The following is a 72,089-nucleotide window of genomic DNA, read 5'->3' as shown; positions in this document are numbered from 1 at the left end:
TGAGCGCCCCCAGTGGTGAAAGTTCACCAAATTTGGTATACATGTTAAGGGACCAATGAAGAGTTGTTTTGTCAAGTTTGATCAAGTTTGACCAATCAGAAGCCGAGATATAAATTGTTGCCTGAAAACAGCGCCCCCAGTGGCAAAAGGTCACAAAATTTGGCACATATGTCAGGTGACCTGTAACGAGTGTGCGTATCAAGTTTGATCAAGATTGAGTAAATAGAAGATGAGATTGATTTTTGAAGAATAAATTTTTTGGTTTTTCCCATGTCAGTAGGTGGCGCTATGCTGTACATGAGCGATTATGAGTTGGAAAAATAAGTGTCTACAACAGCAACGTACTATCACAAGGAAGTGGTGTGAAGGAAAAGCATTATGGAATTATTTACCAAAAACCCGTTTTGGAGCAATTGCGTCGGCCAAAAACAGCGCCCCCCATGGACGAAAATTCCCAAAACGTGGTATACATGACATGGGAGGTAGTAAGAGGGTGGCCGTGAAGTTTGACCAAATTTGAGGAAAGATTGGATTTTTTGCCCAAAAATAGCGCCCCCAGTGGCGAAATATCACAGAAATTGGGTAACATGTCAGAAGCCCAATGCCTGATTTGCTTGTGAAGTATGAGCAGTTTTGAGCAATTAGAAGATTTGTTATGAATTTTTAAGCATGTAAAATTTTGCATTGAAAATTGATTGACGTATAACTTCTGAACGGTTTAAGCTACGTGAAACATATTTAGCAACTTTTGTCAGCCATGTCTGTAGATGATGTGTATCAATTTTGGTGACGTTCCTATGAACGGTCTAGGAGGAGTTGCGCCGTCTTCGTGGCCATGCATTTCGCACAAAAATGAAATTACCTCACTTCCTGTAGGGTGTGGCTAATGCATTGGCATTACATTTTTGTCCGGCTTAGTCAGATACATATGCCTACCAAAGGGCATGCCACTACTACAAACTACATGGCAACCAGGCACCTTAATGCGAGAGGCAAAAATCACAACACGTTAGGGGGCGCTATAGAGGCCCTGAGGCCCGCCTGGATCTGGGCTTCTGGTTCTCAGTAGCGGTGGCAGTCTAAGAAAAAGGAGCCAAATTTCGAGCGTTGTCGACCATGGCAAGTGCCCCAATAAGGGTCTTGTAAAGAGTTTGCTTGCCAAGGTTGACAAATCAGAAGCTGCAATATCATTTCTGCCATAACCAGCACCCCCAGGGGCGAAAGTGCACAAAATTTGGCCTATATGTCAGGTGAGCTATGAAGAGTTTGCCAATGAAGTGTGATGAAAATTGAGTAAATAGAAGATGAGATATAGATTTTTGAAGAATAAATTTTTTGGTTTTTCCCATGTCAGTAGGTGGCGCTATGCTGTACATGAGCGATTATGAGTTGGAAAAATAAGTGTCTACAACAGCAACGTACTACCACAAGGTAGTGGTGTGAAGGAAAAGCATTATGGAATTATTAACCAAAAACCCGTTTTGGAGAAATTGCGTCGGCCAAAAACAGTGCCCCCCATGGACGAAAATTCCCAAAATGTGGTATACATGACATGGGAGGTAGTAAGAGGGTGGCCGTGAAGTTTGACCAAATTTGAGGAAAGATTGGATTTTTTGCCCAAAAATAGCGCCCCCAGTGGCGAAATGTCACAGAAATTGGGTAACATGTCAGAAGCCCAATGAGTGATTAGCTTGTGAAGTATGAGCAGTTTTGAGCAATTAGAAGATTTGTTATGAATTTTTTAGCATGTAAAATTTTGAAGTGAAAATTGATTGACGTATAACTTCTGAACGGTTTATCCTACGTGAAACGTATTTAGTAACTTTTGTCAGCCATGTCTGTAGATGATGTGTATCAATTTTGGTGACATTCCTATGAACGGTCTAGGAGGAGTTGCGCCGTCTTCGTGGCCATGCATTTCGCACAAAAGTGAAATTACCTCACTTCCTGTTGGGCGTGGCTAATGCATTGGCATTACATTTTTGTCCGGCTTAGTGATATACACATGGGTACCAAATGGCATGCCACTACTACAAACTACATGGCAACCAGGCACCTTAATGCGGGAGACCAAAATCACAACGACTTAGGGGGCGCTATAGAGGCCCTGAGCCCCGGCCAAGTTTGGGCTTCTGGGTCTGAGTAGCGGTGGCAATTCTCGGAACTGGTGCCAAATTTCGTGCGTTTTCGCCCATGGCAAGCGCCCCGAAAATGGCCCAACAGTGGAGAAAAATAAAGAAGAAGACGGAAGAATAATAATAGTGAACTCTTACAAGAACAATAGGGCCTTCGCCCTATAGGGCTCGGGCCCTAATAATAGTGAACTCTTACAAGAACAATAGGGCCATCGCCCATAGGGCTCGGGCCCTAATTAAAGCCGCAAGCGGCCTCGACGGGCCCTCGCGCCAGCGGCCAAGGGGGGCGGGGGCATGCGTCCCCGCGAAATACCTTCCACAGCTTCTTTGGCAAGAGACATTACTCCCACAATGGTGACAAAGCACAGAATTGGACACAGAGTACATGGTGCGCTGAGATGTTGTCATGGACAGAACATTTTATGCCATGGCTTCCCAACCAAATTAATGTATTTACCTCATCAGTCACCAAGCTATAGCTACATAGGATTGTCTTCTGTTAGACATCTATTAGTCTGTATGTAACGCTACAACACTTGCTCCCGACTGCCTACCCATTCCCCACAAGTCATGTGTGTTTAAGGCAACCAAAACAACATACTCCTGGTGCCTCATGATTGTAAACACCTCTCCTGGAACTGCTACAGCGCAATGAGCGCCCCCAGTGGTCCACAAGTCATGTGTGTTTAAGGCAACCAAAACAACATACTCCTGGTGCCTCATGATTGTAAACACCTCTCCTGCAACTGCTACAGCGCAATGAGCACCCCCAGTGGTGAAAGTTCACCAAATTTGGTATACATGTCAAGGGACCTAAGAAGAGTTGTTTTGTAAAGTTTGATCAAGTTTGACCAATCAGAAGCCGAGATATAAATTGTTGCCTGAAAACAGCGCCCCCAGTGGCAAAAGTTCACAAAATTTGGCACATATGTCAGGTGACCTGTTAAGAGTGTGCTTATCAAGTTTGATCAAGATTGAGAAAATAGAAGATGAGATATTGATTTTTGAAGAATAAATTTTTTGGTTTCTCCTATGTCAGTAGGTGGCGCTATGCTGCACATGAGCGATTATGAGTTGGAAAAATAAGTGTCTACAACAGCAACGTACTATCACAAGGTAGTGGTGTGAAGGAGAAGCGTTATGGAATTATTTACCAAAAACTTGTTTCGGAGCAATTGCGTTGGCCAAAAACAGCGCCCCCCATGGACGAAAATTCCCAAAATGTGGTGTCCATGACATGGGAGGTAGTAAGAGGGAGGCCGTGAAGTTTGACCAAATTTGAGGAAAGATTGGATTTTTTGCCCAAAAATAGCGCCCCCAGTGGCGAAAAATCACAGAAATTGGGTAACATGTCAGATGCCCAATGCGTGATTTGCGGGTGAAGTATGAGCAGTTTTGAGCAATTTGAAGATATGTTATGAATTTTTAAGCATGTAAAATTTTGCATTGAAAATTGATTGACGTATAACTTCTGAACGGTTTATTCTACGTGAAACGTATTTAGGAACTTTTGTCAGCCGTGTCTCTAGATGATGTGTATCAATTTTGGTGACATTCCTATGAACGGTCTAGGAGGAGTTGCGCCGTCTTCGTGGCCATGCATTTCGCACAAAAGTGAAATTACCTCACTTCCTGTAGGGCGTGGCTAATGCATAGGCATTACATTTTTGTCCGGCTTAGTGAGATACATATGCGTACCAAATGGCATGCCACTACTACAAACTACATGGCAACCAGGCACCTTAATGCGGGAGGCCAAAATCACAATGAGTTAGGGGGCGCTAAAGAGGCCCTGAGGCCCGCCTGGATCTGGGCTTCTGGTTCTCAGTAGCGGTGGGAGTCTAAGAAAAAGGAGCCAAATTTCGTGCGATGTCGACCATGGCAAGCGCCCCAAAAAGGGTCTTGTAAAGAGTTTGCTTGCCAAGTTTGACAAATCAGAAGCTGCAATATCATTTCTGCCATAACCAGCACCCCCAGGGGCGAAAGTGCACAAACTTTGGCGTACATGTCAGGTGAGCTATGAAGAGTTTGTGTATGAAGTTTGATGACAATTGAGTAAACAGAAGATGAGATATAGATTTTTGAAGAATAAATTTTTTGGTTTTTCCCATGTCAGTAGGTGGCGCTATGCTGTACATGAGTGATTATGAGATGGAAAAATAAGGGTCCACAACAGCAACGCACTATCACAAGGTAGTGGTGTGAAGGAAAAGCATTATGGAATTATTGACCAAAAACCCGTTTTGGAGAAATTGCGTCGGCCAAAAACAGCGCCCCCCATGGACGAAAATTCCCAAAATGTGGTATACATGACATGGGAGGTAGTAAGAGGCTGGCCGTGAAGTTTGACCAAATTTGAGGAAAGATTGGATTTTTTGCCCAAAAATAGCGCCCCCAGTGGCGAAATATCACAGAAATTGGGTAACATGTCAGAAGCCCAATGAGTGATTAGCGTGTGAAGTATGAGCAGTGTTGAGCAATTAGAAGATTTGTTATGAATTTTTTAGCATGTAAAATTTTGAAGTGAAAATTGATTGACGTATAACTTCTGAACGGTTTATCCTACGTGAAACATATTTAGTAACTTTTGTCAGCCATGTCTGTAGATGATGTGTATCAATTTTGGTGACATTCCTATGAACGGTCTAGGAGGAGTTGCGCCATCTTCGTGGCCATGCATTTCACACAAAAGTGAAATTACCTCACTTCCTGTTGGGCGTGGCTAATGCATTGGCATTACATTTTTGTCCGGCTTAGTGAGATACATATGCATACCAAATGGCATGCCACTACTACAAACTAAATGGCAACCAGGCACCTTAATGCGGGATGCCAAAATCACAGCGACTTAGGGGGCGCTATAGAGGCCCTGAGCCCCGGCCAAGTGTGGCCTTTTGGTTCTGAGTAGCGGTGGCAATTCTCGGAAGTGGCGCCAAATTTCGCGCGTTTTCGCCCATGGCAAGCGCCCCGAAAATGGCCCAACAGCGGAGAAAAATAAAGAAGAATAATAATAGTGAACTCTTACAAGAACAATAGGGCCTTCGCCCTATAGGGCTCGGGCCCTAATTAAAGCCGCAAGCGGCCTCGACGGGCCCTCGCGCCAGCGGCCAAGGGGGGCGGGGGCATGCGTCCCCGCGACATACCTTCCACAGCTTCTTTGGCAAGAGACATTACTCCCACAATGGTGACAAAGCACAGAATTGGACACAGAGTACATGGTGCGCTGAGATGCTGTCATGGACAGAACATTTTATGCCATGGCTTCCCAACCAAATTAATGTATTTACCTCATCAGTCACCAAGCTATAGCTACATAGGATTGTCTTCTGTTAGACATCTATTAGTCTGTATGTAATGCTACAACACTTGCTCCCGACTGCCTACCCATTCCCCACAAGTCATGTGTGTTTAAGGCAACCAAAACAACATACTCCTGGTGCCTCATGATTGTAAACACCTCTCCTGCAACTGCTACAGTGCAATGAGCGCCCCCAGTGGTCCACAAGTCATGTGTGTTTAAGGCAACCAAAACAACATACTCCTGGTGCCTCATGATTGTAAACACCTCTCCTGCAACTGCTACAGCGCAATGAGCGCCCCCAGTGGTGAAAGTTCACCAAATTTGGTATACATGTCAAGGGACCTATGAAGAGTTGTTTTGTAAAGTTTGATCAAGTTTGACCAATCAGAAGCCGAGATATAAATTGTTGCCTGAAAACAGCGCCCCCAGTGGCAAAAGTTCACAAAATTTGGCACATATGTCAGGTGACCTGTAAAGAGTGTGCGTATCAAGTTTGATCAAGATTGAGAAAATAGAAGATGAGATATTGATTTTTGAAGAATAAATTTTTTGGTTTCTCCCATGTCAGTAGGTGGCGCTATGCTACAACACTTGCTCCCGACTGCCTACCCATTCCCCACAAGTGATGTGTGTTAAAGGCAACCAAAACAACATACTCCTGGTGCCTCATGATTGTAAACACCTCTCCTGCAACTGCTACAGCGCAATGAGCGCCCCCAGTGGTGAAAGTTCACCAAATTTGGTATACATGTCAAGGGACCTATGAAGAGTTGTTTTGTAAAGTTTGATCAAGTTTGACCAATCAGAAGCCGAGATATAAATTGTTGCCTGAAAACAGCGCCCCCAGTGGCAAAAGTTCACAAAATTGGCACATATGTCAGGTGACCTGTTAAGAGTGTGCGTATCAAGTTTGATCAAGATTGAGAAAATAGAAGATGAGATATTGATTTTTGAAGAATAAATTTTTTGGTTTCTCCCATGTCAGTAGGTGGTGCTATGCTACAACACTTGCTCCCGACTGCCTACCCATTCCCCACAAGTCATGTGTGTTTAAGGCAACCAAAACAACATACTCCTGGTGCCTCATGATTGTAAACACCTCTCCTGCAACTGCTACAGTGCAATGAGCGCCCCCAGTGGTCCACAAGACATGTGTGTTTAAGGCAACCAAAACAACATACTCCTGGTGCCTCATGATTGTAAACACCTCTCCTGCAACTGCTACAGCGCAATGAGCGCCCCCAGTGGTGAAAGTTCACCAAATTTGGTATACATGTAAGGGACCTATGAAGAGTTGTTTTGTAAAGTTTGATCAAGTTTGACCAATCAGAAGCCGAGATATAAATTGTTGCCTGAAAACAGCGCCCCCAGTGGCAAAAGTTCACAAAATTTGGCACATATGTCAGGTGACCTGTTAAGAGTGTGCGTATCAAGTTTGATCAAGATTGAGAAAATAGAAGATGAGATATTGATTTTTGAAGAATAAATTTTTTGGTTTCTCCCATGTCAGTAGGTGGTGCTATGCTACAACACTTGCTCCCGACTGCCTACCCATTCCCCACAAGTCATGTGTGTTTAAGGCAACCAAAACAACATACTCCTGGTGCCTCATGATTGTAAACACCTCTCCTGCAACTGCTACAGTGCAATGAGCGCCCCCAGTGGTCCTCAAGACGTGTGTTTAAGGCAACCAAAACAACATACTCCTGGTGCCTCATGATTGTAAACACCTCTCCTGCAACTGCTACAGCGCAATGAGCGCCCCCAGTGGTGAAAGTTCACCAAATTTGGTATACATGTCAAGGGACCTATGAAGAGTTGTTTTGTAAAGTTTGATCAAGTTTGACCAATCAGAAGCCGAGATATAAATTGTTGCCTGAAATTAGCGCCCCCAGTGGCAAAAGTTCACAAAATTTGGCAGATATGTCACGTGACCTGTTAAGAGTGTGCGTATCAAGTTTGATCAAGATTGAGAAAATAGAAGATGAGATATTGATTTTTGAAGAATAAATTTTTTGGTTTCTCCCATGTCAGTAGGTGGCGCTATGCTGCACATGAGCGATTATGAGTTGGAAAAATAAGTGTCTACAACAGCAACGTACTATCACAAGGTAGTGGTGTGAAGGAGAAGCATTATGGAATTATTTACCAAAAACCTGTTTTGGAGCAATTGCGTTGGCCAAAAACAGCGCCCCCCATGGACGAAAATTCCCAAAATGTGGTATACATGACATGGGAGGTAGTAAGAGGGTGGCCGTGAAGTTTGACCAAATTTGAGGAAAGGTTGGATTTTTTGCCCAAAAATAGCGCCCCCAGTGGCGAAATATCACAGAAATTGGGTAACATGTCAGATACCCAATGAGTGATTTGCGTGTGAAGTATGAGCAGTTTTGAGCAATTTGAAGATATGTTATGAATTTTTAAGCATGTAAAATTTTGCATTGAAAATTGATTGACGTATAACTTCTGAACGGTTTATTCTACGTGAAACTTATTTAGGAACTTTTGTCAGCCATGTCTGTAGATGATGTGTATCAATTTTGGTGACATTCCTATGAACGGTCTAGGAGGAGTTGCGCCGTTTTCGTGGCCATGCATTTCGCACAAAAGTGAAATTACCTTACTTCCTGTTGGGCGTGGCTAATGCATTGGCATTACATTTTTGTCCGGCTTAGTGAGATACATATGCATACCAAATGGCATGCCACTACTACAAACTACATGGCAACCAGGCACCTTAATGCGGGAGGCCAAAATCACAACGACTTAGGGGGTGCTATAGAGGCCCTGAGCCCCGGCCAAGTGTGGGCTTTTGGTTCTGAGTAGCGGTGGCAATTCTCGGAAGTGGCGCCAAATTTCGCGCGTTTTCGCCCATGGCAAGTGCCCCGAAAATGGCCCAACAGCGGAGAAAAATAAAGAAGAAGAATAATTAAAGCCGCAAGCGGCCTTGACGGGCCCTCGCGCCAGCGGCCAAGGGGGGCGGGGGCATGCATCCCCGCGAAACACCTTCCACAGCTTCTTCGGCAAGAGACATTACTCCCACAATGGCGACAAAGCACAGAATTGGACACATGGCAACAATAGGGTCTCGCACTGTACGGTGCTCCGGGGGCGCTATAGAGGCCCTGAGGCCCGCCTGGATCTGGGCTTCTGGTTCTCAGTAGCGGTGGCAGTCTAAGAAAAAGGAGCCAAATTTCGTGCATTGTCGACCATGGCAAGCGCCCCAAAAAGGGTCTTGTAAAGAGTTTGCTTGCCAAGTTTGACAAATCAGAAGCTGCAATATCATTTTTGCCATAACCAGCACCCCCAGGGGCGAAAGTGCACAAAATTTGGCGTATATGTCAGGTGAGCTATGAAGAGTTTGCGTATGAAGTTTGATGACAATTGAGTAAATAGAAGATGAGATATAGATTTTTGAAGAATAAATTTTTTGGTTTTTCCCATGTCAGAAGGTGGCGCTATGCTGTACATGAGCGATTATGAGTTGGAAAAATAAGTGTCTACAACAGCAGCGTACTATCACAAGGTAGTGGTGTGAAGGAAAAGCATTATGGAATTATTTACCAAAAACCCGTTTTGGAGCAATTGCGTCGGCCAAAAACAGCGCCCCCCATGGACGAAAATTCCCAAAATGTGGTATACATGACATGGGAGGTAGTAAGAGGGTGGCCGTGAAGTTTGACCAAATTTGAGGAAAGATTGGATTTTTTGCCCAAAAATAGCGCCCCCAGTGGCGAAATATCACAGAAATTGGGTAACATGTCAGAAGCCCAATGAGTGATGTGCGTGCGAAGTATGAGCAGTTTTGAGCAATTAGAAGATTTGTTATGAATTTTTAAGCATGTAAAATTTTGAAGTGAAAATTGATTGACGTATAACTTCTGAACGGTTAACCCTACGTGAACCGTATTTATTAACTTTTGTCAGCCATGTCTGTAGATGATGTGTATCAATTTTGGTGACATTCCAATGAACGGTCTAGTAGGAGTTGCGCCGTCTTCGTGGCCATGCATTTTGCACAAAAGTGAAATTACCTCACTTCCTGTTGGGCGTGGCTAATGCATTGGCATTACATTTTTGTCCGGCTTAGTGAGATACATATGCGTACCAAATTGCATGCCACTACTACAAACTACATGGCAACCAGGCACCTTAATGCGGGAGGCCAAAATCACAGCGACTTAGGGGGCGCTATAGAGGCCCTGAGCCCCGGCCAAGTTTGGGCTTTTGGTTCTGAGTAGCGGTGGCAATTCTCGGAACTGGTGCCAAATTTCATGCGTTTTCGCCCATGGCAAGTGCCCCGAAAATGGCCCAACAGCGGAGAAAAATAAAGAAGAAGAAGAAGAAGAAGAAGACGGAAGAATAATTATAGTGAACTCTTACAAGAACAATAGGGCCTTCGCCCATAGGGCTCGGGCCCTAATTAAAGCCGCAAGCGGCCTCGACGGGCCCTCGCGCCAGCGGCCAAGGGGGGCGGGGGCATGCGTCCCCGCGAAAGACCTTCCACAGCTTCTTTGGCAAGAGACATTACTCCCACAATGGCGACAAAGCACAGAAATGGACACAGAGTACACCGTGCGCTGAGATGTTGTCATGGACAGAACATTTTATGCCATGGCTTCCCAACCAAATTAATGTATTTACCACATCAGTCACCAAGCTATAGCTACATAGGATTGTCTTCTGTTAGACATCTATTAGTCGGTATGTAACGCTACAACACTTGCTCCCGACTGCCTACCCATTCCCCACAAGTCATGTGTGTTTAAGGCAACCAAAACAACATACTCCTGGTGCCTCATGATTGTAAACACCTCTCCTGTAACTGCTACAGCGCAATGAGCGCCCCCAGTGGTGAAAGTTCACCAAATTTGGTATACATGTCAAGGGACCTATGAAGAGTTGTTGTGTCAAGTTTGATCAAGTTTGACCAATCAGAAGCCGAGATATAAATTGTTGCCTGAAAACAGCGCCCCCAGTGGCAAAAGTTCACAAAGTTTGGCAGATATGTCAGGTGAGCTGATAAGAGTGTGCGTATCAAGTTTGATCAAGATTGAGTAAATAGAAGATGAGATATTGATTTTTGAAGAATAAATTTTTTGGTTTTTCCCATGTCAGTAGGTGGCGCTATGCTGTACATGAGCGATTATGAGTTGGAAAAATAAGTGTCTACAACAGCAACGTACTTTCACAAGGTAGTGGTGTGAAGGAAAAGCATTATGGAATTATTTACCAAAAACCCGTTCTGGAGCAATTGCATTGGCCAAAAACAGCACCCCCCATGGACGAAAATTCCCAAAATGGGGTATACATGACATGGGAGGTAGTAAGAGGGTGGCCGTGAAGTTTGACCAAATTTAAGGAAAGACTGGATTTTTTGCCCAAAAATAGCGCCCCCAGTGGCGAAATATCACAGAAATTGGGTAACATGTCAGAAGCCCAATGCGTGATTTGCGTGTGAAGTATGAGCAGTTTTGTGCAATTAGAAGATTTGATATGAATTTTTAAGCATGTAAAATTTTGCATTGAAAATTGATTGACGTATAACTTCTGAACGGTTTATGCTACGTGAAAGGTATTTAGTAACTTTTGTCAGCCATGTCTGTAGATGATGTGTATCAATTTTGGAGACATTCCTATGAAGGGTCTAGGAGGAGTTGCGCCGTCTTCTTGGCCATGCATTTCGCATAAAAGTGAAATTACCTCACCTCCTGTTGGGCGTGGCTAATGCATTGGCATTACATTTTTGTCCGGCTTACTGAGATACATATGCTTACCAAATGGCATGCCACTACTACAAACTACATGGCAACCAGGCACCTTAATGCGGGAGGCCAAAATCACAACGAGTTAGGGGGCGCTATAGAGGCCCTGAGGCCCGCCTGGATCTGGGCTTCTGGTTCTCAGTAGCGGTGGCAGTCTAAGAAAAAGGAGCCAAATTTCGTGCGTAGTCGACCATGGCAAGCACCCCAAAAAGGGTCTTGTAAAGAGTTTGCTTGCCAAGTTTGACAAATCAGAAGCTGCAATATCATTTTTGCCATAACCAGCACCCCCAGGGGCGAAAGTGCACAAAATTTGGCGTATATGTCAGGTGAGCCATGAAGAGTTTGCGTATGAAGTTTGATGACAATTGAGTAAATAGAAGATGAGATATAGATTTTTGAAGAATAAATTTTCTGGTTTTTCCCATGTCAGTAGGTGGCGCTATGCTGTACATGAGCGATTATGAGTTGGAAAAATAAGTGTCTACAACAGCAACGTACTATCACAAGGTAGTGGTGTGAAGGGAAAGCATTATGGAATAATTTACCAAAAACCTGTTTTGGAGCAATTGCGTCGGCCAAAAACAGCGCCCCCCATGGACGAAAATTCCCAAAATGTGGTATACATGACATGGGAGGTAGTAAGAGGGTGGCCGTGAAGTTTGACCAAATTTGAGGAAAGATTGGATTTTTTGCCCAAAAATAGCGCCCCCAGTGGCGAAACATCACAGAAATTGGGTAACATGTCAGAAGCCCAATGCGTGATGTGCGTGTGAACTATGAGCAGTTTTGAGCAACTAGAAGATTTGTTATGAATTTTTAAGCATGTAAAATTTTGCATCGAAAATTGATTGATGTATAACTTCTGAACGGTTTATGCTACGTGAAACGTATTTAGTCACTTTTGTCAGCCATGTCCGTAGATGATGTGTATCAATTTTGGTGACATTCCTATGAACGGTCTAGGAGGAGTTGCGCCGTCTTCGTGGCCATGCATTTCGCACAAAAGTGAAATTACCTCACTTCCTGTTGGGCGTGGCTAATGCATTGGCATTACATTTTTGTCCGGCTTAGTGAGATACATATGCGTACCAAATGGCATGCCACTACTACAAACTACATGGCAACCAGGCACCTTAATGCGGGAGACCAAAATCACAACGACTTAGGGGGCGCTATAGAGGCCCTGAGCCCCGGCCAAGTTTGGGCTTTAGGTTCTGAGTAGCGGTGGCAATTCTCGGAACTGGTGCCAAATTTCGTGCGTTTTCGCCCATGGCAAGTGCCCCGAAAATGGCCCAACAGCGGAGAAAAATAAAGAAGAAGAAGAAGACGGAAGAATAATAATAGTGAACTCTTACAAGAACAATAGGGCCTTCGCCCATAGGGCTCGGGCCCTACACAGCGGAGAAAAATAAAGAAGAAGAAGAAGACGGAAGAATAATAATAGTGAACTCTTACAAGAACAATAGGGCCTTCGCCCATAGGGCTCGGGCCCTAATTAAAGCCGCAAGCGGCCTCGACGGGCCCTCGCGCCAGTGGCCAAGGGGGGCTGGGGCATGCGTCCCCGCGAAACACCTTCCACAGCTTCTTCGGCAAGAGACATTACTCCTGCAATGGCGACAAAGCACAGAATTGGACACATGGCAACGATAGGGTCTCGCACTGTACGGTGCTCGGGCCCTAATAATAATAGCGGCCCAATAAGGGTCTTGTAAAGAGTTTGCTTGCCAAGTTTGACAAATCAGAAGCTGCAATATCATTGCTGCCATAACCAGCACCCCCAGGGGCGAAAGTGCACAAAATTTGGCGTACATGTCAGGTGAGCTATGAAGAGTTTGCGTATGAAGTTTGATGACAATTGAGTAAATAGAAGATGAGATATAGATTTTTGAAGAATAAAATTTTTGGTTTTTCCCATGTCAGTAGGTGGCGCTATGCTGTATATGAGCAATTATGAGTTGGAAAAATAAGTGTCTACAACAGCAACGCACTATCAGAAGGTAGTGGTGTGAAGGAAAAGCATTATGGAATTATTTACCAAAAACCCGTTTTGGAGCAATTGCGACGGCCAAAAAACAGCGCCCCCCATGGACGAAAATTCCCAAAATGTGGTATACATGACATGGGAGGTAGTAAGAGGGTGGCCGTGAAGTTTGACCAAATTTGAGGAAAGATTGGAATTTTTGCCCAAAAATAGCGCCCCCAGTGGCGAAATATCACAGAAAGTGGGTAACATGTCAGAAGCCCAATGATTGATCTGCGTGTGAAGTATGAGCAGTTTTGAGCAAGTAGAAGATTTGTTATGAATTTTTAAGCATGTAAAATTTTGCATTGAAAATTGATTGACGTATAACTTCTGAAAGGTTTATGCTACGTGAAACGTATTTAGGAACTTTTGTCAGCCATGTCTGTAGATGATGTGTATCAATTTTGGTGACATTCCTATGAACGGTCTAGGAGGAGTTGCGCCGTCTTCGTGGCCATGCATTTCGCACAAAAGTGAAATTACCTCACTACCTGTTGGGCGTGGCTAATGCATTGGCATTACCTTTTTGTCCGGCTTAGTGAGATACATATGCGTACCAAATGGCATACCACTACTACAAACTACATGGCAACCAGGCACTTTAATGCGGGAGGCCAAAATCACAACGAGTTAGGGGGCGCTGTAGAGGCCCTGAGGCCCGCCTGGATCTGGGCTTCTGGTTCTCAGTAGCGGTGGCAGTCTAAGAAAAAGGAGCCAAATTTCGTGCGTTGTCGACCATGGCAAGCGCCCCAATAAGGGTCTTGTAAAGCGTTTGCTTGGCAAGTTTGACAAATCAGAAGCTGCAATATCATTTTCGCCATAACCAGCACCCCCAGGGGCGAAAGTGCACAAAATTTGGCGTAGACGTCAGGTGAGCTATGAAGAGTTTGCCTATGAAGTTTGATGACAATTGAGTAAATAGAAGATGAGATATAGATTTTTGAAGAATAAAGTTTTTGGTTTTTCCCATGTCAGTAGGTGGCGCTATGCTGTACATGAGCGATTATGAGTTGGAAAAATAAGTGTCTACAACAGCAACGTACTATCACAAGGTAGTGGTGTGAAGGAAAAGCATTTTGGAATTATTTACCAAAAACCCGTTTTGGAGCAATTGCGTCGGCCAAAAACAGCGCCCCCCATGGACGAAAATTCCCAAAACGTGGTATACATGACATGGGAGGTAGTAAGAGGGTGGCCGTGAAGTTTGACCAAATTTGAGGAAAGATTGGATTTTTTGCCCAAAAATAGCGCCCCCAGTGGCGAAATATCACAGAAATTGGGTAACATGTCCGAAGCCCAATGAGTGATTTGCGTGTGAAGTATGAGCCGTTTTGAGCAATCCGAAGATTTGTTATGAATTTTTAAGCATGTAAAATTTTGCATCGAAAATTGATTGACGTATAACTTCCGAACGGTTTATCCTACGTGAAACGTATTTAGTAACTTTTGTCAGCCATGTCTGGAGATGATGTGTATCAATTTTGGTGACATTCCCATGAACGGTCTAGGAGGAGTTGCGCCGTCTTCGTGGCCATGCATTTCGCACAAAAGTGAAATTACCTCACTTCCTGTTGGGCGTGGCTAATGCATTGGCATTACATTTTTGTCCGGCTTAGTGAGATACATAAGCGTACCAAATGGCATGCCACTACTACAAACTACATGGCACCCAGGCACCTTAATGTGGGAGGCCAAAATCACAACGACTTAGGGGGCGCTATAGAGGCCCTGAGCCCCGGCCAAGTTTGGGCTTTTGGTTCTGAGTAGCGGTGGCAATTCTCGGAAGTGGTGCCAAATTTCGTGCGTCTATGTCAGGTGAGCTATGAAGAGTTTGCATATGAAGTTTGATGACAATTGAGGAAATAGAAGATGAGATATAGATTTTTGAAGAATAAATTTTTTGGTTTTTCCCATGTCAGTAGGTGGCGCTATGCTGTACATGAGCGATTATGAGTTGGAAAAATAAGTGTCTACAACAGCAACGTACAATCACAAGGTAGTGGTGTGAAGGAAAAGCATTATGGAATTATTTACCAAAAACCCGTTTTGGAGCAATTGCGTCGGCCAAAAACAGCGCCCCCCATGGACGAAAATTCCCAAAATGTGGTATACATGACATGGGAGGTAGTAAGAGGGTGGCCGTGAAGTTTGACCAAATTTGAGGAAAGATTGGATTTTTTGCCCAAAAATAGCGCCCCCAGTGGCGAAACATCACAGAAATTGGGTCACATGTCAGAAGCCCAATGAGTGATTTGCCTGTGAAGTATGAGCAGTGTTGAGCAATTAGAAGATTTGTTATGAATTTTTAAGCATGTAAAATTCTGCATTGAAAAATGATTGACGTATAACTTCTGAACGGTTGAAGCTACGTGAAACATATTTAGCATCTTTTGTCAGCCATGTCTGTAGATGATGTGTATCAATTTTGGTGACGTTCCTATGAACGGTCTAGGAGGAGTTGCGCCGTCTTCGTGGCCATGCATTTTGCACAAAAGTGAAAGAACCTCACTTCCTGTAGGGCGTGGCTAATGCATTGGCATTACATTTTTGTCCGGCTTGGTGAGATACATAAGCGGACCAAAGGGCATGCCACTACTACAAACTACATGGCAACCAGGCACCTTAATGCGAGAGGCAAAAATCACAACACGTTAGGGGGCGCTATAGAGGCCCTGAGGCCCGCCTGGATCTGGGCTTCTGGTTCTCAGTAGCGGTGGCAGTCTAAGAAAAAGGAGCCAAATTTCGAGCGTTGTCGACCATGGCAAGCGCCCCAATAAGGGTCTTGTAAAGAGTTTGCTTGCCAAGGTTGACAAATCAGAAGCTGCAATATCATTTCTGCCATAACCAGCACCCCCAGGGGCGAAAGTGCACAAAATTTGGCGTATATGTCAGGTGAGCTATGAAGAGTTTGCGTATGAAGTGTGATGAAAATTGAGTAAATAGAAGATGAGATATAGATTTTTGAAGAATAAATTTTTTGGTTTTTCCCATGTCAGTAGGTGGCGCTATGCTGTACATGAGCGATAATGAGTTGGAAAAATAAGTGTCTACAACAGCAACGTACTCTCACAAGGTAGTGGTGTGAAGGAAAAGCATTATGGAATTATTAACCAAAAACCCATTTTGGAGAAATTGCGTCGGCCAAAAACAGCACCCCCCATGGACGAAAATTCCCAAAATGTGGTATACATGACATGGGAGGTAGTAAGAGGGTGGCCGTGAAGTTTGACCAAATTTGAGGAAAGATTGGATTTTTTGCCCAAAAATAGCGCCCCCAGTGGCGAAATATCACAGAAATTGGGTAACATGTCAGAAGCCCAATGAGTGATTAGCGTGTGAAGTATGAGCAGTTTTGAGCAAGTAGAAGATTTGTTATGAATTTTTTAGCATGTAAAATTTTGAAGTGAAAATTGATTGACGTATAACTTCTGAACGGTTTATCCTACGTGAAACGTATTTAGTAACTTTTGTCAGCCATGTCTGTAGATGATGTGTATCAATTTTGGTGACATTCCTATGAACGGTCTAGGAGGAGTTGCGCCGTCTTCGTGGCCATGCATTTCGCACAAAAGTGAAATTACCTCACTTCCTGTTGGGCGTGGCTAATGCATTGGCATTACATTTTTGTCCGGCTTAAGGAGATACATAAGCGTACCAAATGGCATGCCAGTACTACAAACTATATGGCAACCAGGCACCCTAATGCAGGAGGCCAAAATCACAACGACTTAGGGGGCGCTATAGAGGCCCTGAGCCCCGGCCAAGTTTGGGCTTTTGGTTCTGAGTAGCGGTGGCAATTCTCGGAAGTGGTGCCAAATTTCGTGCGTTTTCGCCCATGGCAAGCGCCCCGAAAATGGCCCAACAGCGGAGAAAAATAAAGAAGAAGAAGAAGACGGAAGAATAATAATAGTGAACTCTTACAAGAACAATAGGGCCTTCGCCCATAGGGCTCGGGCCCTAATTAAAGCCGCAAGCGGCCTCGACAGGCCCTCGCGCCAGTGGCCAAGGGGGGCGGGGGCATGCGTCCCCGCGAAAAACCTTCCACAGCGTCCTCGGCAAGAGACATTACTCCCACAATTGCGACAAAGCACAGAATTGGACACATGGCAACAATAGGGTCTCGCACTGAACGGTGCTCGGGGCCTAATAATAATAGCGAAAGTGCACAAAATTTGGCGTATATGTCAGGTGAGCTATGAAGAGTTTGCGTATGAAGTTTGATGACAATTGAGTAAATAGAAGATGAGATATAGATTTTTGAAGAATAAATTTTTTGGTTTTTCCCATGTCAGTAGGTGGCGCTATGCTGTACATGAGCGATTATGAGTTGGAGAAATAAGTGTCTACAACAGCAACGTACTATCACAAGGTAGTGGTGTGAAGGAAAAGCATTATGGAATTATTTCCCAAAAACCCGTTTTGGAGCAATTGCGTCGGCCAAAAACAGCGCCCCCCATGGACGAAAATTCCCAAAATGTGGTATACATGACATGGGAGGTAGTAAGAGGGTGGCCGTGAAGTTTGACCAAATTTGAGGAAAGATTGGATTTTTTGCCCAAAAATAGCGCGCCCAGTGGCGAAAGTGCACAAAATTTGGCGAATATGTCAGGTGAGCTATGAAGAGTTTGCGTATGAAGTTTGATGACAATTGAGTAAATAGAAGATGAGATATAGATTTTTGACGAATAAATTTTTTGGTTTTTCCCATGTCAGTAGGTGGCGCTATGCTGTACATGAGCGATTATGAGTAGGAAAAATAAGTGTCTACAACAGCAACGTACTATCACAAGGTAGTGGTGTGAACGAAAAGCATCATGCAATTATTAACCAAAAACCCGTTTTGGAGCAATTGCGTCAGCCAAAAACAGCGCCCCCCATGGACGAAAATTTCCAAAATGTGGTATACATGACATGGGAGGTAGAAAGAGGGTGGCCATGAAGTTTGACCAAATTTGAGGAAAGATTGGAATTTTTGCCCAAAAATAGCGCCCCCAGTGGCGAAATATCACAGAAATTGGGTAACATGTCAGAAGCCCAATGAGTGATTTGCCTGTGAAGTACGAGCAGTTTTGAGCAATCAGAAGATTTGTTATGAATTTTAAAGCATGTAAAATTTTCCATCGAAAATTGATTGACGTATAACGTCTGAACGCTTTATCCTACATGAAACGTATTTAGTAACTTTTGTCAGCCATGTCTGTAGATGATGTGTATCAATTTTGGTGACATTCCTATGAACGGTCTAGGAGGAGTTGCGCCGTCTTCGTGGCCATGCATTTCGCACAAAAGTGAAATTACCTCACTTCCTGTTGGGCGTGGCTAATGCATTGGCATTACATTTTTGTCCGGCTTAGTGAGATACATATGCGTACCAAATGGCATGCCACTACTACAAACTACATGGCACCCAGGCACCTTAATGCGGGAGGCCAAAATCACAACGACTTAGGGGGCGCTATGGAGGCCCTGAGCCCCGGCCAAGTTTGGGCTTCTGGTTCTGAGTAGCGGTGGCAATTCTCGGAACTGGCGCCAAATTTCGTGCGTTTTCGCCCATGGCAAGTGCCCCGAAAATGGCCCAACAGCGGAGAAAAATAAAGAAGAAGAAGAAGACGGAAGAAGAAGAAGAAGAAGAAGAAGAAGAAGACGGAAGAATAATAATAGTGAACTCTTACAAGAACAATAGGGCCTTCGCCCATAGGGCTCGGGCCCTAATAATAGTGAACTCTTACAAGAACAATAGGGCCTTCGCCCTATAGGGCTCGGGCCCTAATTAAAGCCGCAAGCGGCCTCGACGGGCCCTCGCGCCAGCGGCCAAGGGGGGCGGGGGCATGCGTCCCCGCGAAAGACCTTCCACAGGCGTTGTCGACCATGGCAAGCGCCCCAATAAGGGTCTTGTAAATAGTTTGCTTGCCAAGATTGACAAATCAGAAGCTGCAATATCATTTTTGCCATAACCAGCACCCCCAGGGGCGAAAGTGCACAAAATTTGGCGTATATGTCAGGTGAGCTATGAAGAGTTTGCGTATGAAGTTTGATGACAATTGAGTAAATAGAAGATGAGATATAGATTTTTGAAGAATAAATTTTTTGGTTTTTCCCATGTCAGTAGGTGGCGCTATGCTGTACATGAGCGATTATGAGTTGGAAGAATAAGTGTCTACAACAGCAACGCACCAGCACAAGGAAGTGGTGTGAAGGAAAAGCATTATGGAATAATTTACCAAAAACCCGTTTTGGAGAAATTGCGACGGCCAAAAACAGCGCCCCCCATGGACGAAAATTCCCAAAATGTGGTATACATGACATGGGAGGTAGTAAGAGGGTGGCCGTGAAGTTTGACCAAATTTGAGGAAAGATTGGATTTTTTGCCCAAAAATAGCGCCCCCAGTGGCGAAAAATCACAGAAATTGGGTAACATGTCAGAAGCCCAATGAGTGATTTGCCTGTGAAGTATGAGCAGTTTTGAGCAATTAGAAGATTTATGAATTTTTAAGAATGTAAAATTTTGCATTGAAAATTGATTGACGTATAACTTCTGAACGGTTTATCCCACGTGAAACGAATTCAGTAACTTTTGTCAGCCATGTCTGTAGATGATGTCTCTCAATTTTGGTGACATTCCTATGAACGGCCTAGGAGGAGTTGCGCCGTCTTCGTGGCCATGCATTTCGCACAAAAGTGAAATTACCTCACTTCCTGTTGGGCGTGGCTAATGCATTGGCATTACATTTTTGTCCAGCTTAGTGAGATACATATGCGTACCAAATGGCATGCCACTACTACAAACTACATGGCAACCAGGCACCTTAATGCGGGAGGCCAAAATCACAACGACTTAGGGGGCGCTATAGAGGCCCTGAGGCCCGCCTGGATCTGGGCTTCTGGTTCTCAGTAGCGGTGGCAGTCTAAGAAAAAGGAGCCAAATTTCGTGCGTTGTCGACCATGGCAAGCGCCCCAATAAGGGTCTTGTAAAGAGTTTGCTTGCCAAGTTTGACAAATCAGAAGCTGCAATATCATTTTTGCCGTAACCAGCACCCCCAGGGGCGAAAGTGCACAAAATTTGGCGTACATGTCAGGTGAGCTATGAAGAGTTTGCGTATGAAGTTTGATGACAATTGAGTAAATAGAAGATGAGATATAGATTTTTGAAGAATAAATTTTTTGGTTTTTCCCATGTCAGTAGGTGGCGCTATGCTGTACATGAGCGATTATGAGTTGGAAAAATAAGTGTCTACAACAGCAACGTACTATCACAAGGTAGTGGTGTGAAGGAAAAGCATTATGGAATTATTAACCAAAAACCCGTTTTGGAGCAATTGCGTTGGCCAAAAGCAGCGCCCCCCATGGACGAAAATTCCCAAAATGTGGTATACATGACATGGGAGGTAGTAAGAGGGTGGCCGTGAAGTTTGACCAAATTTGAGGAAAGATTGGAATTTTTGCCCAAAAATAGCGCCCCCAGTGGCGAAACATCACAGAAATTGGGTAACATGTCAGAAGCCCAATGAGTGACTTGCGTGTGAAGTATGAGCAGTTTTGAGCAATCAGAAGATTTGTTATGAATTTTTAAGCATGTAAAATTTTGCATCGAAAATTTATTGACGTATAACTTCTGAACGGTTAATCCTACGTGAAACGTATTTAGTAACTTTTGTCAGCCATGTCTGTAGATGATGTGTATCAATTTTGGTGACATTCCTATGAACGGTCTAGGAGGAGTTGCGCCGTCTTCGTGACCATGCATTTCGCACAAAAGTGAAATTACCTCACTTCCTGTTGGGCGTGGCTAATGCAATGGCATTACATTTTTGTCCGGCTTAGTGAGATACATATGCCTACCAAATGGCATGCCACTACTACAAACTACACGGCACCCAGGCACCTTAATGCGGGAGGCCAAAATCACAACGACTTAGGGGGCGCTATGGAGGCCCTGAGCCCCGGCCAAGTTTGGGCTTTTGGTTCTGAGTAGCGGTGGCAATTCTCGGAAGTGGCGCCAAATTTGGTGCGTTTTCGCCCATGGCAAGCGCCCCGAAAATGGCCCAACAGCAGAGAAAAATAAAGAAGAAGAAGAAGAAGACGGAAGAATAATAATAGTGAACTCTTACAAGAACAATAGGGCCTTCGCCCTATAGGGCTCGGGCCCTAATAATAGTGAACTCTTACAAGAACAATAGGGCCTTCGCCCTATAGGGCTCGGGCCCTAATAATAGTGAACTCTTACAAGAACAATAGGGCCTTCGCCCATAGGGCTCGGGCCCTAATAACAGTTTTGTGTGCTGGTTGGAACATCCTGTGTGTTATGAAAAACAGAGAAATGGGTGCACCCCAAATATTAACCTTATCAGTATTGCAAAAATAGAGAAAAAAAACCACACCAAATACATCTTGTTCACCATTTTCAAGTTATGACTAGCTCACTAGCTAAAAGACATAGTGTAGTAGCTAAAAGACAGTTCAACAGGGAGCAGAAGCCTCACAAAAAAAAAAAAACAATAACAGATGGACTAATAACACAATGATACTGAACTTATATAGTGCCATTTACGTGAGTTCAATAGCACTGGAATCATCCTTTCCTACAGCTGAATTATGACGGACACAGCTCAACATGGCCAAGTCAAAGGCAGACAAAGGTGCCGCTGGCAGCTGCCATACTACTCATGATTGGATATTCACACCTATGGGCAATTTAGAGTAGCCAGTTAACCAAACTGCATGTCTTTGGACAGTGGGAGAAACCAGAGGGCCCAGAAGAAACCCACAAAGAAACCCAGAACCTTCTTCCTGTGAGGCAACAGCACTAACCACTACACCACTGTGCCACACCACACTGTGCTTTCTAGCTGTTTATTTTTCTTTTCTTTTTCTCTTATCCTGCTTCTAACTTTCATGAGGTGTTAGTTTTGTGTCTTTATCTAGCAATATTCAGTTGGATATATTTGGCTTGATCTTTCAGTCATATAATTGTATATTTTTAGCCTTTTTCTTTTACACTGTCTGCAACTTTAAATAGACTTGAATCCTAGGCATCTTTTTTTTTTAATCTGTCCTGCACTGTTTGATCTGAGAGAAAAGGCATTTCATTTCACGTGCACAAGTGCAGAGAAATGACAATGAAGGAAATATTTTTTCTTTGGCTTTGCTCCAATTTTGAAACGAGTTCTTATTCAGTACCATAGTGCAGTAATCCCTGATGTGGATGGAGCACAGAAGCATGGCAGGCAAGAGTTGGTGTTCACACAGACACTTTATTTTCATCAGCTTTTCTCACTCCACAATCACACCCGCAACACACACGTGTTCTGGTTGGGGGGGGACTCTTCTCTGCTCTCCCCCTCCTTTTATACTCCATCCCTGCAGCAAACAAACACACACACATTAATTGACACCAGGTGTAATGACTTAGCCACTTACCTTCCCCGACCCCGCCCTCTATTCACAGACTGCTGCTTGGCCACGTCCCCACTGCCACACATAGGTTCCTCATTCGAAGTAATTCCACATGCCCACAGGCTTAATGCATGTATGCATTGTGTTACATCCGCTATGCAGTGACTCAGTATTCTATTCATGCTGCGGTTAAAGTGTCAGTCAGTGTTGCAAGAAGACTCTTTAGTTAAAGTGCATATTCTGGACCAATTTTGGTTTTTTTATATGAAAGAATGTCCCTTTACACACTCATCCAAAAGAGTAATTTTGCACAAGGCCATCTGTCTACAGTGGAAAAAAATAAAATAACAAAACGTGTCTGGAAAAATCCCAAGGGAGTCTGGAGCCAGGTTTGTGACGTTACCTGCGGAAGCACCAGCAGGCTGCGAGAGCTTTGCACGGTTTCAGTGCACAGCCTGTGTAGACCAAGCGCTCCCATTTCTCTCTCATTGTCCGGTCTTTTGGGAAACGATGAGTACTAATCCCATCAAGATTGGTGTTGCTACACCCTCCTATGATACATCTGTTAACCATTTTCTCATAAACAAACCAGCGCTGACGTAGGATTCAGAGGGAGGCGTCCCGCACGCGACGTCACGAAAATCAATGCTTGCTGGGAAATCCAAATGCCAAGATTTTTCAGAGGCGGACCAATTCGCATCAAATGGCTTGATTTCAACTGAATTTTTAAAAGGTGAAAAAATTGCAGAGAATGCAGAATGTTACAGATATTTGATCAAAGTTTAATATAAAATAGGAGAATTACATTGATCTTGCTCGCTCCTGAATTTACCCGTGATATGCACTTTAAAGCACAGTGAATGAATAGATTGAGTAAATGCTCAGGGAACATGTTAAAGGGCACACCTTGGGTATATTTAGGAGCAAGATCAATGTAATTATCCTATTTTATATTAAACTTTGGTCAAATATCTGTCACATTTTGCATTTTGTGCAATTTTTTTACCTTGCGCAATACCAGAAAAATTCAGTTGAAATCAAGCAATTTGAGGCGAATTGGTCCGCCTCTGAAAAAACTTGCCATTTGGATTTCCCGGCAAACGTTGATTTTTGTGACATCATCTGCGGGACGCCTCCCTCTGAATCCTACGTCAGCGCTGGTTTGTTTATGAGAAAACGACCTGGTGGTTTTCTGCAAATTTCTTCAATGTTATCATGTAATTATTAAAATGGTTAACAGATGTATAGTAGGAGGGTGTAGCAACACCAATCATACATGTCAACCTATACGGAATGTCCGTATTTTATACGGATTTGATTCAATAAACGTAGTATACTGGCGTACAAATAAAGTTATACGGATTCTTTAAAAAAAACTTCAATATTTATTTAGAGCTATAATCAATTCCCACGATGATAAAAGCACGCATAACATTTACAAATGTACTGTACACCACAGAAAGCACAAACAGCCAGTAAAGAGTCTTATGAAATCGCGCGTTATCTTGTGGCAGCGAGACTTCGCTCCACTTTTGATCATGCGCACACCGCATTGCGAGAATCCCGCCAACCGTGAAGTAACATTTTGTTTGAAACGCATATTTCCACCTGAGCGACTTTCACTAGCGACTGAAAAGATTCTGAATGGGCACTCCGGCAAGATCAACACAGACACTTGCTGTGACATGCAGCCTCGTGAGGTATTGGTGCAGACTGATAAAAAAAGCTGTCATGGAGTACAATTCAGAACATTAGAGTGACACTTTGTGTTTTTGTCGAACATTAGAGCTTTGTATTCATTCTGAAGGTTTATTGTTATTAATATTGAATAAAAAGTAATTTGGATATATCGTTGTTAATTATCATTCAAATTTTAGGTAAATTATTTTAATTTGCATCTTATACGGATTTTATAAGGGAAATACGGATTTTGGAGGTTGGTTATACAGGTTCAATTGACCAAAGGTTGACATGTATGACCAATCTTGATGGGATTAGTACTCCTCGTTTCCCAAAAGACCAGACAATGAGAGAGAAATGGGAGCGCTTGGTCTACACAGGCTGTGCACTGAGACTGCGCAAAGCTTGCACAGCCTGCGCCTGCTCTCGCAGCCTGTTGGCGCTTCCGCAGGTGACGTCACGAATCTGGCTCCAGACTCCCTTGGGATTTTTCCAGATGCATTTTGTTATTTTATTTTTTCTGCTGTAGACAGATGGCCTTGTGCAAAATTACCCTTCTGGATGAGTGTTTAAAGGGACATTTTTTCATATAAAAAAATGAAATTGGTCCAGAATATGCACTTTAAGCTATAAATCCAGCTTAGTCTGACCATCTTTCAGCTGCCAAAACATGGGTCAAGATGGTCAAACTGACAGAGCCCCTTTACCAGCTGGAAAGGAAAGAGTTTCTGAATTTACTGTGACTAATTTTATATCAAGGAGAAGTTACACAACAGGAAAATAAAGTAAAATAATAAGAAAAGCTCAAAGATGTATTGATCAGTTTAGTGAAGAAAATAATTTACAAGCAAGCAAAGATAGTCCAGCTGTTTTGGTAGCTGGGAGTTGGTCAAATGTAAATGTAAACATGGTTAAAGTGATTTAGGCTGCAGTAACTAGCAACCTTATGTAACAATCACCCAGTGATTGTGAACAACAGTGAATGCATACATGTCAACCTATACGGAATGTCTGTATTTTATACGCATTTGATTCAATAAACGTAGTATATGGGCGTAGAAATAAAGTTATACGGATTCTTTAAAAAAACTTCAATATTTATTTAGAGCTATAATCAATTCCCACGATGATAAAAGAGCGCATAACATTTACAAACGTACTGTACACCACAGACAGCCAGTAAAGAGTCTTATGAAATCGCGCGTTATCTTGTGGTAGCGAGACTTCGTTCCACTTTTCATCATGCGCACACCGCATTGCGAGAATTCCGCCAACCGGGAAGTCATAGACATATAAACATAGACGCCGCCTTCTGCGTAGAATCATGTCATCCTCGCCGCCATATTGGATGTGGCAAAGTGGAGATTCTTCAACCGTCTCTGGTATAGCGTCTAGACAGTAGCCGAGAATAAAGATGCCTCATTCATGTGCTGCGTTTAACTGTACCAACAGGTTTACCGTCCAAACGAGATCACATGGGATTACCTTTCACAGGTGAGACTGGAAAAATACTTTTCATTGTATTTGGTCATTATAACGTAATTTTACGAACAGATTTTCCTGACTTTGTGGCTAATATGAAGTCTCACGCATAATAGCCGCTCGGTGAAACCTGTCTCCAAACAACGAAGTATTTCCTTCATAACTACGCTGATAACGTGTTTTTGTCAAACATTGGAGCTTTGTATTCATTCTGAAGGTTTATTGTTATTAATACTGAATAAAAAGTAACTGGGATATATCATTGTTAATTATCATTCAAATTTTTGGTAAATTATTTTACTTTGCATCTTATACGGATTTTATAAGGGAAATATGGATTTGGGAGGTTGGTTATTAGTGTTGCCACCTGTCCCGGTTTTTCCTGATTGTCCCGGATTTTCATGGTCTGTCCCGGAAAAAAAAATAAAAATCCGGGACACTGAATGTCCCGGTTTTTTGTACATAATGGGCAAAATGTGTATTTCAACTTGCGAGCCAGCTGAGAACCAGTTTGCTTTTCCAAGCTCGCCGTGCTAAGCAGAGCCACGTCATTACGTCGCTGAATACGTCATTACGTCGCTGTATACGTCACTTACGTCGCTGTATACGTCAGTTACGGCGCTACGTTTGCATAAACCTTGGCGCGAATATCAAAGCAAAAACAACACGGAAGAAGCAGCAGCAACAACAACAACAATAATAATAATAATGGATGACTTTGCGTTTGTAGAGCTGCCGCTTCTCATCGCCTAAAAATGGCGATCTTTCGCGGTCTTTTTTATTGTTGTTGGTCTTAACAACTCCGCCCCCCCGCTGACGTAAGTGGTTCTTTCCTCTGGCCCAGCAGAGTTGGTGCTAGCCTGGAACCGGTTTTTCTGGCCCCAGAGCCAGTTCTTTGTCAGTGGAAACAGAAAACCCGGTTCCAAACTAAGCACTGGCCCTGAACCAGCCCTGGAACTGCTTTGGTGGAAAAGGGGCAATGGAGGATGCTTGGACTGATAAAAGAAACAGACTCTCTGTTGCAATGGTGAAGGCTGAGCTTCAAGTCAGGCTAAACTTTCAGTTGTCCTGTACTGAGTTCAAGACATTCATTGAAAATCAGCCAGGACTCATAGCAGCAGCAAAGAAAAACACCAAATATAAATGGAAGATTAGGTAAGGTTTTGGTGAATTAAATGAAATAGTGTAGTGTAGTACATACTCCTGTATGTGCCCAGTTATATCAGTTACATGTCCTCCTATGTATTTGTTTAGCCAAGAGCAGCAGAGGCACAGGCAAGCACAAGCAAAGCACACACCACACTCTAAGCAATCAGGTAAGCTGTTGGACACTACACCTTACATTGTTACATTCAGATATTCTTAGATACAATGAAAAATTAGATTATTTATTTTTATTCCACATAAGCAAACAAACAGAATTTAATTACAGTATGTATTCCCCTTTTACCTGTGCCCACTACTGCCCCCAGGTGTCTACAACCAAAAACTGTTGGAAATAAACCAAAATAATGAAGACCTGCTATATTATGTAAAGCAATTAACTAAACAAATAACTAGCAAAAGCGTCATTTTTACTAATTAGAGCAATACAATTTCAGCATAGAAGGGCGATTTTTGTCTTGGGTTAGATGTGCGAAGGGCGCCGTTGCTTACAAGCAAAAAGGTCGATTGGATGGTCGAAATGTCCAGGATTTTTGTCAGACACAGGTGGCAACCCTATTGGTTATACAGGTTTGATTGACCAAAGGTTGACATGTATGTGAATGTACAGTAAACCTGTCTGAGTGCACACTTTCTGGAAGACAATCAGTGTCCATCAGTGTGTGTATTTGCATGTTTGTTCGTTCAGAGAAATACAGAAACCTAAAATGCTTAAAATACAGCATAAATATGGAGCAACGTGTATTTTTTTTATCGACTTGTATTTTGAAGTGATATTATAGTCATGTTGATCGGTAGTCACGTGAATAGATGAGCCCAATCAGATGCGAGAGGCGGGGCTTTGTCAAGTCAGTTTTGGAATGTGCAATCCGCTTACTTTACTGCTGCTGATTTTTATTTTGAACTTGCTCTGTGTGGAAATATTGTTTTATTGCACAGACTGAGGAAGACTTTCTTTAACATTAAAGTATTCACACTGTGGGGAAGATGAGTGTTCTGTAGGTGCTGGCTGTAACTCCAGCACAATGCAGGCTGTGGGGAGCGGAGGAAGCGGCGGTGTTGTGAGCGGAAGCGGTGTGTTCGAGGCGGTGCAGCGGGGAGACGGTCAGCAAGTGGCGCTGCGGATTCTACAGGACCGGAACATCCTGAAACAGAGAGGTGGGGCATTCATACAGCTGTGCGTCTCAGACCCCTGTGTGATATTCATACAGCTGTGCGTCTCGGACCCCTGTGTGATATTCATACAGCTGTGCGTCTCGGACCCCTGTGTGATATTCATACAGCTGTGCGTCTCAGACCCCTGTGTGATATTCATACAGCTGTGCGTCTCAGACCCCTGTGTGATATTCATACAGCTGTGCGTCTCAGACCCCTGTGTGATATTCATACAGCTGTGCGTCTCAGACCCCTGTGTGATATTCACACAGCTGTGCGTCTCAGACCCCTGTGTGATATTCACACAGCTGTGCGTCTCAGACCCCTGTGTGATATTCATACAGCTGTGCGTCTCAGACCCCTGTGTGATATTCATACAGCTGTGCGTCTCAGACCCCTGTGTGATATTCACACAGCTGTGCGTCTCAGACCCCTGTGTGATATTCACACAGCTGTGCGTCTCAGACCCCTGTGTGATATTCACACAGCTGTGCGTCTCAGACCCCTGTGTGATATTCATACAGCTGTGCGTCTCAGACCCCTGTGTGATATTCACACAGCTGTGCGTCTCAGACCCCTGTGTGATATTCATACAGCTGTGCGTCTCGGACCCCTGTGTGATATTCATACAGCTGTGCGTCTCGGACCCCTGTGTGATATTCATACAGCTGTGCGTCTCGGACCCCTGTGTGATATTCATACAGCTGTGCGTCTCGGACCCCTGTGTGATATTCATACAGCTGTGCGTCTCGGACCCCTGTGTGATATTCATACAGCTGTGCGTCTCGGACCCCTGTGTGATATTCATACAGCTGTGCGTCTCAGACCCCTGTGTGATATTCATACAGCTGTGCGTCTCAGACCCCTGTGTGATATTCACACAGCTGTGCGTCTCAGACCCCTGTGTGATATTCACACAGCTGTGCGTCTCAGACCCCTGTGTGATATTCATACAGCTGTGCGTCTCAGACCCCTGTGTGATATTCATACAGCTGTGCGTCTCGGACCCCTGTGTGATATTCATACAGCTGTGCGTCTCGGACCCCTGTGTGATATTCATACAGCTGTGCGTCTCAGACCCCTGTGTGATATTCATACAGCTGTGCGTCTCAGACCCCTGTGTGATATTCATACAGCTGTGCGTCTCAGACCCCTGTGTGATATTCATACAGCTGTGCGTCTCGGACCCCTGTGTGATATTCATACAGCTGTGCGTCTCAGACCCCTGTGTGATATTCACACAGCTGTGCGTCTCAGACCCCTGTGTGATATTCATACAGCTGTGCGTCTCGGACCCCTGTGTGATATTCATACAGCTGTGCGTCTCGGACCCCTGTGTGATATTCATACAGCTGTGCGTCTCAGACCCCTGTGTGATATTCATACAGCTGTGCGTCTCAGACCCCTGTGTGATATTCATACAGCTGTGCGTCTCAGACCCCTGTGTGATATTCATACAGCTGTGCGTCTCAGACCCCTGTGTGATATTCACACAGCTGTGCGTCTCAGACCCCTGTGTGATATTCACACAGCTGTGCGTCTCAGACCCCTGTGTGATATTCATACAGCTGTGCGTCTCAGACCCCTGTGTGATATTCATACAGCTGTGCGTCTCAGACCCCTGTGTGATATTCACACAGCTGTGCGTCTCAGACCCCTGTGTGATATTCACACAGCTGTGCGTCTCAGACCCCTGTGTGATATTCACACAGCTGTGCGTCTCAGACCCCTGTGTGATATTCATACAGCTGTGCGTCTCAGACCCCTGTGTGATATTCACACAGCTGTGCGTCTCAGACCCCTGTGTGATATTCACACAGCTGTGCGTCTCAGACCCGTGTGATATTCACACAGCTGTGCGTCTCAGACCCCTGTGTGATATTCATACAGCTGTGTTACTCAGACCCGTGTGATATTCACACAGCTGTGCGTCTCAGACCCCTGTGTGATATTCATACAGCTGTGCGTCTCAGACCCCTGTGTGATATTCATACAGCTGTGCGTCTCAGACCCCTGTGTGATATTCATACAGCTGTGCGTCTCAGACCCCTGTGTGATATTCATACAGCTGTGCGTCTCAGACCCCTGTGTGATATTCATACAGCTGTGCGTCTCAGACCCCTGTGTGATATTCATACAGCTGTGTTACTCAGACCCGTGTGATATTCACACAGCTGTGCGTCTCAGACCCCTGTGTGATATTCACACAGCTGTGTTACTCAGACCCGTGTGATATTCACACAGCTGTGCGTCTCAGACCCCTGTGTGATATTCATACAGCTGTGTTACTCAGACCCGTGTGATATTCATACAGCTGTGCGTCTCAGACCCCTGTGTGATATTCATACAGCTGTGCGTCTCAGACCCCTGTGTGATATTCACACAGCTGTGCGTCTCAGACCCCTGTGTGATATTCACACAGCTGTGCGTCTCAGACCCCTGTGTGATATTCACACAGCTGTGCGTCTCAGACCCCTGTGTGATATTCACACAGCTGTGCGTCTCAGACCCCTGTGTGATATTCACACAGCTGTGCGTCTCAGACCCCTGTGTGATATTCACACAGCTGTGCGTCTCAGACCCCTGTGTGATATTCACACAGCTGTGCGTCTCAGACCCCTGTGTGATATTCACACAGCTGTGCGTCTCAGACCCCTGTGAGATATTCACACAGCAGTGCGTCTCAGACCCCTGTGTGATATTCACACAGCAGTGCGTCTCAGACCGCTGTGTGATATTCACACAGCTGTGCGTCTCAGACCCCTGTGTGATATTCACACAGCTGTGCGTCTCAGACCCCTGTGTGATATTCACACAGCTGTGCGTCTCAGACCCCTGTGTGATATTCACACAGCTGTGCGTCTCAGACCCCTGTGTGATATTCACACAGCTGTGCGTCTCAGACCCCTGTGTGATATTCACACAGCTGTGCGTCTCAGACCCTTGTGTGTGTAAAATGAGCTGTGGACTTGATAGTATTTCCCTGTATTTGCATTACGCTCTTATGTTGTTGATGATGATGATTGCAGTGTCCTGTCAAGTCGACCTGCAGCTTTGTTTGCTTGTGTTTCATTCAGAGTGTTTTCTTTAAATAATAAAGAGATGGCCAGGGTGTGCGATAGATAAAGCTGATCATGACATCTTTATATATCATGCCTGTTGTGAAGCATCACGCTCTGTTAGACTACAGTAAACACAATATAGTTTGTCTTATATCTTGATTTAAATGTGCTACAGCAGTGTTGTGCAGAAAAGAAAGTGAAAACAACAGCAACAATAATAATTAGATTATTATTGTTAATAATATTATTGTTATTATATGGCAGAAAGACAATTAAAAAACCCTTGAAATAATTAATTGCCCTCTTAGATATGCTTAATTGCATGTGCAAAGAATACCAATAACAATATGTAAATTCGAAGGGCACTCGGTGGAGTGCATACCTCTGCCAAGCCACATATTAGAATATCCAGATGTTTACTAATCCGGGATGTGGATCCATATATGTATATGCACTTTTCGTGAAATTTGACCAATACTTCCCCTGTTAAAGTTTTCTGGATCCAGAAGAAGATACAGATCACTTCCAAAAGTTAACCAGTGGTAAGCTGGGTTAGGCCAAAGCTATTTACTAAGACCCTGTCCACACGTAGCCGGGTATCTGCTAAATCGAAGATATTTTTCTATGTTTTGGCCTGTCATCCACATGAAAACACATCAAAAACGAATATTTAAAAAAACTCCGGGCAAAGTGAAGATTTTTGAAAACTCCGTGTATGCCTTTTCGTGTAGACAGAGATAACCGGAGTTTTGCATTTTAGAACGTCACAGTCTGCGCCAAAAAAATGACAACAAATCTGCCCTGACGTCAAACGTGCGACCTTTGTTTACTGCAGAAGCCAGATTAAGCATGGACAAAGAGTAATGGATCGGAGTAGTGCCTTGAAAGCGTTATTGTGCAGGTGCTATTTACATGTTTAATTTTAGAAGCCCAACTACTGCTCCAAAAACAGGGTCAATATGTCCACATATTTGCTTTGACAAGATTCCCAATCAACGTTTTCTTGTGTCTTTTAAAGTTTATACTCCAAAATTGTGTTTAGAAGCAATTCTGTCTCCGAGTCTGTCCAGACGAACGAGCTTGGCGCCATGTTTTATGTTTAGGTGGAAGTGACGCCAACAGAGGGCTATTCTGATGTGATTAGGGGGTAGGATTTGGGGAAATAATGCCATCTACAGGTTTGGAATGCTTATGAATGTGATTGAAAAAGCAGATGTTCGGTTATGTGTGGAAGGGATTTTTTTCGAAGACGAGGTGGTGTGGATAAAACATTTTTATAAACGGAGGGGGGGAAAATGTTCAGTTTTAAAAATACCCGGCTACGTGTGTACATGGCCTAAATTTCATCAAAATCCATCTACTACTTTTTGAATTAGCTTGATGATAAGTAATCGATCTGTATCAAAATCAAATCACTTGAACCTAGGATGACGATGATGATGATGATGATAATAATACTAGTAATAATAACTTGCTGTACACCAAATTTAATCAAAATCCATTCACTACTTTTTGAGTTATGTTGGGAAAAGGCCAAAAAAATCCTGAATCTGCATACATATCTGGATTTGCATCAAAATCTAATCATGGAGCAGAGAAGCAGTCTTGGGTCCAAAGGGTTGCTGGTTCAGTTCCCTGGACCAGGAGGAAAATTAATGGCTGAATTGCCCTTGAGCAAGGCACCTAACCCCCAAATACTCCCCAGGCCATGTGTGTGTGTGCGCGTGCTTGTTGTATGTTGCTCTAGATAAGGAGCGTTTGCTAAATGCCTGTATTGTAATTTAAGTAATTTTTACTTGGCCCATGGCCCACCTTTCCTCAAAATTTAATCAAAACCTGTTCACTACTTTTGGAGTTATGCTGGGAACAGGCAAACAAACTGAGGCGAAAACATAACATCCTCCAGCAAAGTTGGCAGAGATAATTAGTATAAATATCTGTAACAAATTTGTGTTACAGATATTTATCTTCAAAAGTCAAGTAAAAACCCAAGTCCGTAAAATAACTTGGTGTTAGGATAAAAAGTCATCTGTTAAGACTTATAGGTAGATGTTATGTTTATATCTGTATTAGTATGCTGTGTACTCAATATTACGTTGGGCTTTGAATTCACCATAGTCCTGATCAGGATAAAATGGTTATTGAAAATAGATGAATGGAAAAAAATATATATATGAGAGAGAGAGATTTACTGAGGAGTCTGTTTTTCTTTGTCCTGTGCCAAGTGTTCCACATCATCAATAGAAAGTAAGAGTGTGTGTTATTTTCAGGTTGGGGTGGATTTACTGCCCTCCACTTTGCAGCTCTTCATGGGAATCGGTCAATAGCTGAACTCCTCCTGAACAGTGGTGCTGACCCCAACATACCCTGTGATGCTGGACAAACCCCCTTTCACTTTGCTTGCCGGTATGGAGTCCCTTCTTGCTATCTATCTATTTCACGTTGTTAATAGCAGAATGCAGTATTGTGTCCAGCACATTTTCTATCCATGTTTGGCTTAGCAACTGGTGCAGTACATGTGTTCATGGGTTGTTTTTTTTTTGTGTAACAGACATGGTAACATCAGCATCATGCACAAAATGTTGCAGCATGGTGCAGACCTGCGCATTGTAGATCAGCAGGGGAAAACATCACTGCATCATGCAGTCAGTGGAGGAAGCATGTGAGTAACTCAATATTCTGTTTAATCTGATTTAAACATTATGCTCAGCCAGTCTGTAACCAGTGTTGTGTTCTGCATTCGTATAATTCCTGTGAGTTCAGGACAAGCAAAGCAGCACGGCTGGGCCTGGGAGTGAACATTAATAATATCTCATAGCACTGATGCCCTTTTTCACTGCTGTCTGATGATCAGTGTTGCCATGCAGTACCTCTGGGAGACGACCATGTTCCAATTCTCAGACACTGATAACTTCTTGGTCACTCCACTACACATGGCGGCGGCCACCGGGAATACAGATGTGGTCCGGTATCTGCTACGAGAAAATGTAAGCTGCTGAATCAGGTTAAGAGATGCAACAATATTATAATGATGATGATGATGATAATACTGTATATTATGACTCAATACTGTATATCAAGTACTGACAGCACTTTTTCTAACATTCAGTGACTTTGCAATTAGTTTGGAGATGTGTGATGTGTGGATTGGAGACCGTACCCTTAATGAAGAGACAGGAGGCAAAGTAGGAGGTACCGGAGTTTTGTGATAGGAATGACGAGGTTGGGCAGGATAAGGAACGAGCACATCAGAGGGACAGCACATGTAGAGAGTTTGGGAATTAAGCTAAGAGAGATGAGACTGAGATGGTATGGGCACATCCCGAGAAGAGATGCAGAGCATGTTGGAAGGAGAATGTTGAGGAAGGCCAAAGAGGAGATACATGGATGTGGTGAGGGAGGATATGAAAGTGGCAGAAGGATGCGGAAGACAGGGAGCAATGGAGAAAAAAGATCCGCTGTGGCGACCCCTAATTGGGAGCAGCCAGTGTGTGTGTGTGTGTGTGTGTGTGTGTGTGTGTATATATAATATTGTGTGTGTGTGTGTTATATATGGGTCCATCTCAGAAACTGGTCTCTCATTTGGGACATTATGGTCAAAAAATTAATTTTCTAATTTTACTTTTTTTTTTTTGCATTTACCTAACACTCAATGTTTCTTTTGTCATGGTTAATAAAAATAAAGATAGTATCTTGCTTTATCTGGCCTCCACTGTGGAACATTTTTTTTTTATTACAATTCAAATGCTTTTGTAAAATTGATTTACATATAAAATAACTACATCATGAAGAATTAAAGCCCCTCCTTCACAGATGAGTGAAAATATCGAATAAATTTCCTCTTTTTGATTGCTTGGGTTAAAAATGCCAAGTTATGATGACTGAATTGATTATTCACTTAAATATGAATAATATGATACATTTTGGGTATTTGATATGGCGAAATAGGACACAATGGAAAAATCAAGAACACACCGGAAAGATGAGAATAACGGCGCTGGTAAAAGAACAGCGACTGTACCGGCTGAAGGTCGTGCGGGTCTCTGCAGCGGCGCGCGAGCAACGGGACATCACTACCGCACCGGACGGAGTGCGAGCGGGGCAAAATGACTGGCCGTAGATTCTATCAAAAGTTCGATCTAAATTGACCATGGTTGCAAAATATTGGCCAAAAATACACAAACACTACAAAATATGAAAGTAAGATGAAAAAGAAACATTCTATTGCCTTATACTGCAAGACTAAAACAAAATAAATCTGTCAAAACTCACCTTTTCAGTGATCACGTCCGAACAGATCACCCGCGTAACAGAAAGACCGCAAATGGAAACACAATCAACTTCAACTTCTAACTGCTGGAGTGGAAAATTCCATTCTACACATGCAAATTGTTAATGTGTGTCCTTCCCCGCACACACATAACACGCTACGGTAAAAAATAGACCACGACTCATTTTATAGCTCAGAAATTCATAAAGGACCAGCTACCATCGTAACATATTCTGTAAGAAACATATTCTATACCTAACTTTCAGCTTTCGTTTTAAAAAACAAAATCGCAGATTTATAACTAAATGTTTATATGGCGTAGTGATTTTAAGTTACTACTTTTGGTGAGGTAGTGACCTTGACCCTGAGGCTTTCCGTTTAGATCAAAACACAATCGTATTGGTTTTGGGTTTGCGGAAAATGGAGTTACAACGGTGATCAAATATTTTGCATGATGTTTTATTACGGTTATGATTATTCTGTGAGCGCACCAATCCTTAGGTGTATAAAGTTACAACTTAAAATACAATTAGTGATAACTGTAGACTTTTCAGTGGACTACAACCTTTTTAAGGGAATGCGATGTAGTCAACCATTTATCATGTCCCAGATCAAGCTGCCATTTTTCCACAAATTTGCAGAATTTTTGCCAAATTCTGAATAGATTATTTACATCAAAGATTTAGTTTTATCTGTATTATTTCTTTCATCATTTTATTTCAAATTAAAACCAACATCACCATTCAAAACCGTATAGTTTATTGATGGTGAGTATATTTATTGGGGCACCCCCACAGTACCCAGTTTCTGAGACAGACCCATATATATAGTACCGAGTATTTGATTTTCCTCCTCTTCAATGTTAAATATTTTTTTCAAAATTTATTTTAGACATTAAATTGTTTCATTACACTACTACTGCTGCTGCTACTCCTAATTAATAATAATAATAATCATCATCATCGAGGTGGAGCAGTGGTTAGCACTGTTGCCTCACAGCAAAAAGGTTGTGGGTTCGAACTTTGTAGTCGACTGGGTTGTTTCTGTGCAGAGTTTGCATGTTCTCCCCGTGTCTGCGTGGGTTTCCTCCGGGTGCTCTGGTTTCCTATCACAGTCCAAAGACGTACAGATTAGGTCAACTGGCTACTCTAAATTGCCCATAGGTGTGAATGTGAGTGTGAATGGTTGTTTGTCTCTGTGTTAGCCCTGCGATAGATTGGGTACCTGCCCAGGGTGTACCCTGCCTCTCACTTGAAGCCAGCTGGGATTGGCTCCAGATTCCCCCACGACCCTGATAGATAAGTGATATAGATAATGAAGGGATGGATGATGATGATGATAATAATAATACATCCATTTTCTATACCAATTATCCTACTAAGGGTTGTGGGTGATCCAGAGCCAGTCCCAGCTGGCACTGGGCGAGAGGTGAGGTACACCGTGGACAGACGGCCTTTCACACTAAATTTGTAATAAAAATTTTGTTAAATATATTTGTATGAATGTATTTACATTTTCACTAGTGCTCTCAGACTTTTGGACCCCACTGTAGGAGTGCTTAAAGTGAAATAGAGAAAAACAATTAGGGAAAAGCAAGAATAATAAAACATTTTAAAAAGCTGTGATAGAATTCAGCTTCCTAATGCATTGTTGAAATGTCCTGAGGTGTCGTCGTATCATATGTTTGTCAGATCACCTTCCCTACTGCTTCCTTATATGCTGTTTAAGGTATCAAAAAATGATAATTCGTATCCCTTTTGTCCATATAAATGAGATTTGGTTATGTATTTACACATTTATCACCAAATTTAAACAAATGTGTGTATTGTAAGATTTAAAGAATAAAAAAGTGGGAATCAAAACTAGTGTAGATTTGTGGATGATTTGTTAATTACCCAAACTGTACCTATAAAGTGATTAGTTCATTAACAGTGGTCATGTTATTACTGCGGCAGTTGAAGCATTTTTTGGAGGGAGGTTCGTTGTCGATGTACAGACGTTCTGGTGGGTCACTGTCCTGAAGTGGAGCAGACAGAGATTTCAGGGACTTTTAGTAATTGGGTTAGGAAGGAATTTTCCTAAAGCCAATCACTGTAAGCCTATAATTGTTTAAACAGACATGTCTCCGTCAGGCCGGAATATGGCTAGAAATCATAGGCTCATGTTGAATGGCATTAAACATTTTATAAGAAATATTTTTGCAGCAGGGCGGCACGGTGGTGTAGTGGTTAGCGCTGTCGCCTCACAGCAAGAAGGTCCGGGTTCGAGCCCCGTGGCCGGCGAGGGCCTTTCTGTGTGGAGTTTGCATGTTCTCCCTGTGTCCGCGTGGGTTTCCTCCGGGTGCTCCGGTTTCCCCCACAGTCCAAAGACATGCAGGTTAGGTTAACTGGTGGCTCTAAATTGACCGTAGGTGTGAATGTGAGTGTGAATGGTTGTCTGTGTCTATGTGTCAGCCCTGTGATGACCTGGCGACTTGTCCAGGGTGTACCCCGCCTTTCGCCCGTAGTCAGCTGGGATAGGCTCCAGCTTGCCTGCGACCCTGTAGAACAGGATAAAGCGGCTACAGATAATGAGATGAGATGAGATTTTTGCAGCTTACTTACTGAGCTGTTTATTTATGTTTGGTCTCCCTAACCAGAGGTGTTTGGCAGATGCAGTGGACCACCAGGGGGCAACAGCGCTGCACGTAGCTACTGAGAAAGGCGCAATTGAAGTGTGCTGGTTATTACTGCGCAGCGCTGGACTCCACATTTTACACATGAAAAACCATACTGGTCTCACACCTTTAGACCTCTGCAGTCGCGGAACGACTTTTAGGTGTGTTGACCACCGTCATTCATTGTTTAGTTGCTCCTCTCTGAGCAGAGAAGTAATGTTATAATAATTATTATAGCTATACGAAGTCACCTTTGTTCTCTCTTGTCAGGTTTTTTTTTTAATGCCTTTCTTTATATTTCAGACATCAGCAGCTCACCAAAATGTTAGTGCAGCTCATCAATAAACCAAAGGATCAGAAGCCCAGAGAATCATATGGTAGCTTTGACCTGAAGCCCCCCAACACAAACACACACACACACTTGAGTATGTGAGTCTGCTCTGATGGATGATTTTTTAACATTTTTAAAAACATTATTATTTCTAATATAGTGATGTACTACTGGACGCTTCTTTTGCCGAGTATCAGTGGGGCAGTGGTGCTGCTCATAGCTGCGGCACTGGGAGAAAACGGAGGCGTGCTCTGTGGGCTGTTCTTTCCCTTGCTGGCAAAAGTCACCTTGTCTCAGTACCACAGAATGAGTGACTATCAAAGGTTAGAGGGTTATATTAATATCCTGTGTCACTGTGCTACTTTGTTACATTATTTATTTGGACTTGAAAATTTTTTCTTCTGTTTTTCGCTTCTAGGTTACCAAATCCCATCTATCTTGGAACTTTGATTGCAGGCATAATTCATACCTTAATCTGCTTTTACTGTAGGATTCTGCCTAATATCCTCCACTGGCAAAAGCTGATATATACTGCATAAAGGTGTTTTGATTATTCTGATGCACACTACATTAAGGTTGCCCTTAACCTATTACTGTACATATTTGGCCAGCTTATGCTCTCTTACATGTGTCAGTACTCCATTTCTCTGTGGTTCTCTGGCTTTTCTGGAAGCTTCTAACCCAGGACCCAGGACGACTACAGGCAGCTGATGCAGATCCTAGATTCTCCAGCATAGCAGACTTGGTGGAGTCTAATCAGAATCCAAGTCAGTTCTGTATTTATTGTGAGGTGAGAAAACTCTATAACAGACAGAAGGTTTTGGGTTTATTTATTTATTTGTAATTTTTGATTGTTCTTGACTAGTCATATTGATTTGGAAATTACTTGAATGGATTTTTTTTTTCTTCTTCTCAGTTTAGATCTACAACCCAAATTCCATAAATTTGGGGCATTGTGTAAAACGTAAATAAAAAACAAAATGTGAAGATTTGCAAATTATGGAAAGCCTGCATTTCATTGAAAATAGTAGAAAGATAACGTATCAAATGTTGAAACAGAGAAATTTTTTTTGTTTTTTGAAAAATATATGCTCATTTTGAATTTGTCAGCAACATGTTTCAGAAACATTGAGACGGGGCAACAAAAGACTGAAAAAGTTGTGTAATGCAAAAAAAAAAACCCAACAACCTAATTTTGTTAATTGGCAACAGGTCAGTAATATGATTGGGTATAAAAAGAGCATCCCAGGGAAGCTGAGTCTCTCATAAGTAAAGATGGGGAGGGGTTCACCGCTCTGTGAAAAACTGCGTGGGCGAACAGTGCAACAATTTAAGAATAACATTCCTCAGTGTAAAATTGCAAAGAATTTGGGGATCACATCATCTATGGTACATAATATCATTAAAAGATTCCGAGAATCTGGAGAAATCTCTGTATGCAAGAGACAAGGCTGAAAACTGACTGGATGCCTGTGGTCTTCAGGCCCTCAGGCGACACTGCATTAAAAACAGACACATGTCTGTAGTGGAAATCACTGGATGGGCTCAGGAATATTTCAGAAAACCATCGTCTGTGAAAACAGTTCATTACTGCATCTACAAGTGCAAGTTAAAGCCATATATAAACAATATCCAGAAACACCGCCACCTTCTCTGGGCCTGAGCTCTTTTACGATGGACTGAGGAGAAGTGGAAAATTGTCCCAAAGTCTGACAAATCAAAAGTGGAAATTATTTTTAGAAATCATGGACACCACGTTCTCCAGGCTAAACAGGAGAGGGACCATTCGGCTTGTTATTAGTGCACAGTTCAAAAGCCAGCGTCTGTGATGGTATGAGGGTGCATTAGTGCACATGACATGGGTAAGTTGTACATTTGGGAAGGCATCATTAATGCTGAATGATATATACACGTTTCAGAGCAATACGCTGCCATCCAGACAAAATCTTTCAGGGAAGGCCTTCCTTCTTTCAGCAAGACAATGCCAAACCGCTTTCTGCACATATTAAAACTGCATGGCACCATAGTAAGAGAGTCCGGGTGCTAAACTGGCCTGCCTGAAGTCCAGACCTGTCTCCTATTTAAAACATTTGGCGCATTTTGAAGCCTAAAATATGACAAAGGAGTCCCCAAATTGTTGAGCAACTGAAATTGTATATCAAGCAAGAATGGGACAACATTTCTCTTTCAAAACCACAGCAATTGGTCTCCTCAGTTCCCAAACATTTACAGAGTGTTGGTAAAAGTGGAGGTGATGCAACACCGTGGTAAACATGCCCCGTCCCAACTTTTTTCAAACGTATTGCTGACATGAAATTCAAAATGAGCACATATTTAAAAAAAAAAAAACAATTAAATTTCTCAGTTTCAACATTTGATATGTTGTATTTGTAGTATATTCAATAAAATATAGGGTTTCCATGATTTTGCAAATTATCGCGTTCTGTCTTTTATTTACGTTTTACACAGTGTCCCAAATTTATGGAATTGGTGTTGTATTACATTGATTTCTGCTGTCTTGTTCCATTCCACTGTTTCATGTTAGCTGTTCCAAGTGGCCAACTGCAAGCACTGTCGTCTGTGTGACCTTTGCGTCATGGATTATGATCACCACTGCCTCTTCCTAAACCGCTGCGTGGGCCAGAACAACCACCGTGTCTTCTTACTCTTCGTCTTGGCCATGATAGTGGCTCAGCTCTTCTTCGTCAGCACTGCTGGGTATTACCTTCACTGGAGGTCGAAGGTGGAGGAGACCTGGAGCTGGAGCACAGTAGCAATGAGAGAAGCGTGGGTTCTCCTGCTTCTCATAATCAATGCACTCTCTGTCTTGTGGGAGACCTGGCTGCTCTCTGAGCAGTTTAATGCCATCTCCACTGGAACCACCATATACTTCAAACAGTGTCACCATAAGAAGTCTTCTTGGAGAAAGCGTGTGGCCACAGTTCTTTTGTTTCTGGTTGAAGGAAAGAATTTGAGGTGTCGAAATCAAAATACTGTTGACATTTAGTTTCCACATAGACAGCTGCTTTGCAATAATGTTTATTAATTCATTAAGACTGAGGAATAGCTGCTGTTGGTTTTAATTGGTGCAGTGTTTTTATTTTTTTATTTTAACTGGACAAGTATCACTGTGTGCTTCTTACAGAGGAGGCATTTCATCTTCTTACTGTTTAGTACACCACCGTTGTTTTCATGTTGACAGAAGAATTAGTTTTAATTTTTCACTGACCCATTAACTTTATTTAAAGCTATACGGCCTTTCGATTTCATAAAATCGGTGAAATTTGGTCACTGTGATGCATGTTTATTTCTGCAATATCTCCAAGAAAAAAACCAGGCCATCCTGTGGCTGGGAAGTTATTTAATTTGAGGGGATTCCCTAGCAAATAATGTGCATAAAATCGCTTGCTTCACGCAGTCAAGCAGACAGAGGAAGTCCGTGTGCGCATGCGCAGGTTTACCACCACCTTCTTCTTTTGGGTTTTACGGCAGCTGGCATCCAGTGTTGCGTTAATGCCATCTATAGGTTAACCTTTGACCGTGCACTGAGAGTTACATCATTCTGTCGCTAAACGAACAGCTGATCACACCGAGGTGCTCGCTGACCGCCGATATTTATTAGTTTGGTCCTGCATTTCCTTTCCTTCGCAACATAATGTCTTTTCTTCTCATTTTCCGTTACTGAAGTCGGTCTTTCACGTTTCATTCGCGTCCTCCATTTTTCTCTCCTGTTTCAAATTTGTATCCCACAATGCCTTGCGCGAACAGAGAAAGCCCACCACATGAATGACGTAGTATCTTGAGTTGGGTCATGGTGAAGCAAGAAAAAAATAGCGGAGAATTTAGGGCCACGTGGCCCTAGATTCATTAATTGTTCTATTTAAAAAAAAAACTAATAAAATTAGAAGTCTGTGATTCGAATTCTGTAGCTTTCGGTCCACTAAATAAAAATAATTGGGTGTTGGGGAAAATTCTTTTTATGACCTAAATTTGAAAAATCTGAAAGGTAGTCTAGCTTTAAACTGTTCATACACCGATCATACACCTTTTAAATATTTTAACACAACATGGCCTCTTTGAAGTCTTATATTCTCTGAATGTTTGTTAAGGATCAAATTAACAGGATGGAATTAGGTATACTGAGCTTACACCTGCAGTCTTTGGCACTTGATCAGGTCCAGCCACCATATAGGTGCACTTGGTAGGTATAAATTAATTCACTGACTGTAGCCCATCTGCAGCTATGCAGTTTTCCAGCCAAGCTCTTTTCATCAGTGGAAAGGGATCACTATAGGACCACTGCTAATCAGACATTATTTGCATGGTGGATTATGCTCAACCCAGCAGTGACACTGACATGCTCAGTGTACCAGATGTTTATTAGGGGTGTAATGCAATGGTATTATTGGGGGCCAAGCAGCAAAGCTGCGCAGGCACCCATAGGGATTCTACTGTTTCTTATTATTCAACGTTCTTCTGCCTCTGCGTCTCTATGGCAACCCCTAGAACCGTCTGGCGAAAGTTGTGAAATTTTGCACACTGATTCTTGACAAACTCAAGGTTCTTCTCAGCAAGTTTCAAGTCACCACCTTAAACTGTCTAGCGCCACCAACAGGTCAAAGTCGCAGGTACATTTCTGCTTGTAACTTTTGAACCGTTGGTCCGATTTTCAAAAACTTGGTATCCCTGGAATCCTTGGGCCAAGACGAATCCAACGCACCCTATGACGTCATTTTCCTCCAGGATAGTTTTCCCGCCATTTTGAATTTTGTGAAAATCAATTAAAATGCTTCTCCTCCCTCAATTTTTGACCAATTTCTCCCAAACTTGGTACATAGCAACTTTTGACTAAGCTGCACAAGGGCGTTACCCGGTGTTTTGAATTTCATAAGCGTTTGGCCGTGGCAGCCAATCAAAATTTGCATCTGTGCAGCCAAACAGGAAGTGTGCTCATATCTCGGCCGCCCTTTGGCACATCTTAACGAAACTTGGTGGCATTATGCCCCACCCTTCCAAAAAGGCCCACAAAAAATTTGGAACAAATTGGCCGCTAGGGGGCGCTATAACTAGGAAAAATGACTTTTGGCTCATATCTCATGATGCGTTTTGGGTAGAAACAAAATTCCACTATCTCTGGAATCCTTGGGTCAAGACGAATCCATCGCACCCTGTGACGTCATATTCTGCCTTGAGGATTTTCTGCCATTTTGAATTTTGTTAAAATCAATGAAATTCTATGGCAACCCATAGAACCGTCTGACCAGAGGTTGTGAAATTTGGCACACTGATTCTAGGCTGCCTCAAGGTTCTTGTCAGCAAATTTCAACTCACCACCTCAAACTCTCTAGCGCCACCAACAGGTCAAAATTGGAAGTACATTTCTATTTGTTACTTTTGAACCGTACGTCTGATCGTCAAAATCTTAGTATCGCTGGAATCCTTCGGTCAAAATGAATCCAGCACGCCCTATGGTGTCATATTCCACCCGGTAGATTTTCCGCCATTTTGAATTTTGTTAAAATCAATTAAATTGCTACTCCTCCCTCAATTTTGGACCATTTTTTCCCCAAACTCACTGCATAACATCTTTGGAGTAAGCCACACAAAAGTTATCCAAGGGATTTTTGATTTTCATAATCGTTTGGCTGCAGCAGCCAATCAAATTTGGCTACGAAGACACAAAACAGGATGTGAGCTCATATCTCGGCTGCCCTTTGATGTATCTTAATGAAACTTGATGGCATTATGCCCCACCCCTCCAAAAGCGCCCACAAAAAATTTGGAACAAATTGGCTAATAGGGGGCGCTATAACTAGTAAAAATGCGTTTTGGCTCATATCTCATTGTGTGTTTAGATTAGGAACAAAATTCAAGTACCTTTAGGAATCCTTTTGCCAGGACAAATCCAACGCCCCATGAAGTCATATTTCACTTTGTAAATTTCCGCCATTTTGGATTTTGTTGAAATCAATAAAAATGTTACTCCTCCCTCAATTTTTGACCAGTTTTTCCCAGACTTGGTACATAGCATCATTGGACCAAGCCGCACAAAAGTTATGCTTAGTGTTTTGAAATTTTAAAACTGTTTGGCCACAGCAGCCAATGAAACGCAGCTGCGAAGACGCCAAACAGGAAGTGAGCTCATATCTCGGCAGCCCTTTGATGTTTCTTAACCAAACTTGGTAGGATTATGCCCCACCCCTCCAAAAGGGCCCATACCAAATTTGGTGTGCATTGGCCATTAGGGGGCGCTATAACTATACAAAATGTGTTTTGGCTCATATGTCATTGAGCTCATATCTCAGCAGTCTTTTAGCATACATTTACCTAGAAATTCACCATAAAGTTGGTAGTCTTTTACCTCAAAGTGGTTGCAAATAGCAATTACTATAACTGAAATCATTGAAAAAGGTTGTGACACTTTGTATTTTTTAAATAAAAACAAAATACTATCATTTTCAAAACATTCAATCCGTTTACAAGATGGAGAATTGTGCAAAGACAACATACCAGCTGTTAAAGCCTAGCCAAATTTATTGTTTTGAGGGAAATATGTGCTCATTTAAAATTTGATACATGCAACAAATCTCAAAAAAGCTGGGACAGGGCCAATAAAATCAGCAAATGACCTTGTATCTCAGTCAAACGATGGTATATCGACATGAAACTTCTTGTGGGTGCTCGTGACCATCTGTCTGGCCCAAATGCATTCTGCTGGCCTGACGACTAGGCTCATATTCTGCTTGGCCCCCATATTGCTGCTTGCAGCTATATTTTGTATATGTATTTGTATATGTTCAGTGCTACAAATGTTCCAGTGTGTATCTGTATTCAAATTTATACTCAATGTGGTCATGGCCTCATAGGCAACAGCTTTTTTTTTTTGTTGTAAACCACTAAACATAAATAAATGGGGAAAAAAAACATGGTGGTAGAAATGTCAGCAGGTAATAAATAAATAACACGCACTCACTGACCACTTTTTAATATGAACATCTGTACACCTGCTTAATTGTGTCATTATCCAGTAAACTAAACTAATGCTGCTTCTTCTTTCGGCTGTTCCCATTAGGGGTCGCCATAGCCATTAATGTCCCTTCACCTCCTCCTGTCCTTCGTATCTTACCAACTGTCTGCCTTCACTACATCCATAAATCTCATCTTTGGTCTTCCTCTTTTCCTTCTACCTGCCAACTCCATCTCCAGTAATCTTTTCCGATATACCCTGGATCTCTCCTCTGTACGTGTCCAAACCACCTCAATCTCACCTCTCTCACTTTGTCTCCACGCCGTCCTACATGTCCCTCTAATATTCTTGTTTCTAATCCTGTCCAAGTTTGTCACTCCCACTGAAAATCTCAGCCTCTTCGACTACGCTACCTCCAGTTCAGCCTCCTATCTTTTTGTCAGTGCCACTGTCTCCAAATCTTACAACATCGCTGCCCTTGTACACTTTCCCTTTCGCTCTTTCTGGCAACCTTCTGTCACAAGTCATTCCTGACTGACACTCTCCTCCATCCATTCCAACCTGCTTGCACTCTCTTCTTCACTTCTTTCCCACACTCGCCATTACTTTGTACAGTTGACCCCAGATATTTGAACTCCTCTGCTTTGACCACGTCTATTCCTTGTAGATGTATCATTCCACTGTCCTCACCCTCATTTACACACGTACTCCATCTTGCTCCGACTGACTTTCATTCCCCTTCTTCTCCATGTCTCTAAGTTTTCTTCCACTTGCTCCCTGTTCTCACTACAGATCAGGATATCATCTGCAAACATAGTTGTCCAAGGGATCTCTTGCCTGATCTTGTCTGTCAACCTCTCCATTACCATTGCAAGTTAGCAGCAGTGCAATGCATAAAATAAAGCATATATAAGTCGTTGATGTTCACATCAAACATCAGAATGAGGAAAAATGTGATTGCAGTGGCATAAATCCATCCATCCATCCATTATAGTGTATCACTTCTCTATCAAGGTTATGGGGGAAGCTGGAGCCAATTGCTGGGTTTCAGTCACGTGACTTCTGAGTGGTTTTATCAGAAGTGAAATAGCTGGTGGTCTAAATGGCTGCCGTAGTGCAAACAACTAGCGATAACTTATCAGAGTATGCTCATAATCTAGAAGCCACTGCTCGCTTTAGATATATTCAGAACAGGGGCGATTTCTCGGAGACAACAAGGGAAGCCGAGCTTCCCCTAAAATTCTCTCCCCAAACTGTGGCATCTACAGTACGACGTTGAATTCTCATTAAAACAATAACTTGCATAACATATGCCCAAGATTGTATTTATGTTCATAACTGTCCTGTAACTTATTTGAGTGATGTCTGACGAACTTGCAGTTTGCTACGAGAATCACCTTTGCTGCCAGGCTGTAACCTTTCTTATTTCAATGGGCTCTATGGACTGGCAGCAGTGTTGCCAGATTGGGCGGTTTTAAGTGCATTTTGGCGGGTTTTGAACATATTTTGGGATGGAAAACGTCAGCAGTATCTGGCAACACTGACTGGCAGCCGGGTATCCGTTGCAGTCTACGAGACGGCTCTGAACAGCCAATTTCAGCTAGTTGTTATTGGTTAAAATCAACAAAATCGTCACTTCCAGGGAAGCCGGGCTTCTCTGGGACTAAACGAGACAGTGGGAGGGACAAGAAGCCGGGCTGATAAAGGATTATTGGAGGTAGTGTTTGAAAGACATGAGGAGGGCGGTACTTCGGCGAGGAACACAGAAGTATGATCAGTCAGTCCCTAGCGGATGTCGAGAAAGTGTAGTCGTGTGCCAAAGTGCTGTCCGAATTTCTTTTCATATAAACGGTTCTTCTCATTGATGTCTCTGTACATTACTCTGTAAATAAATGTAAATATTACTCGTTGTGCTCCATTAACTTTCATCCATTCTATCAGTTTGATCATTCGTGAATTCACTCGTTTATTTCATTTGTAGTTCAATCTGGTTGTAGGCTAGCTTGAGCCTTATTGGGATCTGCAGTGCTAGCTGCTAACAGAAATTGGTAAAGTCTCTGGAAAGCACAACCAGCTGGTATGACAGGGTCACAGACCATTTTCTGGAAAAGGAGCGGGGGGCAGAATTTGTGTATAGTGTTCATGTTCATGAATCTGAAGTGTGTATATTGTTCAGTAATGTTAAGAGAATGGTGGGCTCTGTGTTATAGGTTATACCTGGGTATAATATTCAAGGTTCTGTGTGTTGCATAGCCTACCTGGTTATGAATTTCCAGACTGTGTTGCAGAAGATGTTCAAGGATGTGTTGCACAGCTGGGTGTTGTGTTAAAGACTCTGTGTTGCATATCAGGGTATGATGTTCAAGGCTCTTCGTTGAATAGCCAGTGATTTTTGGATGTTTGATATTTTTGATTAAGGATATGAGGCACTAGCCTGGCAAGCCAGACTATAACGTGAAATGTACAAGCAAAAATACTTTCTGCCACTAGGTAGGGTTGTCTAGTTCACTATGCTAATGGGGCACACCTTTCTATGCTTTGATATCCGGCCTACAGGTTTTACGATGAATGCGTAAAATGGGCTTCCCCTGTTTTAAAAACCAGCAGCCGCCACTGATTCAGAAGATTGCTGTGTGCAATGGAATCGACCCCTACAGTTTGAGAAAGAAGCTGATTTATCGTACAATCTTGAAAACTACCCTTCAGTCGAGTTCCCCAACATCTTGAACTATCTGGTGTTGCAGACATCCTTCTACACCGCAAAACAGATGAAAGTGTGAAAGAGTATGGAGGCTTACAACTTATTTCTATGTGGCTGGGTAAAGGACCTCGGTATCATGTCGCTGCCGAATGAATCCTGGATTATTTTTGCCTGTGTAAGTATGCTTGTTTGTTTTTTTTTAAGCTTTTCGTTCATGTCTTTCCAACGAAGTGCTGCAAGTTGAAGTGTAAACAAACAACAGTTCGCTTGATTCTCGCTTGTGTTGGCTCTTATCTCTCAGGTAAATCATTCACGAAGATCATCTGAAACCCCTTTAAAGACCTGGATCTTAGTTAAACAAGATGGTGAAGTGATTACAGCGCATTGTAACTGTATGGCTGGGTAAGAATTTTGTTGTGACCTTCATGCATATGGACTTTGTGAGGAGTGAGAAGTAAACAAAGAAACAGCTGGGGACTTTAGCACTTTGTGACTACAAAAAATAAAAAATACCGTAAAATAACGACACATAGCAAGAAAAGTACTTGGAAAACACTAAGGCCATAGCCGAGAGGGATATACAAGCCTTTCACCAAGTGATCACTGCAAACTTGAGCATGCTTCGACTCGACTCTTCGATTTCAGTGAGAGGTTCAAAAGCCACCTTTCTCGACGTCTTTTTGTGAAATCCTGTGTCCGTTCACCCTTTTTTTTTTTTTTTTTTATTAGTTCACGGGGAACTCTGAAGAAACTTATCAGTTTCATGGTTTGATCAATTTGGACAACCTAAAACAACACAAGTCTAAGGCATTTTTCATGCCAGCAATGCACCTTCTCTGTACAGACGCTTTGTCAACTGAGCTTTGGTAGACCACCAGCTAAAGTTTTGAATAACTAATGAGGCGGATGTGATTTCACGTGAAACCCAGCAATTTCAGCTGACTTTGGGCGAGAAGCGGAGTACACTCTGGATGGATCTTCAATCTATCGGAGGGATAACGCAGAGACAAACAGCCATTTACACTCACAACATCTTTGAGCAATTAGAGTAGCCAATTGACCTAATCTGCATGTCTTTGGACTGTTGGAGGAAACCGGAGCACCTGGAGAAAACCCATGTAGGTACAGGAGAACATGCAAACTCCACACAGAAACTGCACCAATGTGCTGCATGTAGTGTGGATCACCTGCCATTTTCATGCACAACAGTTTCTACAATTTATAGAGAATAGTGTGAAAAACAATCATCCAATGAGTGGTAGTTCTGTATGCGGAAACACCTTGTTCAAAGCAGAATGAGCAGATGGGATTGACAGGATGATGCGAAAATTTTTACCAACCTTCATCTGTCCAGTTTTAGTAAATCTGTGCCCACTGTGGCCTCAGATATCTGTTCTTGGCTGACAGGTGTTCCACATGAAGTCATATTTCACAAATTCATGTATCATATTACTACTACTACTATGTCGACATCAGTCGGGAAAAATAGTGGACTCTCCCCTCCTCTCTATCCATCATTAGGGTCCTCAATTCAATGGTGTCGACTATTCCAGCATCTTCTTTGAGGAAATCCACCATTGCTTTGAGTAGCCGCCCAGGGCCTCATTTGCCATGTGTAGGCTCCCATAATACTGTTACAGATGCTGGATGTCGGAGACAGTGGCCGGCTAGCCTGAGACGCGTTGCTGCTATTTTGTCTGAGACCTCTTGGAAGATCTCCATACAGTTCTTGATTGGTGATGCATTGCTGCCAGTTGATATTATGAATGGCCCTAAGCATTCTTGTATAACATCCGTCTAGGGACTTGTATCATATCGGTAAGTCTGAAATCTCTTACTGCCCTCTCTATGCGTATCTAAATCGTAAAACGAATATTAAATAGCCCATATAACAGGATTACAAGGTTGACCTATCAATCTTTATATGGTAGCATAATGATAAGTACCAATGTTAGCATTAATCTGAACAAGGGTAGCATATTTGATTGAACTGTCAAATCTAATAAGTCTTTTGAGTCGTTAACATGCTTTGTTTGCTGCATGCAGCATCGGACAGACTTATTGCATTAGACAGTAGTGTCTGCTGGAGCACTAACAATGCTTTTAAGCTGAGATTTCGTCATCAATCATCTGCATAGTCTGTGTTTGCTCTGATCCTAATTTATCATTTATTTTCTTGTGGTAATTCGAAAGAGTCAAGGAACATGAATCTGCAGGGTTGAGAAGATGGCCATGGATAATTACATTTCATTACTGCTCTGACACAGACCGAGTCACTGTTGCATCCACCCTCATCCCTCCCTCTTTGTCTTGTCAGTGCACATTTCAATGGAAATGCAATTTAGCTGCTAATCTCCAAGCATGTGCATCAAGGGCTTCAGAGCAGTGGTTTTCAGTCTGTGGCCGGAGATGTTAGTGTGGAGAAACCATCAGTGTAATCAACTTGAAAATAATCAGTGATAATCAACAAAAGTTTTATTACTAGCCAACTTGAAATGTTTAGCTGAATAGTTATTTGAGTCAGGATAACATAGTGGTGCAGTGGGTAGTACTGCCACGTCAAAGCTACAGGGTTACTACCTGTTTGGACTTACGCACACTGTCCCCATGTACAGTACTGTGCAAAAGTCTTTGGCACATGCAAATAAATGCTGTAGAGCAAAGATGCCTTCAGAAATAATGAAATTAAATGTTTCTACATTTAAAAAATGCCATCAAGACCAGTAAGTAGTAACGCATGAAAAAAGTCGATATTTGGTGTGAGACGACCCTTTGCTTAAAAAAAAAAAAAAGCAGTCTCAGGTACAGTTAGTGCAGTTTTATAAGGAACTGAGCTGTAAGTTTTACTGAGCATCTTACAGAATCAGCCGCAGTTCTTCTGGACACCTAGTTGCACTTCCTTCTTATTTTTGCAGCAAAACCCAGCAGCCTTCATTATGTTTTTGTCTGAAAAGTGGTCCGTTATGGAATATGCTGCTTTCTTTACTGACATACAAACATTTTTCAGTCATATTAAATTTTGTGCCGGAAAACTAATGTTTGGAAATGTAAAGAAAACCTTTATTTGTCACATGCACACTTCAAGCACAGTGAAATTCATCCTCTGCATTTAACCCCTCTGAAGCAGTGAACACACGCACTCAGAGCAGTGGGCAGCCACACCAGAGCGCCCGGGGAGCAGTCAGGGATTAGGTACCTTGCTCAAGGGCACCAAGGGCCCAAGGCCGCCCCACATCAACCTAACTGCATGTCTTTGGACTGTGGGGGAAACCAAAGCACCCAGAGGAAACCCATACAGACACGGGTAGAACATGCAAACTCCACGCAGAAAGGCCCTCGCCAGCCGCTGGGTTCAAACCCGGAACCTTCTTGCTGTGAGGCGACCGTGCTAACCACTTGCACCACCGTGCCGCCCTAAACGTGACTCCGGTGGGACTCGATCCCCCAACCTTTGGATCACTCCGCTAGTGCTTAGAAGTCCAATGCGCTATCCATTGCGCCACGCAGCCACCTAAAGTGATTTTGTACTGGTTCCATCATGTCAAAGTCCCTCCCACACCAAGAACTGGTCTTCCCAGGCAGTCGCCTGTCCCAGTACTAACTAGCTCTTGAGGCGCATGGGTGCAGCGCCGATCTCCATTTCTATAGACCCTTTTCAGTCACGTGACCTTCGTAAACGCGACCACCATTTTGGACATGTAGCAGACTTCAGCTCGAATTGGTTTGAATGCAAGGAAGGCGACAAACGGAGAACATACAAGAAAAAGGAGCGAGATGCAGAAAACACTTTCGCTATCCAGCGACGTAGGGCATTTACAGGGCGAGCAGAGGGAGAAATAACAACAGTAACGACACATTAGCAACGCCGTACAGAAATAACGGTTTATGGCACAGACCCTTTCGGTTCTCGCTCATCTAGCTGCTACAATGACTGCTTAGACTGCAACAATAATACCTAACACACATTTAAGTATCCGTCGTAAAGACGTGAAACTCGTCGAGTGACGAGTGTGTTCACTGATAAGCTAACACAATCTAAAAGTAGACATACCATCACACTGCCCTGGCGCTGTGTACAGTTTACCTTCTACGGTTTGTGCACTCACTAGTTGCCATTACTTTCTCCAACCGTTGTGACAGATTACAGGGAACGGCCTGGATTTAAGAGACAAATACATGTTCCTCTTATTTTGAACACTTATTTGTAGGCAGTGCTTAATTTGTAAAGTGGGAGGTCCGGAGCGCAGAGGATGAGCGGCTCCGGTGCGGAAAAAAAGAGGAGAGGGGAGGGGGGCGCGGCGCGGCGCGGCACTGCGCTTCTGGGCATGTTTTGTAATAACACTGCAAATTAAGTTCATCTGCAGATATTTTGTGGATGTCGTTTCATGAGAGAAATCACCAACAAGACATATCAAAATCAGACATTAACACTAAATAAACTTGCATTTTTTTATTTAATTATTATTATTATTATTTTTTTTTTGTTACATAGTCAAAAGAGGTGTCGGATCACTGGATCCAGTGTAAATAGCTGCCGGAGCCAACGCCCGAGGTTCCGGAGCGCGCTCCGGCTTGCTCCCCCTCAAATTAAGCGCTGTTTGTAGGACACTGCCTCTGATCTGTCCTACAGTCTACCAACAGCAAAGGAACACAACGCTAACTAATAGCTACTACAGAAGAACAAAGAGGTTACAATGGGTTATTTTAGCCTATTTGGTTACACACTCGCCGCCACAGAATATTAACAGCAATGTAATGCCTTTTCTGGCTAATTGTATTCGTCTTACCTCCAACAAAGTGGTCATTGCACAAGCGTTGGTGTGCCGCTATCCATCTTCTCCGTCGGTCAGCATCTACCGGGATCCGATAAAATGATAACCCTTGCCTTGTTTGTTGATGGTTACTACATCCAGGTGCACAACAATATAGTGGCATGATGGAAGTCTTGCTGAAAATAAACACTTTCTTTGCTGCCGTTCCTCAATGTTGGCTGTGGTAAACTACTGGTAGTACACGTCCAAAATGGCGGCCGCGTTTGTCGTGACGTCACGTGAAAAGGGTCCATAGCCCTTGGCCTCTCCCCTGTTACTGTATATAGCTAGGGTTACAATGGGGGGCTGGCCCTCTAATAACCGTGAAAGTCTGACTCCCTAATTGCATCTGTATTGCAGTGTGCTTTGCCAGATGGCAGTAGGTACCATTTTTATGAAGGTCTTTGGTGTGACCCGACTGCGAGTAGAACTCATGATCTCCTGGTCAAGAGGCGGACATGCTAACCACTAGGCCAACTAGTGTTCTATAATGTAGATGCCATGAAATAAAAATCTATAACAAGATCTTTGCACAGTACTGTACATGTCAGTTTCTTCTGGGTTCTGTGGTTTCTTCCCACTTCCCCAAAGACATGCCAGTAGGTGGAGTGGCTATGCTAAATTGCCCCAAAGTGTGAATGTATTATATGTATACGTGGTGGCCTGTGATCAACTGGTAACCCATCCAGTGTGTGTTCACACCTAGTGCTCAGTGTTCCTAAAATAGGTTCCAGATCCTCCATGACCCTGTGAGAGGAATCAGTGTGAGGTCTTTGTGAAGCCTTGCACAGCCTCAGTTCTTTGACTTCCAGTGTCATTAAATATTACCTCAGTTATAACTCAAATTGCAAGTTGACTCAAGTTGTTACCTGACTCACGTTTATCAGCCAGGTAGATTCCATCCTGTAAATGTACTGTGGAAGGTTTTATGTTTGGTTGTATCAGTCAACAAGTGTAAAAAGATTCAGAATTTCTCTTTTAAAATTTCGACAGACATTAAAACCTCTGTACTGACAGCACCGCATTTATGATAAGATTAAAAAATGATGTGGTTAAATAGCTTATTTGAGGAAGTGTTACCCAATGATGAAGAAAATGATCTTTGTCATTTGGAACATTGCATTTGTTTCTGGTCAGGCATGTTCAACCGCACAGCCTTTATTAGTAGATTAAAAGATAATTATCTATAATATGTTAATTTGCTGTTGTTCTGCTTCTGTAGTTCTGTTTCTGTCAATAAATTGATTATATTTGAGGGCATACATGTTTGGAATGCTGTCATGCTGGTTTTGATGCATTTGGTTGAGGTTTAAAAAAAACGCATCATGAGGATTTATGTTTTACTGTCGTGGCTGTGGAGTGCAAAATCTCACAATCAATCAATAAGAGAAGTTTTACTTTTTAAAACCTGTGGCTCCACCAAGGTGTGTTGATTTGAGTTACTTTATTGGTTAAGCAGGTGTCAAAACAAGCTCACAAAAATGGAGCATGGTATAACTCAGTGATAAAACCAGACACACTAGGGTCTAATCTATTGTAAAGTAACAGACAAATATGCAAGATTTCAAAAGTAGGAAGAAGACAATGCTTTTGAAAGAAAGGAACAAAAAGAACTAACCATCATATAAACACATTACATACCAGCGAATGTCGCTAGTTAACTCTAGATTGTATGCTCGGTCAATTTGGTTGAAAATGGCTGTTTTGAAGCTGAAAATCCAAAGTGATACATCATGAACCATCAGTACTTCCTCCAAAGACACACCCCTAAAGCACATGCATGAGCTTGAACTATAACATAGATTATGCTTGTGCAAAAGAGGGCAAGCTGTATGAATTGACCGGCCACATGACTGACAGGCAAGTATGTCTCTTTTTTTCTGATTAGATGACTATTGGTTGTCCACGAAATTTGGTTTTCTTTTATGTTTACATAGCCTGGGGCACCATGGAGATCAGATTTGTTCCTTCTGAGCAGATATGTCATTGATGGCTCTAATGACGCTGAGCTAAAAGTTACAAAACGGATTAAAACACCTGTAACAACTACCGGTATAAACTCTTCATAATGAACCACGGGGGGAAAAATAGATAAAATACACTTGATCAGTGTCAGATGGCTAACTTTACTGAGTCACAACTTTTGGTAGATTACAGCTAGATGATTAATATAGTAAACTAATTCAAATACACCAAAGTCAATACAGATAATATAGAGAGAACATTATTTAACCAGCAAACATACTGTATAGGGCGGCACGGTGGTGTAGTGGTTAGCGCTGTCGCCTCACAGCAAGAAGGTCCTGGGTTTGAGCCCCGGGGCCGGCGAGGGCCTTTCTGTGTGGAGTTTGCATGTTCTCCCCGCGTCCGCGTGGGTTTCCTCCGGGTCTTCCGGTTTCCCCCGCAGTCCAAAGACATGCAGGTTAGGTTAACTGGTGACTCTAAATTGACCGTAGGTGTGAATGTGAGTGTGAATGGTTGTCTGTGTCTATGTGTCAGCCCTGTGATGACCTGGCGACTTGTCCAGGGTGTACCCCGCCTTTCGCCCGTAGTCAGCTGGGATAGGCTCCAGCTTGCCTGCGACCCTGTAGAAGGATAAAGCAGCTAGAGATAATGAGATGAGACATACTGTATAGGTTTTTGGTTTTTTCCCATATTTTATAGAGGTGATGCTGTTGAATGCTAGAACAGTGAATAAAATGCAGACAGGTGGCTTGTTGTAAAATGGTCGATTTATATTGACTATGCTTTCATGTCATTACTGTAGTGTAGGTCCATTATTTTACTTGTAAATAATGCCACCTTTCTCATTTGTACATATATAAAATGTTGTAAACAAAGAACATGTTCAATCCATCAACAGTTATCAACAACAGGAAACTATGACCATGTAAGGAAATAGACAGATGGTGCTGCAGAAGGCTCGGTCAAAAGGGACGGACTCAGTTTGGAAGTGATTGTGTGTTTTTTCTGCCATTTTGTACTTACAGTATTAGTGTTTTTATAGTGAGAGAACTTAATTTCATCCTCTGTTGTAAAGTCCCCTGCACAGAAGACAGCAAGGGAAATTTTTTTAGTGATATTTATACTAAGCTAAGCCATTTTCACTTCTGTGTTAACCATTCGAAACTTCCTGAGAGTCATTCTGAATGTAGCAAACACCATCATCGTTATATTGCTTTACGTGCAATGTTCTCATATTTCCCAGTTGTCAGCTGTCTGACACTTTTTTCTGTGCTGTCATGAGTTTGTGTTGTGGGAGACGCTTCGACAGTGCAGTTGATTTGTGATTGTAGGTTAAGCACATGGTAACATCCTGATCTTTGTGTTTTAAGGACCACTACTGTGGAATCTGTTCTCTAGTGCTACGTGCATTTTGGTGATGTGCTTGCTTCATCTAGCCTTATTTACATGAAGGGCTGACTGCAGTGAGTACATGGTGTCAGTCTTAAACGTTTGCTTTCAGTACCTCCATAGAGACAGCAGGCATCAGCTCTAGTATGTATCGGATGTGTGTGAAGATGGACCAGGCTCAGAGATGAACAGCACCAAGTATCAACAGTTGGGGAGAAAATGGATGCAGTTAGGTAATGACCCACATGTTCCCATATTGTTGAACCTTCTCTGGACTTTTAGCAGCAGATGATCATGGAATGAATATCTACTCTAAATAATTAATGTATAGAGTATATGACTCAAGATTGTGTTACTGTTAACCCCATTCATATCCTGTGTACATACTGTCCCAAGTGACCACACATCATTTGGAAACCGTTTAGAATGAAGTTTTGCTTTGTTGAGCGTCACATGTATGGTGAAATATCAAGCTCAGAGAATCATAAAGACCTTTGATTGTATAAAGATGAATAGAATTAATCTAGAAAAATGGGCTAAATTTAAATTATGTAAAATTAGTGGATATTTTGTATGATTTATTTGTCGCATACAAAGCATTATACAGAGTACGATCTCTTTATAGATTATTAATTGTGCAGCATATTATGAGATAGATATATAGTTAAAAAACAAAAAAAGAAGAACAAGATGATGATGATGATGATGATGATGAAGTAGTACAATATAGTTGGCTAACAAGACAAGTGGGACACTGTACTATTAAAACAAGAAGACAAGACACACCAGTGCAATATACGTAATTGAACTGTCTCAGTTTCTCATATTTAAATAATATTGGCTGGCTTTTTTTTCATGGTATATCAAATATATTCCATTCAGCTAGCATGATACTGAATTAATCGAAGATGAGTTCAATACCATGCTAGCTGAAAGGAATATATCTGATATACCATGAAAAAAAAAAGCCAGCCAATATTATTATTATTATTATTATTATTATTATACATACACATTCATGTGTTCAACACGTCTTTCTCTTTCAAAATTCTCTCAAAATCTTCCGTATTTAATGAAGCAAACCTGGTGGCCATGTTTGTTTACAAATTGTCACAGTCGCTCACTAGCATGGAAGTTTTACTTCTCCAACGTGTGATGTCATGTTGTCTTGACAACCATGCAGTATCGTAAACCACATTCAATGCTCATTCTCCATTGGGTAGAGTGACGTAATACACACAGGATAAGCGATATGTGAACAATATTGAATGCTGTCGAACCAAATGAGAATCACTTTTATTGCCAGGTATGTGGACACACACGAGGAATTCGACTCCGGTTTCACTTAGCTCTCATAGTACAAAACAGATAAAAAGCGTATACACCAAACAAACAAACAAACAAACAAAAAAATAATAATAAAAAAATGGTGCAATAGGTGCATAGTGCAAAGTAATCCAGGTAAGTCAAGTATGAAATAGATAAATATAAAGTATACAGTGTGCACAGAATGACAGTATGAGTGTGCAGATATTTTACAAGTGATATTACTGATATATGAATCTGGATTTTAGCTGTTCATCACAGAAAGGATTTTCCCTTTTGGTGCAATATGGTGCAAAGTGCAAAGATGAAATAGTAAATATAAATAAGTATAAATATAAGTAACAGTGAGTACAGAATGACAGTATGAGTGTGCAGATATTTTGCAAGTGATATTACTGATATATGAATCTGGATTTTAGCTGTTCATCACAGAGACAGCCTGAGGGGAAAAAACTATTCTTGTGTCTGGTTGTTTTTGCATACAGTGATGTATATCGCCTCCCTGAGGGGAGAAGATTAAACAGATTGTGACCAGGGTGTGATGGGTCTGCAGAGATGTTACCTGCCCGTTTCCTGACTCTGGACAGGTACAGGTCTTGGATGGAGGGCAGGTTGACACCAATAATTTTCTCTGCAGATCTTATTGTCCGTTGCAGTCTGTTCTTATCCTGCTTGGTGACTGATCCAAACCAAACAGTGATGGAAGAGCAAAGAACAGACTGAATGATGGCAGAATAGAATTGTATCAGCAGCTCCTTAGGCAGGTTGAGCTTCCTGAGCTGGTGCAGAAAGTACAACCTCTGCTGGGCCTTTTTGATGAAAGTGACGGTGTTGGTCTCCCACTTCAAGTCCCGAGAGATTGTGGAACCTAGAAACCTGAAGCTTTCAACAGCAGTCACACTCACTACGCTTACATGCACATAGAGAGAATCGAATTTCTGCCGTTGCTCAACTGAAATCGAAGTTCAAAATGCCATGTATACACCTTAATTCGGCTGAAATTGAACCGAACTTGATTTCTCGGAATCGAGCTACACGACCTAGTTTATGCGATTTCTGCCGAGCTACTTTGTGCATGTATACCCTATCGAGCTAGTTGTCGAGCTACTTCCGGAAGTGACGAGTGACGAGACCACAAGCAGGAAACACAACAGCCTCGGTCGACATGACAACAGTAGTAGCGAGCAGCAGAAGAGGTCAGGAGGAACAAACAAAGAAGAGAAAATGGCGATGTAGAGCTCTCTGAAGTGTGGGTGGAGCACAGAGGACGGCAGGACAAAGCTTCTGGTACTAATAGGCTTTTTATTGTCAGACTTTTCAGTTTAACAGCCTACTTTTATTCTTGAGAGAAAAACACACACGCGCGCGCTGTGTTCTAGTCCCGGGATGAGCTGTCCCCTCTGCTCTCCCTCTGCCTCCTTAAATAGGGCGCGGTTACTGGGAAGACACACAAACACAGGTTAATTACCGTCAGGTGAAGTGATTCTGCCACTCACCTTCCCTGGCTCCACCCTCCTGTCACAGACTGGCGCTTGACCACACCCCCACTGCCACAGGCAAGCAGAAACGTGCACTTCTGGAGCAATGAGGAGTTCATGCTCATTCAGCTTAAGGAGTTGAATATATTAAAATTCATGGATGGAAGAAAAACGCGCAATGGAGAACACAGAACTGATAACTTTGTTTACACTCTTGAATAACTATTCTTCATGACGACAACCGGAAGTGTACCAACACGATGGGGTGTGTTGCGCCACCTGTGGCTCGGGTGCACAAAGCACCTCACACAATAGCCCGATTTCTTTGTGTGCATGTAGGATTGGATTTCTCTGGCACCCCTGCTGGGGCCTTCAGCTCGATTACCGACAGCAGCTCGATTTGGATGTGCATGTAAACGTAGTCACTGTTGTTGGTGATGGTGATGGGCAGCAGACTGTGGGGGGCTCCTCCTAAAGTCCACTGTCATCTCCACAGTTTTGAGCGTGTTCAGTTCCAGATTGTTCTGACCGCACCACCAGACCAGTTGTTCAACCTCCCGTCTGTATGCAGACTCGTCACCATCTCGCTAGAAGGGAATAGAACACGTTTTTATTCCATCGAAAAAGTGTCCTGTATGTACACTACTGTTCAAAAGTTTGGGGTCACCCAGACAATTTTGTGTTTTCCATGAAAAGTCACACTTTTATTTACCACCATAAGTTGTAAAATGAATAGAAAATATAGTCAAGACATTTTTCTGGCCATTTTGAGCATTTAATCGACCCCACAAATGTGATGCTCCAGAAACTCAATCTGCTCAAAGGAAGGTCAGTTTTATAGCTTCTCTAAAGAGCTCAACTGTTTTCAGCTGTGCTAACATGATTGTACAAGGGTTTTCTAATCATCCATTAGCCTTCTGAGGCAATGAGCAAACACATTGTACCATTAGAACACTGGAGTGAGAGTTGCTGGAAATGGGCCTCTATACACCTATGGAGATATTGCACCAAAAACCAGACATTTGCAGCTAGAATAGTCATTTACCACATTAGCAATGTATAGAGTGTATTTCTGATTAGTTTAAAGTGCTTTTCTTTCAAAAATAAGGAAATTTCAAAGTGACCCCAAACTTTTGAACGGTAGTGTATAATAATGGATCATCTTGTCTATATCGTATTCACCCTGAAACAGTTACCTGTATATAACACTGCTTGTCTATTATGTCGATGGTAGCTATTGAGCTCTGGTTGTTTGAGCTACAAAAAATGCTTAATATCTTTCTGTAGAATGACAGAGTGGTTGGAGTCAGAGCCCAATCAGGTGTGTCTGTGATAATTAATGATATTAACATCTAGAAAGTAAATATTTAAGAATCAGGAAAATGTTGAGTTGGGTTTAATAGACAATAAGCACACACTTTTTTATTAAAAATTATGAAAGCCAGTTTCGGTAAGTGATATTTCAGTTTGGACTTATGACTAATACAGACAGAGACAGGAGAACAGAGAATGTGTGTCAGGAAGAGGGAAGTTGGATTAACGCACACACACCATGTCCTGATCAGCAGTTCCTGCATACACCAGCTAACACAGACCATGAAGCCCATTTAGAGGAAGGAAGCAAATAGCAAAGACCCCTTCTGTTTCTCCTCCGCTGAATTATTGACAGTAATCATTCAGGCATTTAATGGTCAGGCCAGAGTAGAATTCATTTGAGTGGTGGTGGGGATAAATAATTCATCATGGGTAAGGGCAGATCTGAGCGTGTGTAAGAGGTCCCTCTTCTCCAGCTGCCTCTGCATAATGAGAGTGGGAGGGGCTCGGGAAAATGTGCAGCTCAGTGCAGTGGGCCAGTGGAACATGAGAGAGAGAGAGAGAGAGAGAGAGATGCTGGCTAGAGCCGGTGGATGAGGTGCAACAGGGCGAGGCAGTCGAGGAGAGACTAGTGAAGATCCAAACATGTGGATGGGAGAGTGCACAGCTGTCCAGCGATGAGCACCATGCTGAGCCCCAAGATCAGACAGACGAGGCGAGGTAAGCACTGCACTGCTTCTCTCTGTCCACTCCCATCCCTTCAGCCTCTCCACTTTGCACTGCCTCCTGTGCTCTCAGCATCCTCCTTTCATCTCATGTCTCTTGATGCTTTTGTATAGCCACTTGGATAATACTACTCTGTTGCTTAGTAACCTGTTTCATGTGATGAGCAAGAATATTGACCTAAATGATTTCCTGTTCCATGTCACTTGCCTTATCGAGTATCTGAAGGTTCACACTCTTTATGAGCTGACATAAATGTGTGGGTGGCATGACGGAGACAAGTCATGACTTAATGATGCAGCATGATATTTCTGACTCATGCTCCTTATGACAGTAAGCAGAAGTCTTATAATGTCCCCTGCCATGTTGACATGGGTGGTGTCATCAACGCTGTATGCTTAATTCAGCTGTTGGTTCTGCTGCAAAGTTTATTATGGTTGTATTGCAGATCCTATTCTTAGTTCTGGGGTACACTGTAGTTTTAGTACTCAGGCACGGAGGTCTTACACATAATAAATCATAACAGCGCCTTTAGGACTGTTACAACAGCCGCTCGTGTTCTGCTCATATCGCAGGATGGCTAAATACAGTTGGAAATCTTAATATGGACCGTGTGCAGTGACTGGTCCAGTGTGCATCTGGAGAGAGAGTGCATGGTCCTGCGCTGAGCATTTGTCTCTTGAAAGCAGGTTAAAGGCGTGGTGCTTGTCTGTTTCAGCACTAATGCGTTCTGGCTGTAAAAAGCTATTTGTGGATTGATCGCCCTGCCTGCTGTGCAACATAATACAGGCGCAGAGAACTGAACCACACTGCTTTCTTGCTTACCTCTGCCTCTGTCATCCTGCATATGGAGCATGTCACGTTTGATGAGTGTTCTGGCTTTACCTGCCATGTTAGACAATCCACCAGCATGTTTTTCTCATGTTGAGCAAAGACACGAGTTATTTTTTGCTCTATGGTGATTTATTACAATTGGAGCTCGGCCAGTCAAAGATCAGCTGTCAGACTATCAGAGTACCAGAGTAGTGTGTGTGTGTGTGTGTGTGTGTTTCTAACTGAACATCAGCATTTTCACACTACTAGCATTGCTTATAATTAGATCATTTTCATTAACTCATGGTATAATAATGACACAGGCAAACTTTGTGGCTGCTAATGAGACGCACGGTGGTGTAGTGGTTAGCGCTGTCGCCTCACAGCAAGAAGGTCCGGGTTCGAGCCCTGTGGCCGACGAGGGCCTTTCTGTGCAGAGTTTGTGTGTTCTCCCCGTGTCCGCGTGGGTTTCCTCCGGGTGCTCCGGTTTCCCCCACAGTCCAAAGACATGCAGGTTAGGTTAACTGGTGACTCTAAATTGACCATAGGTGTGAGTGTGAATGATTGTCTGTGTCTATGTGTCAGCCCTGTGATGACCTGGCGACTTGTCCAGGGTGTACCCCGCCTTTCGCCCGTAGTCAGCTGGGATAGGCTCCAGCTTGCCTGCGACCCTGTAGAACAGGATAAAGCGGCTACAGATAATGAGATGAGATATGTGAAGGGGGGCAGTACGGTGGTGTAGTGGTTAGCACTGTCACCTCACAGCAAGAAGGTTCTGGGTTCGAGCCCAGTGGCTGACGGGGGTCTTCCTGTGTGGAGTTTGCATGTTCTCCCCGTGTCTGTGTGGGTTTCCTCCGGGTGCTCCGGTTTCCCCCACAGTCCAAAGACATGCAGGTTAGGCTAATTGGTGGCTCTAAATTGACCGTAGGTGTGAATGTGAGTGTGAATGGTTGTTTGTCTCTATGTGTCAGCCCTGTGATAACCTGGCGACTTGTCCAGGGTGTACCCCGTCTCTTGCCCATACTGTAGTCAGTTGGGATAGGCTCCAGCTTGCCTGCGACCCTGCACAGGATAAGCGGTTATGGATAATGGATGGATGGATATGTGAAGGGATTAAATTGTTTGTTTGTTTTGAGAAGAAAAGGAAGCCATATGGGTGGTGCAGTAGTTCACACTGTGCTTAACAGCAAGAAGGTTCCAGGCTTGAACCTTGCAGCTGACTGGGGCCTTTCTGTGTAGAGTTTGCATGTTCTCCCGTTAGCTGCATGGGTTTATTCCAGGTACTCCAGTTTCCTCCCACAGTCCAAAGACATATGGATTAGATCAGCTGGCTACTCTAAATTACCCATAGGTGTGAATGTGAGTGTGAATTGGTGTTTGTCTCTGTGTTAGCCCTGCGATAAATTGGTGACCTGCCTGGTTTGTACCCTGCCTCTCGCCCAAAGTCAGCTGAGATTGGCTCCAGATTCCTCTGTGATTTTGATGGATAAGCAGTATAGATAATGGATGGATGGATGGACCGAAGCCACATTTGCATTTCTATGACATGCAATTATAGTTTGCATTTATTCAGCAATTATATTGCTCAGGCACACTCATCCGCATGTTTTACAGCAGTTCTTTAATGATTTGATTAATTGCCCTAAAACACATGTGGCTGAGTGCCATCTCAAATGGAGGCAGCTGTCAACTACTGATGAATTTGAGTGTGGAGCCATTCAGTCACTAGATCCACTCATTATATTCTCTCAGTGTTATTGGACTACTGGACAGAAGCTCTTGCCATTAACTATATGCTGTTTAACGTAGCCACACAGACATTTGTGTACATGCCTGAGATAAGATTTACTGCCCGTCATGAATGCTGGACCACCATGTAAGATCTTTACCCCCAGAGTTTTCTCCTGCAAAATGCATGAGTCAGATGCATTTCCCAGCATGCCCATTCCCTGACAGGAATTGAGACAATTGATTTGCTTTGCTTCAGCATTGTTGTCACTATGATCATCATGGACAGACTGACTATGAAGCTTATATGCTTCAGAACCTGCCAGAATGTGTTACCTCTGGTAAGAAGGAATGAGAGCAGGACCAAGCCCAGCGCCATGCAGTATTCATTATCATGCTGTTCTTCATCCCATCCTCAAGGTGTCCTCATAAAATGATGATAAGATAGTCCAAACGCCCCCCCCCCCCCCCCCCCCCCCCCCCAATAACATCTTTCCCTCTGGTGGGCTATTTATGTTTTATCTGACTGATTAATACAGGAACGAATTAATTGTTAAATTAATACTTAAACATAAAATATTCATGTCATATTAAAGTCAGGGAGGGACAAAGAGGATAGTTTGAGGTCAGACACAAAAATGAATTCCCATAGTCCTAAAATGAGTGTTCATAAAATATACATAGGTCTCATAAATCTTCCCTTATTTTTAAATCATTTGGCAATGAGCAGAAACGTGGTTAATGGAAGAAAGTATGGTGATGCATCCAGCTTCTTCATGGCAAACTGTTAAAATCGTTAAGCTTCAGCTTTAAATCTGTATTACCTGGCCTTTAAATTTTACTGTTAACAGTGGGTCTGTTCATGGCGGTTTGTGTTTTAAGGAGTGAATGATTTTAGGAGCACCCCCTCCCTCCTCCTCCTCCTCCTCCTCCTCTTCTTTGCTCCCCTTGGGCTAAGTAGCCTACACTAACACTGATGAGGCTTCCATTACCCACAGTGATTTAATGAGATTCTGGCAGTGTCTGCCATCCTCCTTCAGATAAATGGACTCGGGAATGGATTGTCCATTATGGTCGGAGACCACAAGACGCAATTGTGACTTTGCAAACAAGACGCATAAAAAGGCAGGAAGGCAAAAGTGCATGGCTGGACCTAAGAGTAGCAGAGCTCGTTTCGTTTTTGAGTAATGTTGAAAAAGAAACCTGATAGCATTCTGAAGTGTTGATATCCGAGGCCTGTTGCTCCCAGGTGAAGGAGATGAAAGACATGAGGATTTATTTTATTACTCTCAATCTTCATGTGAATGATGTACTTTGTCCTTGAACTGGTCAGCTACTGCTGTTCGTATTACATATGAAACGTGTCTTTTTCATATCTTGTTCAATAGCCTGCTTTAATCATTATGGCACACTTTTCTAACTGAGTTAAGATTCATAATAGTCTTTAAGGGGAAGACCTATTCTTGCTGGTTGATGATGATGATGATGATAAAAATACATGCATTGCTGAATATATTAAAGGTTCTGACTGCAAAGTTGAATTCTGGGCAAAATGTTCTATTTCTATAGCTGGTGAAGTTTCGAGATGTTTCGCTGCTGTACACACCGTGTATCCTGTGGGTAAATGTTTTGCTGAAATAAAATACACCCTGCATTTTACAATTCCGGAGATTGCTGAAGCAAGTGAGCGATAATATCACGTGACCACCATGGGGTGTGTTTGACCAACTTTTAACCAAAACAAGTCTGTGTAGGAGGCAGCATGGTGGTGTAGTGGTTAGCGCTGTCCCCTCACAGCAAAAAGGTCCGGGTTCGAGCCCCATGGCCGGCGAGGGCCTTTCTGTGTGGAGTTTGCATGTTCTCCCCGTGTCCGCGTGGGTTTCCTCCGGGTGCTCCAGTTTCCCCCACAGTCCAAAGACATGCAGGTTAGGTTAACTGGTGACTCTAAATTGACCGTAGGTGTGAATGTGAGTGTGAATGGTTGTCTGTGTCTATGTGTTAGCCCTGTGATGATCTGGCGACTTGTCCAGGGTGTACCCCGCCTTTTGCCCATAGTCAGCTGGGATAGGCTCCAGCTTGCCTGCGACCCTGTAGGACAGGATAAAGTGGCTAGAGATAATGAGATGAGATGAGAAGTCTGTGTAGGCAAACATGGTGGGATTGGCTCTCCCACCAGCTAAAAGCCGGTAGGAAAGGAAAACCTGCCTAGTTGAGTGCAACTGCAAGATAGAGTAAGGTTAGTTGGCATCATTTTTCTGGACAGATAACAAAATCACTCTAGCTAGTGCTTAGGCCAAAAAAAAAGTGTGTTTCCGGTAACATGAAATACTAAAATAAGGTCGGTAGGTAGGAAAAAGTTTTTTTTTTTCTTAATTTTTTTTTATTTTGTTCGAAAAAATTAACACAAGTAAACATCTTACAAAATAGTATTTTGGCACAGAATCCTTTATACCACACATCATAATAAGTGTTTTAAATCTTTAAACGAATAAAAAAAATATCGTGAGAGTTCGAGTTATGATCTACGGAAGCGATATTTCATGATATTTTCATGTAATAACGTGAAAACACCTTATCAAGAAATAACGTGAAAATAACGTCCTAGGCTAGGCTACTTCCGTTAAAAGCAGACGGCCTAGCCTAGCCTACTGTAGAACTTGGGTCGAGCAAAAACACCGAGCACAAACATGGCTGAATCCTGAATGACTCCTATTTGTATAAATAGGGGACTACATAGGCAGTAAAATGTAGTGTTTTTCCCTGCCATGGAAGTGCACTTGTATACTGAACAGGAAGCAATTTGCATTACAGCCTTGAATGAGGATTCAAAATGGCGGCTCGGCTCAGTTTTCCCTTCCTCCTTCAGTATACAAGTGGCGCTTCCATGTTTATGCAGGAGGGCTGATAGAAGTGGCGAAACATTTTACTTTTTATCGTTTCTTTCACAACTTGAATGCGTTGAAACAAAAAATTATGACAAACTAACGCCGCTTACACTAAAAGATCGAGGGAAATTTGTAATAAAAACTTTACAGTCGGCAATTTCGACGCGGAAATTCTCGATCGGTCGGGTTACCGGAAACACACTATTTTTTTTATTTGGTCTTAGCTATCTTAGCTTTCGAATGCATGAGCTCGACTCCACGGTAGCGAATATGGAGTTATACACCAAATGTTTTAATCTTACAGAGAAAGAAACAATAACACAAAAGCAGTAACAGAGAAAAGATATATTCTTCTTTTCTTTCACAGATCTATTTGCAAATCCATCCATCCATTATCTGTAGCCGCTTTATCCTGTTCTACAGGGTCGCAGGCAAGCTGGAGCCTATCCCAGCTGACTACGGGCGAAAGGCGGGGTACACCCTGGACAAGTCGCCAGGTCATCACAGGGCTGACACATAGACACAGACAACCATTCACATTCACACCTACGGTCAATTTAGAGCCACCATTTAGCCTAACCTGCATGTCTTTGGACCAGGGCTTTGAACCAGAATTTTTTTCCTATTGGTTCGTTCCGAACAGAAACGGAATTTTAACGTTTCCGGTTTTGGGTTCCACCATTAAATAGACGTTCCCGAACCGGTTACAACAAAAAAATTTTGTTCCCGGAACGGTTAATTACGTTCCCTGTCAGCTGTTTAACAAATGGCTATAAAATTATGTCTCTGTCTCATCCAGCTTAAGCCAAATGTAGGCTAATTCTATTACAACCTTCATTAAATAAGACAAGAAATAATTCAAAACAATTATTATTTCAAATGTTGGCGATTTGGATTCTCAGTATGTCTTCCCATCGACACAAACAGAAAAAGTGCCAAAAATGAAAGAGAATTCGTTTAGTGTGTTACCAAAGGCTAGTCAGGCCCTATAGAGGGCTACCGCATGACGTCACTGCGCCGCGAGATTTTGTTAGGCGCCATATTGGAAGACCAAGTACATACATACATAAAACAAACTACACCTGAAATGTAGCCAGGGCCGGTTCTGCCCTAATCTGGACCCGGGTGCAACATCGCGCACCCCCCCCCAAAAAAAAAACAAAAAAACAAAAACAAAACACCAGTCTAAATCAGGACAACCATCACATAACTATAACTATAAACATTTTATATCAACTATTTTAACTAAATGGGCTATAATAAATAAGCCTGCAGGCAGCCACGGCGGGCTGCCTCAGAAAAGTAACCATTCAATGACACAACTGAAAGCCTGCAGCCACGGTGGGCTGCCTCAGAAAAGTAACCATTTGTCCTACCTTAAAACTCGTTTTGCATTTTCTGCCTCCTTTTTTGTATTTTCGACCCTCCGTTTATTTTCTTTCCTTTTCTGAAAACCCGATTTGTGTCCAGACATTTTGTTCTGCTACCAACGAACTAACTCGTCAGGTCTCGTCTCTCGAGCCCGCGATGATTCCCGTGGGAAAGGCAACAATTGATACATTTTTACAAACAGCCAATAAACAGCCAATAGGGAGGTTGCAACGTTCAGGCTCTTCTTTGCTCAGATACTCAGTAATGCACTTACTCACTTATTATCACGTGGAGATGTGATAGCAGTCCACCCTCCCGCTCTCTCCATTCAGTCAGCGAACGTCACACAGGAAGTGAACCCCAGCGGGTCATAGAAACTTGCGCAGGAGAAGAATGACTTTTTTATTTGTAGGCTATGGAAACTTTGAGGAATGAAATAAAAACCGGTATTAACCGGTTACCATTATTTTTAATAAGCGTTTCTGTTCCGGAACATAAAAAATAATAAAGTTTCTGGTTTCGTTTCTGTTCCATGTGAAATAGAAAAAGTTCCCGGTTTTCGTTTTCGTTCCTTGAACCGGTTCAAAGCCTTGCTTTGGACTGTGGGGGAAACCAGAGCACCCGGAGGAAACCCAAGTGGACAGCATGCAAACTCCACACAGAAAGGCCCTTGTCCGCTGGGCTTGAACCCAGAACTTTCTTGCTGTGAGGCGACAGTGCTAACCACGACACCATCGTGCTGACCTATTTGCAAATGTGAACCACAAATTACATCCCTGCGACTCAAAACTCTCCGAGGTCGATGCAGAGTTATGATGTTTTCTGCATTTCGTCATCTTGGTGTGATGCAGTTCCATAGTTATTCTAATTAGTTAAAGCTCCTTGCATTCTGCTATTTCCATAGGGCCATACTGTTTACCTCAAAAGGTAGGATATTTAGTTCCAAAATGGAGAAAAAGTGCCCCTCAGGACATCAAAATGATCACATCTCATCCGTATGATGATGTTCTTGCGAGAAACAGAAAAATGCCATGCACAATAAAAAAATGTGAAAATTTCAGATGACTTTGCAGTCGGCGGCACGGTGGTGTAGTGGTTAGCGCTGTCGCCTCACAGCAAGAAGGTCCGGGTTTGAGCCCCGTGGCCGGCGAGGGCCTTTCTGTGCGGAGTTTGCATGTTCTCCCCGTGTCTGCGTGGGTTTCCTCCGGGTGCTCCGGTTTCCTCCACAGTCCAAAGACATGCAGGTTAGGCTAATTGGTGACTCTAAATTGACCGTAGGTGTGAATAGTTGTCTGTGTCTATGTGTCAGCCCTGTGATGACCTGGCGACTTGTCCAGGGTGTACCCCGCCTTTCGCCCGTAGTCAGCTGGGATAGGCTCCAGCTTGCCTGCGACCCTGTAGAACAGGATAAAGCGGCTAGAGATAATGAGATGAGATGAGACTTTGCAGTCAGCACCTTTAACCAAACTGCAAATTTTCTGAAACAATTTGTATTATGCAGAAATAAACAACACGTGGTGGTCTCTGACCGTTATTTTTTGCTGATGTGATTAAAAAAAATGTACTAAAAAAAATTCAGCAACGTTTTCTGACTGGTTATCATTTTATGTCACACCTGTGTGTTTTTGTCCATGCAGCCAGGTCTAAGAGCATGGTGATGGGGGAGCTGACACGGGCCACGAGCCGTCCATCCTCCCCTAGCCTCCAGGAGAAAGTACTGAAGGCTGGCTGGCTGAAGAAACAGCGCAGCATCATGAAGAACTGGCAGTTGCGTTGGTTTGTGCTGAGAACTGACCATCTTTACTTCTACAAAGATGAAGAGGAAACCAAGCCACAGGTATCTCCTAAAGGCTACACTTATTATCGACCAGAGAGCACATGCACATTTTACTGTACTGCACAGTTTGGCAAGATTATGGAAATGTACTTTCAGAGTATTTTAAAAGTTAAAAAAAAAAGTGATTTATTAAATATATTTGTAAAACCCTTGTTCTTGTATCACAGCCATCTTTAAGAGCTGATTATCCTGCTCATAGATTTTCTCGGTGTATGCTATATTCACGTGTATACTGTATGTATTTCCATATGTTACTGATGTAAGCGTACTGACCTCTTACTTCATTTGCATGTGTGGTCAGTAACACTGACCTCGAAAATCAATATGTTTCTCGGTAATACTTTACTACAGGGTCCACAAATAAGCACATATTAAATTTTAAGTAATGCTTTGATTAGGATGAATTAAGACTTGCACCAAAGGACTCATGACGTAAATGACGCAACAGAAAAGTTCACCCTATAGTGGTATTTTCCCCTGAGTGTGTTCAGCTGTCCTGTGACCCTGAGTATTAGCAGTTTGTAAAGCAGTTTGTGGTGGCTAGCTTTGCTTTTGGAGGAAATATTCACCCTCCTCAGTCCATAGCTTTTGAATATTAGGGGTGAGCTCGTTAGTGGGCGGGAATTGGCAAAATGACCAAATTGGGAGCAAAATGGGGTAAAACAAAGTATTAAGAAATAATGATGTACATTAGTAGCCAAATGAATCATATACTGCAGAGCATTTTTTAACATAGTTACTGGGAGACCAAATGGTCTCCCAGTGGCCAGATTTGGTCTCCTAGTCAATGCCAAACCAGCTTCACTGGGAGACCAAATTTTAAACCAAGTTATGTCTTATCATTTGGTTCAATCAGTTCCAATTAATTAACCAAGTACCATGTAAGTATACATTTAACAAGGAAAACGAAGATCTATGTTATAAGATATACACACAAGATCATGAAAAACAAAACTAAAATTTGGTTACAGAGATGGCTGATGTCAGAATCCGATGTCATTACTGTGTAACTTTGAGTGTCTTTGACATAACATTTGTGCTTAGTAAATGCTCTTGATAGCTGTGTAGTCACTGTAGTGTGTTTGTCTGTATGGTGATTGGTGAACCATTTTGCATCACAGAATATGCCGCAGCGGTGCAGCCGCATGGACTCTGGGGCCTGTGATTGTATTGCCCAGACCAGTTGGTCTCCTAGTGGAAAATCCTTAAAAAATGCTCTGATATACTGTATGAATAATAATGATAATAGTTAAGTACTGACATTTTATTAACCCATTCTGTTAACTACTACTTTGATTTGAAGTATTAATTAACAATTATTCACCGATATTCACTGAGCCTGAGGCAGATAATTGTTTTAGTATTTATAATACCTAGGGCCAAATTACTCAATTCTGATTGGTCAATCAAGGAGGGCTTTTTTTTCCTTAACACGGGGCCGTATTTCTGAAATGCTATCGGCTAGTTCGTTGCTTGGTTACATTTACAAAAATTAGCAAATTTTGTCAACAAAATGGCTGCCTCTGCTTACTCAGCAATGCCGCGTTTCGCTATCTTTGACGAAGAAATGATAAACCAATTGAAAGCTGCAAGCAAAAATGAAAATACAAAAAAAAGTATGAATTTTTGGCTTTCCGTGTTTAAGAAATGGGCCGCAGAAAGACAAATAAACACACACACACACACACACACACACACACACACGCACAGTACTGTGCAAAAGTCTTAGGCATTTTTGTTCATCCAAACTTTGTTATAGATTTCTATTTTATGACTTCTACATTATTGAGTCGGAACAAAAACATTTTAGAGTCCAAATGTTTGTTTTCCAGCACAAAATTAAATTTTACAGGAAAAAAATGTTTGTAACTGAGCAGCATATTACATAAGAGACCACTTTTCAGATAAAAAAAGAAAACATAATGAAGGCTGCTGGGTTTTTGGTGCAAAATTAAGACACGAGTGTGAAAATCAAAGTGTCCAGAAGAACTGGGGCTGGTTCTGTAAGATGCTCAGTAAAACCTACAGCTCATTTTCTTATAAAACTGCACTCACTGTACCTCAGACTACTATTTTATTTTTTTTTTTTTAAAAAGGTCATCTTACACCAAGTATTGAATTTGTTTAATTTATTATGGCTTACTGCTGTTTATAATATATATTTTTAATATTGAAACATTTAATTTCTCTATTTTTAAGCCATTTTTGGTCTACAGCATTTCTTTACATGTGCCTAAGACTTTTGCACAGTAGTGTGTGTGTGTGTGTGTGTGTGTGTGTGTGTGTGTGTGTGTGTGTGTGTGTGTGACTCCTTAAGCTATGAGCTGTTATATGTTTCAGTTTATTTACTATTTCATAAGGATT

At 42.6% G+C, this 72,089-nt stretch overlaps 2 protein-coding genes across 5 annotated transcripts in view; both read left to right on the top strand.

Moving 5' to 3' along the window:
- The first annotated feature begins 27,797 nt into the window (after positions 1-27,797).
- On the top strand, positions 27,798-45,327 carry si:ch211-223a10.1 (uncharacterized). Of its 2 annotated transcripts, none has more exons than XM_060925928.1 (10): positions 27,798-28,101; positions 33,431-33,566; positions 33,712-33,822; positions 34,015-34,147; positions 38,069-38,247; positions 38,390-38,463; positions 38,578-38,740; positions 38,836-38,922; positions 39,021-39,207; positions 40,963-45,327. In XM_060925928.1, the coding sequence occupies exons 1-10, from the start codon at positions 27,969-27,971 to the stop codon at positions 41,422-41,424; spliced, it is 1,665 nt and encodes a 554-aa protein (XP_060781911.1). In that variant the 5' UTR covers positions 27,798-27,968; the 3' UTR covers positions 41,425-45,327. The 2 variants fall into 2 exon arrangements, with proteins under 2 accessions (XP_060781911.1, XP_060781912.1); XM_060925929.1 differs by lacking the exon at positions 27,798-28,101 and adding an exon at positions 31,002-31,702.
- Positions 45,328-54,724: 9,397 nt separating this feature from the next.
- arhgap22 (Rho GTPase activating protein 22) overlaps positions 54,725-72,089 on the top strand; it is a 55,267-nt gene continuing 37,902 nt past the window's right edge. The window contains exons 1-3 of one of the 3 annotated variants that reach the window (XM_060925923.1): positions 54,725-54,760; positions 56,363-56,483; positions 69,526-69,725. In XM_060925923.1, coding sequence (XP_060781906.1) covers positions 56,435-56,483; positions 69,526-69,725 — 249 coding nt within the window. In that variant the 5' untranslated portion in view covers positions 54,725-54,760; positions 56,363-56,434. Of the gene's footprint in view, positions 54,761-56,217; positions 56,484-60,986; positions 61,089-69,525; positions 69,726-72,089 lie in introns of those variants that run through there. The other 2 variants (XM_060925922.1, XM_060925924.1) reach the window with 2 other exon arrangements.

Source organism: Neoarius graeffei, chromosome 7 (assembly GCF_027579695.1).
Source record: "Neoarius graeffei isolate fNeoGra1 chromosome 7, fNeoGra1.pri, whole genome shotgun sequence".
Classification (NCBI taxonomy): Eukaryota; Metazoa; Chordata; class Actinopteri; order Siluriformes; family Ariidae; genus Neoarius; species Neoarius graeffei.
The sequence above is the reverse complement of the archived record's forward strand: the minus strand, read 5'-3'. Positions and strand labels throughout refer to the sequence as shown.

Coding starts and splice junctions, on each gene's coding strand:
- si:ch211-223a10.1 (XM_060925928.1), top strand. CDS start 27,969: ATGCAGGCTGTGGGGAGCGGAGGAAGCGGCGGTGTTGTGAGCGGAAGC. Junction 28,102..33,430: donor GAACATCCTGAAACAGAGAG/GTGGGGCATTCA, acceptor TGTTATTTTCAG/GTTGGGGTGGATTTACTGCC. Junction 34,148..38,068: donor GGTATCTGCTACGAGAAAAT/GTAAGCTGCTGA, acceptor CTCCCTAACCAG/AGGTGTTTGGCAGATGCAGT.